The 72089-nt window shown below is 41.9% G+C and overlaps 2 protein-coding genes across 4 annotated transcripts; both read right to left on the reverse strand.

The window, feature by feature from the left end:
* Positions 1–11518: 11518 nt before the first annotated feature.
* On the reverse strand, positions 11519–14718 carry LOC310814982 (uncharacterized protein). Its single transcript, XM_083684571.1, has 6 exons — positions 14391–14718; positions 13369–13476; positions 13141–13271; positions 12882–13043; positions 12235–12461; positions 11519–12038 (listed from the first exon to the last, which is right to left on the reverse strand). Exons 1-6 carry the CDS (start codon positions 14455–14457, stop codon positions 11936–11938), a joined length of 798 nt encoding a protein of 265 aa, XP_083540697.1. The 5' UTR covers positions 14458–14718; the 3' UTR covers positions 11519–11935.
* Positions 14719–15184: 466 nt separating this feature from the next.
* LOC310814981 (filamin A-interacting protein 1-like) lies at positions 15185–47154 on the reverse strand (the record flags this gene model as incomplete). 3 transcript variants are annotated; one of them, XM_083684570.1, is made up of 5 exons in its annotated part: positions 15185–15814; positions 20490–23298; positions 44976–45154; positions 45588–45761; positions 46840–47154. In XM_083684570.1, the coding sequence occupies 5 exons, from the start codon at positions 47152–47154 to the stop codon at positions 15611–15613; spliced, it is 3681 nt and encodes a 1226-aa protein (XP_083540696.1). In that variant the 3' UTR covers positions 15185–15610. The 3 variants fall into 3 exon arrangements, with proteins under 3 accessions (XP_083540696.1, XP_083540694.1, XP_083540695.1); XM_083684568.1 differs by lacking the exon at positions 15185–15814 and having other exon boundaries at positions 20088–23298; XM_083684569.1 differs by lacking the exons at positions 15185–15814; positions 44976–45154; positions 45588–45761; positions 46840–47154 and adding an exon at positions 27369–27427 and having other exon boundaries at positions 20088–23298.
* Between the last annotated feature and the right edge of the window lie 24935 nt (positions 47155–72089).

Here is a 72089-nt window from a genome sequence, read left to right on the forward strand (position 1 = left end):
GCTATCAATATTTACAGCTGGTCAAAAAAAATAAACTGTTTATCCTTTGACAATAACACTAGGAATGGAACCGCACAGCATTTTGTGTTAAAGAAAAGAAAATGCAACTGCAAGAATTGCACACTTTTTCTTCTAGTATTTAGGCCAATCTGATATGGGATGCATTTTGAGTGGCTGGTGATTCTAGCCTCCATTAAACTACCTGTTTTGCTTTTGTACTTTTATTAATATTTTTTAGAACATCAAAGTTTGTACATTTCCCAGTTGGTGTGATCTTCAATTGCACTCAAATAGTGTCAAATTTGTCATTTCAGATAAAGTTGGTGCTGAAATTAACATTCAATTCAGTTTCAGTTTACTTTGTTGTCCCAGATGGGAAAATTTGATTGGAGTCAGGAATCACAATTAAAAACATACAATATACAAATACAATATACAATTACACAGAACAAAACAATCATGGAGGTCTGAAGGGGGTGGTCTTTACTGTCCAACACAGACTTAGCCTTACGGAGAACATGTTGGTCAAAGAAGACAGTGAAGGGGGTCTGTTGGACACCTATAACTTGCCAGGAAATGTCTAGCATGTGTTTTGGAACCTTCTAGGTGTTAGTAAGGTTACCGTGGCATCTTCCACCCCCATCTTAGCCCTATAGGTGAAATGCATGGGGTCCCGTGCCTCCTCAACCATTCCCAAGAGCTCCTTTTTGAATAGCCTTTCAAATTACTTCATGACCAGTGATGTCAACGCATCCATGATATCATGTTTCCCTGGGAATATCCTCAAGCAATTCTCCAGCACCTCCAGCAATCTCAGGATAATAAAGATGTCATTATGTTAGATAAGTAATGATGACAGAGATTTGCCTCAAAGCAGCCATTAACAGCTGTCTGTTAGGGCTGTTTGATTATGTGGATTAGGCAGATAATTTTACTCCAACAGATAAACATAGCCATTTACTAGCCCACTTCAGGTATTGTTTGGTTGGCTTTATCGAAAAGCTTCCATAACTCAGCACAGGTTGCATGGAGCATACTGAAAAGAGTGTCTCCATCTGGGAAGTATTTGTATGTGGATACTAACTCAGATCCCTGATGTTAGTGAGGGAATATTACTGGATGAAATGTAAGGCAAAAGGCCCTCATTCTGAGGTGTACAGACATCCTTTTTGGTTTGGGGAAACAATACAAATAGGATGTAAAACATATGTAAAACTAGGGTTGGGATTCAATCCATTGCAAACAGCAGCATCAGAACTGCCGTTTCAGAAGAGCATTTGATTTGCTCAGTAGTATGTCCTGGATGGAGGTTGTTGACAGCTGATATAAAAACCGTCAGTTCTGTGCCGTGAACTGATAAGCACTGATTACATAACTGGCTGGGAAGTCATCCAACATACGTGATTTGACTGCCGATTTATATCAATTCCCTCTCTATAGGTCACTGCTGTGCAAAGGAATTATGAATCATAGTGCGGAAAGCTGTTATCTGCAATGGATTGAATCCTGGCCTCAGTCGTGAAAATGTCTGCGCAAAGGTCTGTTCACAAGATGTCAATCTGTACCAGTGAGTCCTTCTCATGTTTGTTTAATCACAGGTATTTCATGTAGTCTCCTGCGTTTTGAAAAAGTTAAAGTGAAGTTCAGAAAGCAAAGACAAGAGAAAGCAGCAAGAGTGTGTCCCTGCTGTGGGGGTAAGTGACTATGCGTTTCTTTGAAGATGAAATATCCAAAGTCCTCCCTGATGGTTGAGCTTAGTTATGAGACCCATGAGAGGTAGGATTGAGGGCCTTGTTGAGAGAGAGAGAGAGAGAGAGAGAGAGAGAGAGAGTGTGTGTGTGTTTGTGTGCATGTGTGCATGCATGCGCGTGTATGTGTGTGTGTGTCTGTTTGTGTGCTTCTATGTCTGTCAATGTGTGCCAGTGTGTGTATAGAGCATCTGCTCCCTCTTCATCATCAGTGGTGTTCCTCATGTCCCTCCTGGAGGTTAAGGAGCAGGGATAGAGTGGCCTGATCAGAGCCTCTCCAACAACATGGCCAGAGCATATAAACAGCTGTTGCATGAATACACTGGAGCTACCACCTTGCATTACGGCCTGCTCCTTTTGTTTTTAGATAGGGGTACAGTAAACTGGAAAGAATTACCTTGTCTCAGACATTTTCAGATTTCAATCAGCATTTGAAAAATGGCGACCGGAAAAGACAATTACATTCACGCGACCCGTGCATAATGTACCTACCTGCTGTGCTGTGGCTGTGACATTTCTGACCTTTCTTCAATTGTATATTTGAAAGGACGATAAATAAGATGACTTTGAGAAATGAATGTTAATGACAGTAAAGTTGGTGTGAATGTGGGGTAACTTGAGTGCAATTGTTTTTTAGGTGTACCCCCCCACACGTCTCTTACATACTCCCACCCACCCCCCACACAGAGAGACACAGAGAGAGAGAGAGAGAAAGAGAGAGAGAGTGTGTAATTATAGAAAATATAGATATCTCAATTGGATCTTGAGTTCATAATAGGACATCTACATCGGGTCGGTTTTATTACATTGTTCTCAAGTAGCCTGCGCAAAATACAGAGACTTGAATTGATCGCCTTCCTCTCTCGCCTGTTAAGTGTCCCATTTGTGTGCTGCTGCCTGCTGTGCCTATACAGTATATACATATATTTGAACATTAATTGTAATTGTACATTAATTCTAATCACCGTTACAAAACGTCTCTGTTTGAAAGAATGATATTAAACTCTCCTCATTTGGTTTATTCAATACATTCTCCCTGTATTCATGTCACCAGGTGTCCTTAGTAGTTTTAGTTTATTGGTATTTATAGAATTTTTACATTTTACATGTGCAATTCTGGATGAAGTGTGTAATGTATGTTGTCACCTAAGGAACAACTCAAAGTCCAATTCTGCATATAAAGACTTGTTACGTATTAAACTTTTTTAAATCTGTATTAAACCACTTTGAAATGTTGACCCCAAGGTCACATCCTCCCCTCATTTAAATAAAGTGTTACCATTTCTCTTGTGTCTTTTAGAGAGTTTCTCATTTCTGCCATTGACATTGACAGGTCATTAACATCGCTGTCAGCACATTAGGCCATCTGCACTTGGTTTGTGATAAATGAGACACACTCATCTCAGATCGCTAAATAACTAAACATACTTGCGTGTTAAGAGCAAACTTGTGGAGCAAGGCCTGCCACACATCAGTGGTTGTTTGGCTTATTCTAATGCTATATACCCCTGATGGCCCAGACACAGATGGAGAATCATCTGCCGGTGTTCCCACTTTACTCGTTTTCTTTTTTTCCATCCTCTCCCTTCGGAGGAGTGGGGAGCTGATCTGCCAGAGGAGCCTGTACCTCTTCACTGTTTATCTGACAGTTTATCCCCTTCCTGTGGGCCTAGCCCTCCATCTGTGGGTAGGACAGCCAGTCACCGTAGGGAGGTCCCGTTCTGAGAAGTGATTTAGAAACTTGGCCTTGCCAGGAATCCTTTTCCCCTCCCACAAATTTGTCACACACGAGTTCCCCCACTCACCCCCCCACCCCACCACACCCCCAAAGGAGCTGTAGAGACATCACTGGTAAGATAATAAAAAAAAAAAGGGAAGCACAAATGATTTCCCTGACAGGGGAATACCATAATCCTAATCAATACCTACTCTATCTCTCTCTCCAAAATGGCAACATTGTAATCTATGTACTTGCTTGTACTCTCGCTGGTGATGTAACATCCTCAAGAGGGCTATTCTGATTATTCTTCCTTGATTCTTTACTTGGTACAGATAGTAAATTAGGAGGGAGATGTGCAGTAACAACGGGAGTGAGAGTAAACAAAATATTATGACTGTATACTCAGTGGAGAGAAAGACCCTGTCTTTCGGGCTTTAGTCACAGTCGCTTTCTCATTTTAAGTTGTCAGGTCGGCTTCGTTTTCTTCATTGCTGTTGAAATCCCATACGCAGGTGGTGGGAGCAACTTGACAGTGAAAATATGGCTATTACAAATTTCAACTAAATAGCAAAGACAATGTACACACAGTGAGGCCTGCAGAGACTAGGAACTATACAGCAAATGTCTCCAAATAAAAGCCCCAATAAGAGCGAAATGCTATGTTGTATGCCATGTTGTTAGTCACAGTATTTTTCGCTCGGGGCAGTTGAACCCACATTTTAGGTTGCTGTGGTGTGCAGTTTCGAGTGAGCACACCTCCCCTTCTTTCCTTCAAGTGCAGGTGAGTGAGTGATAACATTTTTGCAAGCCAAGGCTGGAGCTACTGCCTGGTACCCCTGGTTAATTTGCGGATGCCAGCGATGTGTTAAATGGCCATCTGTGATGAGGTGAGAGCCCTACTAATGGCTTCCCAGTCTGGTAGGAAAAGTTTCTGTCTGACATGGGGAAGCGCCCACACACTTGATGTCCCTGGCAAACAGGAACTGACTGTAGAGGGCAAGTTGAGAGTAAATGCATGGGTGCCACTGAATACAACCTGTCAGTCAAAGTTAATTTCAGTCAGAGGGCTCCATGCAATATTTTCTTGTGGAAGTTTCAATGGCATATGAATATATTTAGTCTTGGAGTTTTGTTATGTTTTTTTCGCACAGTTAAATGTTCAAATCTGTACAGGAAGTAAGATGGAGTACTCTACTCAAAAATCATTTTCAAGTATATAATCTTATATAATCTTATATAATCTTAGATTTACTGCCTGGAACAGTGATTTGATGCACTCTTCCAGGAAGTAAATATACATTTGTCAGTACAATATCTATGAGGCTATAATGCACAATCAAATTACAGCTCTCATCTGTAAAATCACAGGATGAAAAGAAGAACCATATCTTCAATTTAACCATATCTAAAGTGCCTTCGGAAAGTATTCAGACCCCTTCCCTTTTTCCACATTTTGTTGTGTTATAGACTCAATTTAAAATGGATTAAATTAAAAGAATTTGCCATCAATCCACACACAATACCCCAGAATGACAAAGCGAAAATTTTCAGTTAATGTATTAAAATTGAAATACAGAAATACCTCATACATAAGTATTCAGACCCTCTTAAAATTAACTAAAATGTAAAAATGTCATTAACACATCACTCAATAAGAATTAAAACAATTGAATTGCATCTTAATGCAAGGATAATAGTTAATGTAATTTTGGAATTAATATCTTATAGGGTCTCTGATTTGCATAGTCTCAGTTTGTGAATGCTGTGCTGCTAGCGAAAGCTCATAGTTTGACCTACATTACATTTAATTTATTTACTTTATCCAAAGCGACTTAAAACACTTGCAAGAGGCAACAGGGGAAACCATCGACTCTATGCTGGTAGGTAAAACACAGCTTGAAAAGAACCGATATTATGTCAAGAGCATTGGTGGTGTATTTAAGTTTCTGTGTGTGAACGAGTTAGGGCTCCGTGGAACAACAGAAACCTTAAAGCCTGACCACCGGGACACCGATGCAGATCTTTTTTGCTGCAGGTCTTTTTAGCTAGCTGATATTGCTAAGGGTATACCTAAAAATGCCAAGTACACCTCTAAGGATATTCAAAACGAGATAATTGAAACACTGGCAAACATTCTTGGAGAGATCAGGAAAAGGTATGCAAACGCTGACTCTGCAAGGTTTTGCATGAAAAGTGATGGGACTAGGGACAGGTGTAATGTTGAGAAGTTGTCTATAATGATTCGGTTTGTAGGTAATTCCATGCCAGAGGAGCATCTGATTGGGTTGCTTGACTTGCTGATGCTGAGTACATGTCCACTGAAATATTGAGACATCTTGTCAGTGTGGAATACAAGGTGCTGTGCAAGCATTGCTTCAAAAGAAGCTTGCTAGATATGTTCCATATATTAATTTCTAGTGCGGGTGCTTGGTGTCTTGAAACTAGCGAATGCAATTCTACAGTCTCAGTCTGTGGATGTGTGCACTGCTTGTGAGGTTGTTGGTGCATCACTGGAGTCCTTAAAAGACATCCGTAAAGATGATTGCTGGACAGAGCTTTCTCAGGCACCTGCTGGGGATGATTCACATCCTTCAAAGAGAAGGAGAACATTAAGTAAACACCTTGGTGAAAGTGTTGTGCGCTCAACTGTGGGTCATACAGATTCTGATGAACCCACCATCACCCCCTGTCAATCTCTGAAAACATCCTTGATAGGGCCATTTCAAAAATGGAAAACAGATTTTCCAAGAAGAATGTAGACCTAATGACAGCCATATCCAGTTTTGTACCCAAATCTAGTGCATTTGTACCCAAATCTAGATTCCACCTTGTTGCACCCTCTGCAAGTGCAGCAGATGATGTGAGTCTGAAAAATGAAATTCTTGTTGCAAAACCAATGTTAATGTCAAGAAATGTCCAAATGAAACAGACCTGTCCACTGTGTGTAAACACCTGCAGGAGTATAAGGAAGCTTTTCCTGTGTTGCATACATTGTATGTAACAGCCCTGGTAATTGGTGTGTCTTCAGCATCACATGAGAGTTCCTTCTCCACACTGTCACGAGTCCTAACCCCCTATCGTCGCACCATGTTACATGAAAGAAAAAGGAATTTGGTGATCTTGGCCCGTGAGAAATCAATAGCAATACCTTAGACATGGATGAATTTCTTAGAATTGTTGCCAAGGGAAACAGGAGACTGATGTTATAGATAGATATAAAGAAATAAAGAAATGGATTTATGACTGATATACTGTACATATACCTTTGGGCTACTACTGGGAGGGGCCCGAATTTCCACCTTGCCAAGAAACTGCGGTATGGTGGACTGATGAGAAATACACTTGAAAATGATTTTTGAGTAAAGTACTCCTTTAACCATACCCAAAAAGATATGGGCCGTAAAAATCCCAAAGGTGAAGAAGCTCATTAGCTAGTACCAAGTCGAACAATGTACTGTATTAACAAGTAGCATAATTACTGCACACATTTTTCTGGCCTTACCTTAAAGTCAGTAATGAGTAAGTTCCATCAAGTATACAACACACAGGGTCACATTTGCCATAATCAAACACTGTTAGTTGAATTTCAGCCCAGTATTTTTGGCCATGACGCTGGTAACCTCTGTAATACAGAGGGTCTCACCTTCGAGAACATTTACCAGTGGATAATTACACATCAGCTCACCGAGCCTGGTGTGTAGATTTACAGAGGTTTGGCCAACTCAATCTCACATTCTGCTTTCAGCATGATCAGCAGTTCCCTGTGCAGGTTCTGTCACAGTAATTTAGCTTTCACTTCAGACCGTATCCTTCACGCCTATCAGTGGATGCATGATTTAAATTCAAATTGAAACGGCACTTATGATTCATTGAGAGTACAAAATGTGCTTCTGACTGATTGTGTTTCTGTGTTCTATTTAATGGTATCACTTTATTGAAACATTTGTGATGATTGAAAAGTAGAGGGGTAGAAACTAGCAAACAAAATGTAAAAGTATTTAGTGCTGTTAAACAACTTCAATTGTTCTAAACAGATTGTGCATGAACATTGAAACAGAATCTAACCGTAAACAGTCAGGACACAGTAAGCACATTGTAGTCCTTGGGGGATCATAGGTTTATGTAAATATTACATGCTTGGTTCTTACATTAGAGGAGAGTCTACAGTAACACTTTACGTAAGGTACAGGGAAGCACAACATCTGTGCACTCAATATATTAATGCATACAGTATTAAAGAAAGCCATTCTTAGGTATCCAAACATCAAAGAGATGATCCAACAGTTTCAATCATAGGATTATAACTGTTTACAAATAATTTAAAAAAATCGGAAAAAATAAATAATCTAAAGGCATAGTTAATGTCTACATACACATGTTAATGTTTTACAAACCCAATACCATTAGTGTACAATGACAATTACAAACCATACATAGAGCTTTTGGGATGTAAGTGAATTCAAGATCATTCAAGACACTGGGGTTGCTTTTAGAGGAGAGCTTTTGTGTGCGTGTGTGTGCGTGTGTGTGTGTGTGTGTGTGTGTGTGTGTGTGTGTGTGTGTGTGTGTGTGTGTGTGTGTGTGTGTGTGTGTGTGGCGTGTGAAAGAGAGGGGAATTGCTGCCTGGTGATGGTTTCGATGGGGCTATTCTCCTAGAGAGAAGCAAAGTGAGGACACATACTCGCCACAAGCGCTTCCCAGTCAGGCATGAAAACAGCATCAGTGTTCCTGCTGCTAAGCTGCCCGGCCAACGACGAAATGAGACTGTCTAATGACACAATACTCTGGGACGTGCCAGGTCGGCGGGCTCGCGTAGATGAGCGTTCCCATGTAATTTCAGCTGTCCATCCCCCCACACAGAGAGGGAGAGAGAGAGAGAGAGAGAGAGGGAGAGAGAATGGCCCCCATAATGAAACAATTTTGGCTCCTCTGAGTGGGTGTTATTACTCAATAACACTTGTTTCTCAGGTGTGTGTGTGGTCAGTAAATTGTACGTATATCTCTTTATTTCTTTTGTCGAGTTGTTTCTGATAAACAAATTTTCACCCGCATCAGAAATGTCAGATAAAGAAATGCATTAATGACTCCAACCGGCAGCTCCCAAATTTCCCAAAAGTGTTAAAATTCCAAGTGTTTAAAATGCATTATGATTCTATTTGCTCCCCAGGTCAAAGAAAGCAGGTGCTCATGAATATAGAGGGAATTAAAGATGCGTGAAGTTATTAATTACAAGTTTGAAATTCGTACAAGGTTATTCTGCGTTTTGCTTGCCAGTCGGACGCGCCTGTCAGTGCGTCTCCTGTTCTCTCTCCCCAGGTGGCCCGGAGGGCTGGGACTCCAGACAGCACTGCTGCTCCGCATTCTTTCCCAATGCTTGAAATACAGACGCAACTGTCATCCCAGGTTCTCATTGCAGACAGTTGCATTGGAGTGTACATAATTTTCATAAACACAGGTCAATACTGTCTGTGCAAGGGGCAGAATATCAAAATTATTATAGCATATCATCACACACACACACACACACACACACACACACACACACACACACACACACACACACACACTATGACCTTTTTAGTATTTATTTTCTCTACAATTGGTCATTTACTTCATGTAGGGAAGAGTGTAAACAAATTATGTGATAAGATTTTATTTGCTAGTGGGTGGCCTTTGTGGCATCTATTGTCAAACTCTGAGACATGAATTTACGTTATGTCTGTCTCATCAGGGAGCTGTGAAAAGATGCTCTCTCCTCCCATCATTGAAAGCATACAAATGCACAGCTCTAAAAACCGGCAAATCACTCTCTCACCGGGAATACCAATTAAAGTTAAAATGGAATGTTTTGTTAAGAGGAGGGGATTGTGATCAAGGCTGTTAGCGAAAGTTGTTAGCAGTGGTTAAATTGCAATCTCCACATGAATGTGTGTCAGTTGATGAAAGGCTGAAACAAAATGCCCTCTTTCACCCTGCAGTCATTATCATTCCGTCTAACTAAAAACAATAATTATATGATGGATTCTTCATTTTCTTCATAGTTTGATCTATGACCAACTGACCAACAGTCTTTGCATCCATAGCCTTGTCTATTAAATTGAGAATGGTTACATTTCTCCAGCCCCATCCCTCAGCTGCTTACCAAAAAAAGTGGTGGGGAGACTGCTTTGTTGTTGTTTGAATCCCAGATTGCCCCTTTAAGAAAATAATTATTCACTTGTCAGTTCATGCAGACTTTGTTCCATGGGCATAAGTTTGATTTTATATATGTGTGGGGGGGGGGTACTTTTTGGCGGGGTATTAAGTGTATTTTCTGCTTTTCTATGCAATTTAACAAGAGTCATAACACCTCTAGTAGGTAATTAAGAGTAAGAGTTCTATATAACAAAGGTATATAACAATAACAATGATAATAGATAGCACTAGAACAGAGGTATGTCAAATATCAATAAGGTGGTATTTAACTTTAGATTTAATTTGGAATGGCCTCTCTTCAATGCCCATAATGTAACTCAGTATTAGCTTACACAAGAATACATGAATTTAGATAACTGAAATACAGTAATTGAGTTGATAGAGGGAGGAAGCAATAAGTGTAAGAATGTTTTTAAAAGGTCCCAAGAATATACCCACGGCCATGTACATCCCTTGAACGTCATGAGAACGTCCTGGGGGACATTGTAAGAACATCTTAATAAGCTCCCAGTGTGGTCCCTAATGATGTCCTGGAGACGTCATGGGAGTCAAAGTTAAGTAGACGTGACTTTAACAGACCTCCTTACGATGTGATTTTGATTGCTGAGATTTTTCCTTTCTGATACATCTAAGCCTTTTGACAGGCTGAACTTGTAACCCTGTGTACCTGCAGTAGCATTTTGGCTCATGAGGTAAATGCTCTCCAGTGAAGGCACTCCATATGAATGACAGGTTCCAAAATAGCACCCATCGATCGACAGCACTGCTGGTAAGTAGAATACATAGATATGTTTTTAAAAAATCCTGAGGAACTCTTTGAATGCAATCTATTCGATGAAGATGATGCCCCTGCTTTGTTCATGCCGACTTTTTAATGAAGAGCTGTTTAATTGATGCAATGGTATTGAAATAACTCTGCTAAACACTTAGTCTTTGAAAGACGCTGAGGTAAGCATCCTGATAATTGAGTAGTTGCCAAACACACTGAAGAGATAGCAACACCCTCCTTTGTCATGCGATTGTTGCTAATCACAGTACTGAGTGTGAACACAAGGCTCCATGTGTTGCGGATGGACAGTGTTTTTACATCTTTATTCAAGTTGGTCACCCTCCAAAAAACTATTATTTTCACTATTGCTAGAGCATACTTTGGCTTACTTTCATTCTGTTTTTTTAATAAGTATTACTGACACATCAACTACAGTCTATGGACCTGGCTCTTGCAGTACACACATTTTCCTCATGACCTTAAAAAACAAGACTTTTTTCTCACCAGTTCGGGGCTCTAAAAATGTGCTAGCTAACTAGATTTACGCCTTGAATTCCACCCTCATCCGGCAAAAGATGCACTGCTTCAAGCAATAACTCACTGTTCAGTTGGTGGCAGCTGTAACCTTCAGGTACTTCTGACTGCCAGTAAGACAGAGAGCTGGGTTTACTGAAAGGTTCAGCATCAGAATGATCATGTAACATGGGCTCCACACAGTGGTGTCTGTCGGAACAGGAAGCTCAAGCATCCAATGAAAGGCCCTTATTTATGTTCTGTGATGAGATGTTTTTCACTTCTGGAAGACATGGCGAAGTCATAGGAACTCTGAATTTGAAGCCTCCCATACTGTAAGTGGTCGTTCTTAGTTAACAAGTGAATATGCTGTCGCCTGTACTTTTTACATAAACTATCACATCTAATATAAGTGTCAGAGGCGCTTTTGAAGTCCCATGCCCTGACCTTAGAGTTGAATGGCTAGCCTCGTGTCTGGGAACGAGACAATGAAAAACTCACAGCAGAGTATGTAGTATATCCAAGTACATTTATTTAAATTATTTATTTAATGAAAATTTCAAGTTTCCAGGATAAAAAAATGAACTGTGCAAACAGACGAGTACAACATTCAGATACAATTTACAAAACAGTTAGCATTCAGCCAAGTTGAAAATAAAGGCAGCAATTTCAAGTTTCATGGAATTTTCTGAACATCTGCAAAAAACAAAAACACATTTCCCTATGCTGACAGCAATTATCATTACAATGGTCATTGTAAAAAATGACACATTTGATACAAAACACATTATACAATCCAAAAAGGCTGCTGAGTTTACTAAATTCAAAGCTTTTTCTCTTACTGACTTCGGAGTACTGTATATTCATAGAAACAATAGTTCCATGAAGGACACCACATCTTCTCAATGGTGCTCATGTTCAATGGAGCAATCCTATAAAACATTTCGATGCAGTAATGATTGTTTTCAGCTGATGATTGTGTCGGGTATTTCAGCACGTGTTCATAGAAGAATCCTCAGCATCTCCTAGAATCCTCTCCAACTCCTGAACACAGGGCAAGATCAACTGACTGTGCTGCTGTGCCATCTTAAGCCTGAAAAGCAAAAACAAAAGATAAGTTGGAATAGTGCAGTCTAGGTATCAATGGATCTTTTCACAAACAGTAAAAGGCACTTACCTCATTCCTCACAAAACATTGCATAAGGTTAATAAATGTATTACAACCATATGACCTTAACTTATCAATTCAATCAAAATACACCCCAAAAAATGTCATCACATGTCCTTACCTCCTGAGGAGCTCTCTGCCTTTGCTGGGCTCTGGGCTGTAGTGTTGCAGAGCAGTGATGCAATGTAGTGCCAGTGCACTGAAACACTTCTGCCTCATTGCATTGTGGCTGCTTGTTTCCCACTGTGGCAGCTCGCTGGTGTACCTCCATGCCACTAGAGTGTGCTCAAGTACAGACTCCCACTCTTCATTTTGCAGTAGGACTTGCCCCCACTCTTCACATGAAACCTAAAAGAATTACAGGATAAACACAATTCAGGTGATGCTCATTCATATACGTACCATCACGCTGACATTCAGTTTATCAAGATTGACATTTAGTGAAGAGACAAATGTTCAAGCTCGATCAATCATATTGTGCCAGGAATACACTACAACATTACAATGTTTAATGTTGTTGTCCCACTAGGTGATTTAAGAGGTACATTTTGACAAATCGCTGTTGGCAGAGTGTACACACAGTACAATAGAAGCTATCATATTCCAGAAAATCATAAGTGCGATTCACTCAAGCGCTATTTGATACACAGTCAAAAAGATTTAATAGACAACCAATGCATGCATTTATGTCCCATTAACACAAGGGCAATGATGTGCACAAATCATTAATTAAAAAACAGCCTGAACTTAAACAGTATTGGCACTTACTTTAAAGGCCACCAAGTATGGGTATGCTTTTCTGTAACAATGTGCGTCTCTGTTGGACCCCAGGCGTGAGTATGGTATTGATCTGTACACATTGGTTTTCTTCAAGTATAAGTCCTCCTGAAGGAGCTTCAGGTCTGAAACAAGGGCTCTGGGCTCTTGCCTCTGAAGATGGAGAGATACAAAGAAGTGGATGAAATATGATGTATTGATGCTGGTGCACAAGACTGATGAATGTATGAACTCTGGTTGATAGACCTACCTGCTCTACTAAGATGAGGGATCTTATGAGCTGCACAAGCTGCTGGTTGGAAAGGGGGGTCTGGTTATCCGCCATTTTGTCACATTGGTCCTCATTCCTACTATTCCATGGTCTGTGCATAGCTGAGTCTACTGTAAAATAAACAAGACTCCATTAGCATTAGTCACAGTACATCACCTTCCAAGCACAACAGGGGCAGCTGAGTATAACACTTATTTGCCTACTTACATGATTGGCTACGTTTTGAATTTGTGGAAAGGTGTCTGCCTCTAACGGTAGCAGACAATGGACCCATCCGAGAACTTAGAATCTCCAGGTAGGACCTTCTCATACGGGCTGAAATAAATAATTGAAAATTACAATTAGTCAACATAAACGATTAAACGATAAATTCTCCAACTCGGGATTTAGTCAGCTCTGATAACACCCTTTATCGTCTATTCAGTTATTTTGCAAGTGAAATTGGGCAAGCTTGATGACAGTCAAAGGAGACAACCACCCGACGAACCATCAAAGTCAATGAAAGAAAGATTTTGTTACAAAACTGTCTTGGCGGGGTCATTTTTATTTCGATACAAGTCTCTCACTATCGGTCCATAAGACTGCATAGAGCAGGATGCTGTCCGGCTAACTTCATCCATGTCTATCCCAGGACCCTGGTCATCTGCGCATTATCCGGTCAGCCCTCTGAGCTAAAGGCATTGCATTAGACAAGGGAGCCAACAGAGCAACTGCAAAATGTGATAACTCTTTAATGGGGAACTGAATATTATAGTGACAATTACAAGCAGACCACTCACCCAGTCAACAATTAACTAATGTTTCATTTTCGACAAAATATAGCCTTTTAGGCCAGTTGATGATAGCTGGTTAATAACAATACTTTTCATGTTTAACCTGACAGCTGACAATCATCCCCGCCAATTATGCAAATTAAATAGCCCGCTAATGTTTTACAACGTTGCCAAACGCCAAAATAAACAATGGCCGGAAAACGCCAAAAGGTTATATTTTACAAAACAACGACAATAAACGTCAGTCATAACTATAAAGCGATGGAAGTGTGTGGCTGCTGCTATAACAGTAAAAGCCCAAGCCTGTAACCCGAACACTGACAGCTTCATCCTGGCTAGCTGGCGCGCGCATTCATTGACAGCTGTAAAGTTGGCGCGTGGCTACTGTTGCTGCAAAGCAGACGGGCTTCTTAGCTAACTAGCAAACAGCTACTAGCTGGTACTTTTCAGACCTACCTGCAGTTTTCGGCTGTGGGGCAGGAATTTCCATCAAGGCACGCCTTTGGTGACAAACTGTGTCCATGTTATGATACTTATAGTACTAAGCAAAACAAATGACTAGTCCCCAAGCTAACCTGGCTATACTTGATAGCTGCTGTAGATAGCTAATTTAGTAGTAGCAAGCTTTTGTTGGCTACAAGTGTGCAATCTAAACAAGTTTGCACGCAGCTGTAAATTCAACCTATAAAGAAAATAGTTTACTTCGTGCTATAAGACGTAGAGCTCTTGGACACACTGAAATTAATTTAAATTCTAAACTGTACATTGGGAGCTTACCACCACGTTCTACACCCGCCTGACCCTGTGGCAGAACACAAATAAAGTACAAGAAAGTTACCGCGCGGGCGTGGTTTGGCATATCCATCAACCAGATTGGTCAATGTAGAAAGAGGCGCCTGAATTTACGATTATTTCAATATCAGCTCTATGAACAAAGCCCAATTTAATTTCTGGATATCTCTTTGTAAATAATAATAGATATACCATAGTTGCGAGAATAAATAAATTCAAATATCCTTTTGTAATATGTTAAGTCACAGAAAATGGTTGGGTTCTCCTTTTCTTGTTTTGTCTCTAGCCTACATAAATACAGGGTCAACTCAGAGATTATCAATACTATTTGGAATAGTCATTTGAAAGAGGCCTTGGTCAACTTATAAAAAAGGTCTTTGGCAAGGTATAAAAAAAACTTTATTGATATCCAAATACAATAGTTACATGTTATAGATCATCACTGATGAGGGTGCATTTAACATACCAGTAATACATGTTTATGTACATTGTTGCCACTGTTAATGAAATTAATGTTTTGCCATTCATAGCATTTGACAATTCTAGTACAGGGGGATGTACATCAGATAAGCTATTCAAAACACAATACATGTGTCAAGGGGGGAATATACATACACTATCTATTTAATGATAATACAGTAGCCTACCACAGTATGTTTTGTCATTGTGTATGCGCATGTCAGTGAGTATTGCTTAATCTGCTTTGAGAAACACATTAAACATAATGTATTGGTGTTTTTAATAATCAACACACTGTCTGTACACATGAAAATTAAATAACTTGCAAGTGTTGTCTTTATAGAACCAGGAATAGATCAGGATTGTGAAATAGTTTGGTGGATGGATGCCATCTTCAAAGATGCAATGCATCCAAATCTGGGATTTCAGAATTTGGTGGGGCGGTTGACCATATTGAGGTTGTTGGCTGCATTTGTAGTTCGCTGGTCTCTCCCAGCGGATAGAGAAGTCTGTGACTGCCCTTTGCTCTGCTCTGGATGAACTGTGCTGTTTGTCCCTTTTGGTGTGCTGTAAGCTTTAGGTTTTGGGATCCTTGTTGGGCCAGGGCGTCGGAATGCTTCTAGAGGTATCTAGGAATAGAGAGGGAGGGAGAGAAGTAGGGATCGTTAGAGAAATAACAAATATTTGTATTCTGTCGACGCATAGATAATCTTTATAGCCTTAAATTTCAGGGATCAAGATAGGGAGATATCCACTGTTTCTGTTGTTGCAGTTGCAATCCAGCCAGATATTCAGGTTCACAAGATGACATTAGTTTCTTGTGATGAAAACAACCCCAGTTGAGGAAGTGCAAAATGAAAATATCAATCTGAATGCACAATACACTTGTTTTTCAATTACTTTTTTGCACAATTTAAAATGCATTTGGCAAATGAGCCACCACAAATTAGTGAACTTACATATCCTAAACCAACACACCCCAAACATCTAGACACTCATTACAATGTTTATGAAACTGACCAGAAGATGGTGCCAAATAATGTGTTTTGTCATACAGGACATCTTTGAGCTTTTAACACTTTTAACACATTTTATTCAGCTATGGAATACACAAAAAGTGATTTTGAAAATAATGTCCAACAGGCTTGTAATTTTGATTCTTAGTTTGATGTTGGCCACAAGGACACGAGACGAGGAAGAATACATGAAAATCAAGTGCATGAAATGTTGGTCTTATCCAAGGGACTCTGTTGAATAAAGGGCCATTTAGTGTAACTTGCAATGGGCAGGGGCAACCAGGGGACATCACACGTTGAGTGGAAGTAAAGTATCCATTAACCTTGCACTCTTCCTTCACATTGTAGTTCTCCCTCCAGTTCACTCTCTCTATAAAGCTATTTTCAAGTTGTCGTTTGCTCCCTGAGTATAAGAGAGACCGGGGAGAATGTCTGAAGACAGGTGTTGGATCGTGTTTTGATGTGATCTGCGAAAGAGTCACAGGAAATGTCTCCCATGGGTGGGGTGCTGTTTACTTTACTGCACAATCAGCTCAAACTGTACATCTAATGCTTCATCTCAGCCTTGCCAGAGTGTGACGTCACCGTAGGAGCTCTTGACATTTGTCAACCGTCTGTGCTCAGTTTAAACCCTGTCTGCTCCATCTGCAGATCTCCTCTGGGTTTATGTAACGCTGAGAGGGATGGAGAGAGTGCTTAATGTGAAGAAAAGTGAAAGAGGGAAATGATGCAAGTGTGTGAGGCACTCTCCCAGATCTGCTGAAATGTAGGGTATGAGACTGTAGCTCTTTAGCAGCAGTATTCTGTCTTTCAGGGCCAGCCCCACCAGCAGTTGGCGTTGTTGTGTGAATTGAGACATTCATCCATGCTTTATAATAGTAGGCATATCACATCTTACTGATGGCAAATCAATTTGGGTCATTTAATGGTAAAGGTTGTTCGCCAACTTGACTAAAAGCTAAGATACAAGTTATTTATTCAACACCAGGGCCATTTTATGATATTAAAAGGGGGCTCAAACTGTTATAATGTGACTATCCATAATCCACTTCACTTAACAATGCATACTGACACTCCATTGAAATTCAGGGAAAATGGATAAGTGCGTGTCTAGAACCCCAATAATGTACAATAACAGAAAATGCATGATTGGTGGACAGGACCTATAATGGTCCAGGTACACAAACTTCTGAACTGGTGATATATTATAAAATGTTGTAATTTGTGCATTATTGTGGGTATGGGAATATACAGAATAGTGTGTAGAACGGTATTTACTGCATTATATGACAGGTGATGTGTTTTGTTTGCCCCACCAGAATGTTGGTGTTAAAAGCAGTTCTTTAGATCTTTAGCGAACGTTCACAAAAGAATGTTCTTTAGTGAATATTGCTGGCTCTTGCATCACCCATAAGCTCTCTCCAAGACCTGACTCCAGTCCTACACAATGCTAAAAGCAAGCAATTTAACCCAGTCCAAGTTGAGTGGTAACTGTTAAAGACCACTGTGATTGTTTTATGGTTTTAAAAATGTATTTTAAAATGTGCAATGAATGTCCTTGAAGGCCCACATTAGTCATGTTGATGTTTTTTAGCTGATAAGTGACATCCTGGGGCTGAACAATGTTATTGCACAATGATTCAAGTCCAGTAATTGCCATTTAGATCAAAGTATGTGTATTTTGGGCGATACATTATATGTTCTTAGCTCCTCCTAAAATGATTTCCCATGTGCCGTGACGTATGACATTTCATACAGCTATAGAGCTCCAAAGTGTGACGTAGCTAGCCTGTTTGTAAAGTAAGCACCCTGAGGTAAATATAACCCTCTGAACCCCCTTCATCTGGCGTTCACAAAAAATGGCCTTTAAAATCACACATTTGAAACGTGTCTCGAGCGGAGCTTTCTGCAGAGGTAATGGACCAGAAAATCTGTATGGGTCATCTCAAGCAGCCATGTTGATTTTACATTGAATGTCTTAATTAAATGTCTCCTCCCTTTGGTGTCGTAGTCCGAGGAGTCCGAGTCTGCAGTGTGTTTTGCAATACTGGCACGGCTGTCTCCATAGCTACCAAACACAGGATTGTTTTGGGGCTTGGATTGCAGTGGGAGACACTCTTTCGCTGCACATTTGTGGGGATCCTCTTTCGTTCACAATAGGAAATGTTTGTTTGAAGTCTGTCCTGGCCCGTATTGTTTTGTTTCCCTCCTCTTAGTTAGCCTGTCGGTCAATGTGTGTGTTTTCTATTGTGGTTGTTATAGACTACACATCCTATGCACACTTAACACAGGCTTGTCTTTGATTGGTAACTGTACTTATTGTATTGTAACACAACCCAGTGAAAAAATGTGTTTTGTGAGAGTGGCAGATTGAATACATACATTGATTGAGATACAAAAATGAAGTACTTTGATGTCAGATCATTTGATCACTCTGATTCAGAGAATGACTCACTTAAATAAGTATGATAAGATACATGATAAATCATGCAGGTTATTTAAGGACACTTCATAGACAGAGGGTTGTTTCCATTACAGCTGCTCTAATCCGTTTAATGAATAGAATGAATAGAATCTTGTTTAGCCTGCAATTTATTCTAAGGGACTGAGTGATTTGGATCTAGTTTCCAAATGGCAAAGCTCCCTGCCTGAATCAATTTAATGCTTGATATAGACAACCCTTTACAGTGAATAGTGATACTAAATCGGAGAGCATTGAGTGTGTGTGCTAGCGTGCATGCATGCCTGTGTGCCTGTGTGTGTGTGTGTGTGTGTGTGTGTGTGTGTGTGTGTGTGCGCGTGTGTGTGTGTGTGTGTGTGTGTGTGTGTGTGTGTGTGTGTGTGTGTGTGTGTGTTTGTTTGTTTGTGATTTTTGTAATGTAATATTGTAAATGACCAATATCCTTCTGTAAATATACAATGGAGGAAAAAAAAACATTGTGTATTCACAATGTATATCATATTACATTAGGAAGCCTCTTAATAGTATGATTGTATTTGCATAGTTGGTGCCCTACAAGAGAATTATATGTACATGTACATGTAAACAAATCACATAACTATCTGTTGGATATGCTGTAAGCAAAACATTTGATGAACGAGGAAACATCTTTCAAAGAGTAGTAATTACTCTAAATGACATTAATCACTTGAATGTATAATGTATATCGATTTTAGACCTTCCAGCTACTTCATGAACTCTACTGCCTTTTTAATAAACATTAATTCTTATTTATATCAATTTTAATGTCACCTCATGAACAATATTTTTGTCCGATTGTGTCAAATCCTGATCAGTAATCAATGCAGAAAGAGTTGTAGAAAAGAAACATGCATTCACAGAAGACCACTCAATAGTTAAAAGACCTCTGGTCCAAGCTGGCTTTCCATTGTATCATTGAAGAGAACTTACAATTCACTCATGCTAGTCTTTACTCTTGGTAACTGGGTTTCTGTGTTTGGAATAGAGGGAGAAACTATGACATCAGCCTATGAATTTAACTCAGCCAAGCAAACACATGTCAGAATCCCCTGACTCCCCCCCTATTTCTTATAAACTCTGAATGTGAACACAGGAGTTCTTCTGAGAGCCCTGCTTGTAAGGAAACATAAAATCAATGAAGAGGCTCCAACAATTTCCTATTCATTTTCTGTGATTTGACTTTATCTGACTGTAATCAGAACTTTAATCATTAGAGAACATGCAAATAAAACGAATCAGAATGTAGAGTTATTTTCCAGATTGTTTTCCCCATCATTCAGCATGCTTGGCATTGTACCATTTTGAATGAGTAAATGAAATATGCAAGCATGGATGACAAACTAAAACATACTTCTGCACACTTTAATATTTAGAAAAGAAATCAATTTTAACAAAATGCAAGATGTGTAATATGAAATATAAACAGAATTGAAACGGTACATCAGTGAATAGTCTTAGTACATGGTAATCCACCATGCACATACAGTCAGTGCACACAAGAGTTAACCTGGTGTAGAGTAAAAGATCCTTACAGATGCTTTCAAATTGTTATTTTTTTGTGATTTTGAATGATAATTCATGCACACAAACATCTTTCTAAACAGAAACAAACAAACAAACCAAAAAAAGAGACAAATGCTTTGGTAAGCCTCTCTCTTCATACAGATCAAGTATCATGGACCTAGAGGGGATCATGTTCTGACTAATAAAGGGTCTTAAGAGGTTGGGGTTGCAGTGGGTAGTGGGCAGGGTTCACTACTGGGATGAGTTATTTTAAGGAATCAGTCAATCATAGGAATTACTTACTGTAAATTGTGAAGGCCTTTGGATTGGGGTGGAAGTGGGCTTTATAGTGATGCTACTTGTGATTTTGCTGTTGCCTTTGGCAGGGGTACCATTAGCCAATACTGGAGTTCTTGGCTCCTGCCCAGGTGTATAGCATGGACTCACTGGCTGGGATGGGCTGTTCATGCTCTGAATGAAGGGACTCCCTAAGTGAATATGGATTTTGTTATCCTCCGTGGTGATGACATTTGGGCCTGAGCTGTTGGACCTCTGAACCTGCCAGCTACTCTGCCTCTCTGGCGTCACTCGGAAAACAGCGTGCCCTCCCACAACCTCGACTGGCTCTGTGGACAAGGACCGGTCAGGGGTGCCGGTGGTGACAGACACGATCTGGATGGGTGACATGGCTCTATCTGGAGTGACAGATCCAGAGGAGTCCGGGGTCATTGCTCTGGAGTAGGTGGCCATGGTGAAAGGAGACATTGCTCTATCAGGTGTGCAAGGGCCTTCGGACGAGGGGGAACCTTTAACTTTTGTTGGCGGGGAAATGGATGCATTCTGGATGATGGTGATTCTTTGCTTGGGCGGACCTCCACTTGTGGGGATGACTGCAGTACTGGTGTATGATTGGGTGTTTTCTGTAGTAGGGCTGGTGATTTCTAGCATGGCCGTGTTATGACCGTGGTCTGGGGTCACTTTGATGTGCAATGGTTGGCCAGGACTGTGCGTCAGAACCACATCTCCTTGCTGAACATGGTTCCCATTCTGCCTGGGTTGCACTTTACTATTGACTGCATGGTGGCTCTCTTTGCTTTTGAGGAAGGGGGCTCTGGCTCTCCTCATGTTATTGTTGAGGTTGTTGACATTGTTGATGAGGGATGGGTTACATTTAGTGAGGGGCATATCATTGTTGTAATTTGGATCATCCTCAGGATCACTCTCCTCATAAAGTTTTCCATTCACCACAGCACGTTCCAATGGGGCTATGCTCTTGTAGTTGGGTGGAAGTTGGTCGGCTGGATCAGTCTGTACCTCCTTGGTAGAGACTTGCAGGTCTGAAAAACGTCTCCCATTCATGCCTGGACGAAGACTTTTGCTGAAGCGACGGTATCTCTCTAGTTCTCTAGTGAGGGTCTCCATTTCTCTGGCCAGTTCCTTATTCCTGACTTCCTGCTGAGTCAGTTTCCTCTGCAGGGTGGAGTGGTCATTTTTCATGCGACAGATGTTTTCTTCTGTTCCCATGTACTCATGGATCTTCTCTTTCAGAGCTGCCACCTCTCTGGTAAGATGGCTGGACTTTGCCTCTTCCTCTTTCAGACGTCTGTACAGTATATGCTCCTGGTTGGACTCCATCTTCTCTGCCAGTTGATATTTGGACAGTTCATTCCTGGATATCTCCAACTCCTCCATCAAGGCATTTGCTCGTTCTTGTTCATTGGAGTATCTCTTTTCAAGGGACTCAAAGTCATCCTCAGTCTTCAATAAGTCATCCTCTACGACCTTCATATCTTTCAGTTTTCGCCTTAGTCGCTCAACTTCCTGGGTCAAATCTTTGACTTTGTTGTCCTCTTGTTGGAAGCGGTTGGCAGTGGGTGCCTTGATGTGTTCCTCTTTGGCTTTGCTCCTCAGGAACTCCCTTTCCACTGCCTCCAGTGACTGCAACCTCTTTTTCATCATACTGACTTTGGACTGCAGGTCGTTGCTCTTCTCCTCCTCCGCTTTGAGCTTGGCCTTGAGTTCGTCCTGGTCCTCGATGGCACTGCACATTTTCTCCTCCAGTTCAGCATTTGACCTCAGAGTTTTCTTGCTCTCTTCAATAAGCTTCTCCGTTACTGTTGTAACTTTGTCTTGCTCGGCTTGCAGTTTACCAGTGCTATTTTGGACCTTATCCTCCATATGTTTTAGCTTCTCAGCCATGGTCTTCCTCTCGTCTACCAGCATGACGGTCAGCGTCTTCAGCTTGGTGAGGTCCTCTTTCAGTGTGAGCTCAGTTTTCTCCATCTGACCCTCAATGGACTCCAGTTCTTTGACCCTCACCTTCAGGGCATCTATCTCATTGGACAAAAGTTTTGATACAGTCCTCTCTTTCTCCAGATTGTATTTCAGAGAGTTGCACTCCTGTTTGCTCTTGCCAAAAGCATCCTCTAGTTTCTCCAGATCCATTATCCTGTGGTTCAGCTTGTCCACCTCAGCCTTCAAGCTGCGACTCTGGCTGGCCTCCTTCTCCAGCTTCTTGTTGAGGTCCCTGCACTGGTCCTCCATCCTGATCAGCTCCTCATCCTTTCCCTCCATCTCCAGAACCCTTTTCCGTAGCTCTTCCACCTCGGACATGAGGCTAGAGTTACCACACTCCCCACGGCTGATTTTGTCCCTCATCTCCTGGAGCTCATCCTCAGCCCTGCGGAGGGTCTTATTGGTCTCCTCTAGCTCGTCCAGCTGCCGGCTAAGAGTGGACAGTTTTTGCCGGAGCTGCCTGTTTTGGGCATCCTCGCTGGTCAGTTTGGCGGTCATGGTCTCCTGCTCCTGATGGAAGCGGCTGGCTTGGTCGCGTAGCTCTGTCTCCAAGCGAAATACTTTGTGCTCCTCCTCTTGCACCCTCACATTGGCAGTGCTCAGCTCCTCCTGGGCATGGGTTGCAGTAGCAGTCAGCTCCTGGACCTTGGCAGTCTGTTGGGTCAGTTGCTCTGTGAGACGCTGCTGCTCGTCAACGACCATCAACGCAAATGACTTCAGCTTGGTCAGCTCCTCCTTCAGGCTGGTGACCTTTGTGTTGTTCTCCTCCTCTTTTCTTTCCTGGTAGGCCTTTTCCTGGTCAATCAGTATCTTCAGTCTGTAAGAAAAACACAATGTAAGAAAGGCATGTAAGAAAAAATGTGTACTTTCTATCAACAAGTGCTATGTTTTATTTCATGTCAGATACAGTACACATACTGTATTAGGCATGGATGGATAAATATATTGATAGGATGGATGACATAGATAACAACATAGCATAATAATAACAATGTTATATAACAATTTGGGTTTATACGTTGTGATGTGTCGAATATCCGAGAGGGCCACCTGGACCCAATAGTGTGAATGCAGACACATAATAAACACTTATGAAAGCCATATTTCTCTGACCATTCTGAATAGATTTGGAAGGGTCTGAAATGTTATGTCATGGAAACTTTAAAACTGGTCAGTAGCCCGAAATACACTTGCACTATGCCATTTAGGTCCCTTGATGCCAATTAAATCCCATGTGGGCTGGAACTCCCTATTTTCTGTATTAAACACAGAATTGTGGGCACAAAGCTCTTCATCGTCAATTCAATAAAACATGCATCCAATTAGACTCAATATGATTACTACCTTATTTTGGACTTACAACACTATACCTTATCCACTGCCATTAGGAAAAAATAGGAATTGTACAGTTAGTGAAGATGTTCTGTCCAAAAGCACTCTGATCTCTCACTGTGGCTAGACTGTGCTGGAATGCAGGATATTTACTCTGACCCCTATCTGACATGAATACTCCCACCAGTCACATTCAGACTTTAGACTTGCCCATTCTTCACTAATAGGGAGACAGGCAATGCCATTAAGTAAAACAAGGAAAAGAGACACAATTATCCCAGTTTTGTTCTACTACATATACATTTTCCATTCCATTCAGATTTGCGTGTGTTGATCAGACACTACCACATGAACACCCTGCCAACACTAGTTCTAAACCTTAGTCTGGTTGCATGCATGCACAGTATATGTATACATTGGTAGAGTCATGAGGGGAGCTGGGGTCACAATGGCTGACATGTATTTCACCAGGCCAAGTGCCGCTAGCGTCAGAGGGGATGTTATGACTGCTGTATGTGCAGCTGCCAGTGTGCTCCACAGATGTCGCACTGCCATGGAACAATCCCTTAATTAAGGGGTTCCTCTACCCCCCTGCCACAAGCACCAGCACCACCTTCCCACCCTCATTTTTATATTTAAAGGAATTCCCCCTGCTTCCACTGGCAATTACAGTCTGGCTGCATAAACAAAGCTGCTCTCTCCCAGGGATCACTCATTCCACATTGCCTCCAGTTAGAGGAACATGATGTCAGCATGGTTTGGGCGGGTCCCCCTTCACCCTACTGTGTGTCACCTCCCAGTGTTAGGCTGCTGAAGGGGGAAGGTGGAAGGAGGAGGGCAAACATGTATGATCCAATGTGTTCCACATGTTCCACATGTTCCACAGAGACAGTTGATTAAAGCTGATTAGCTATGAAGTTGATATGGGGGAGCAGATACTGTACGTGGGGAGATGTTTGGTAAATGTTGTGGAATTATCAATATCAACTAAAGCAATTATGATGTTATTATTAGGTTCTTGAAAAAACATATGATGACATATTAAGGTTGAAGTAATATTGCAGATGTAGTGATCACATTTCATTCAATCTCAGTCCAATCTCCTACTGTGGATTTTTTTTACATTGACAGAGAATATTATTGCTATATTAAGGAGCTAGAACAGTGCAAAGAGTGGCAGTCATTGAAACATGCCCTAGGATTAAAGACTGACTCGTTTCAATCATTGTTTACTCTACCTGTTATCTCAGACACCAGTGTTTTCTCAGTGATCTAATCGAGCAAGAATAGAATGTGCACTGAGCTGGGACTGGACTTCAGACCTAACACCACAAGTCTGTCTTTCTTCCCCATTTTGCATTGGTTAATAATACAGTTCATTCCAGAAAAAAACAACGACAACTGATGTTTCACAAATGTGGGCACTTTAGATTGGTCACGGCTAGTCTCAAGAGAGGAAATGACATGTATTCCCTCACATACTAACTTCTAACTAAGGAGAACATTATCCTTCCCAAGGGACACTAATTGAACTATATTTCCCATGGACTCTGAATTCTGTTGGACAAGAGGGACTACAAAAGAATAACAAAACTTGGGAGGACAGAAGTTCAGCTGCCAGTAGGGTCAACTTCCCCTTGTTGAAAAGGGAATAAGAGGGGCATTAAGGATACCACTTCAGTTCAGGAAATTCAGTACAATTGCCGATGACTGATGTTTCATTTCAACTCATTTATCCTTTTAAGGCATTGCCCTCATTCTTCAAACTTGGCTGGTTACAATATGTACTGTATACTCTTGATAGAGTAGCAGTTTTGTCGGTTAAACATCTAATTAAATTCCATGATTACCGTTGATTAACAGGTATGGTATAGCCCATACATGATAAAACTATTTTCAAGGTATGGTATGGCCCACACTTTAAACTTTTTTCACTATCACCATAAATTTTCCTAATAGGGTCACTTGCACTTAAACGGTGCGCTGTCATAAAGAGTTAATATGTAATGGAAAACACAGTAGTACATGCGGCATAGTTAGCAGTAAAGTAGGGTGTGGGGTGCAGATGGCAATTAACCTCAAAACCAACCGCTCACCCATGTGACCTCTGAGCTCATCAATATGCAGAGGGGAAGAGTGAGGCAGCAACAGGATGTCACCATGCAGACCACCATTACAGTGTGCAGAGAGGGCTTTCCCCACATTTACATTTATAAGCAGCTGTGGTCTCAGAGCTGGAAACAGTGGCTCAGAGTCCTTAAGCAGCTTCTGGGCTAAAGCCGAATGAAACAGTATGATGTGTCATGTTACAGATGTCAATGTCCTGTCCTCATTTACTGCTTTTGAATATAATATATTTATGGTCATGTACAACACAATGAGCATGACAGCAAATAATTGTCAGGAATTCCCCTATGAGCATGCATTTTAGATTAGATTGACAAATACAGTTTGAATGAGATGAGTTTTACTGATGGAATATATAAAAGAGTGACTGTTTCGACAATTCTAACAAGCTAACTGCTATGTCCAGTAGAGGGCAATCTGTACGCAGTTGGATACATAACATGATAGATCATTTTTTAAGCTTTCATTTTACTTTGATATTTAGGTATAATCTTTGTAATACTTTTTGAGGTTTAGCTGGATTTGCTGTATGTTGCACATGCAAAAGCTTATAATACCCAATATTCAGACAAGGTTAATGTCATGCGTAACATGCCAGTTATAACTCATTCATTCATTCATTCATTTGGGTTTTACAAAATGTAGTGGTCAATGAAATACATTAGTTGAGAAATAAACAGTGAAGTTTAGTGTGCAAGAAGTCAGTTGTAATGTTTTTCAGAAGAGGCAGTTTGTAAGTTATTAAAAAAAAGGTTCTCACATGTATCATGGGATTTATTCCCTTTAGAGAATTGTGTACATGTATTGTCAAAGATGTTACTGTACAATACATGGAGTGGCCTGTCTAACCACTACATGTATTTCATACGATACGGATAACAGAGACCTTTAACATCTCAAAAATATTTTAAGTGGAGGCTATGATTTCCCTCCCATGTTAGAAATGGCAATTATGTTAATGTGTATGAAATTAAGTTTTGTTTGCGGAGACTTGGCGCAGGCAGCTTTTTAGAGATTAAGTCTGTACAGTACATAACATCACTGCCAAAGTTATAGATAAATATATAAATATATAAAATGTAAATCACTGTTATTTGTAAATTACTATAAATTACTTTATTTATAAATAAAACGTATGTCTAACGGTAACAGTTACTTTATGTGCCGCATGAACCTGTTGAGTTAAAATGCATTTTACAACTTCATGTTAGTAATACTAAACACAGAAAACTAAATCACTGAGACACAATTCACCTAACTTACTCTTAACAGAAACCCATTGAAACTCTCAATACCCAAGCTAAGTCAAAATAGAGTAAAGCAATATACTGCAGAACTTGCTTCAGAGCACTGTAGACCAACTGGTATCCATAGTGCCTAGCCAGACCCAAATCAATAGGAACGTTTTGTTTGTGAGTTGCGTCCTACCTGTCCCATAGGTCTGTCCCGCCTCACTGATTGAAGCTTATTCTCTTGCTATACTCTCAACTCTCTCAGCGTCTGTGATGTGGGCATTCCAGCAGAGAAACCAAACAATAAGAGATGTGCTCACTGCATGCTCCTTGCTTATGGAGCATTACATCATCAGCATGCCCTTATATGGAACTTTATGTTGTACAACCTCTCAAAAGGGGTGTGCTTGTGTGTGTGTGCGAGAGAGAGAGAGAGAAAGAGAGAGAGAAGATAGGGAGAGAGAGAGAGAGAGAGAGAGAGAGAGAGAGAGAGAGAGAGAGTGTGTAAGAGAGAGAGCGAGAGACAGAGACAGAGTGTGATTATGTGCTAGAGAGAGTATGTGTGTCCGCTTGTCTCTGTCTACTAATATGAAATGAGTGCTTTAAAACAAGAAGAGCAGGAATTTTCTTGACGTCTGTAATGTGTGAAATATCTACTCTTTCTGTCAATACTCTGTGGGCGAGGAAGAAAGTGAGGAAAGACAAATGGTTTGGGTTACAATGTTTTCCTTCTGGCTTTCATCGCCAAGGGTCATTAATTCAGTTTAGAAAAAAAAATATTTCACTTGTCTGTAACAGTGCCCTATGAAGACATCTGTGAGTGTGTGAGTATGAATGTTCTTTCTTAATTCACCAGAATAGGCCACACTTCATATTAACAACTCATCAAATTATGCTGTGTAACATTGATGGATTGTATCCAAGCCTGTTGACAATCTTTATTAAACTATGTTTCATAGTCCTCAGTCTGGATTTTCAGCATGATCCATTCATTTAGAAACAGTCCTCACATTCACAGCATACGATACAGCATTCCCCCGTATCACTCCTCCTTGCTCAATCCAGTTTCCATATCTTGGCCTTGATTATGAGATTGTTTCTACTTCCCCCATTAATGATGAACACCATAATACATTCATATTAAATAGCTGCCAGTTAACTGCAGTGAGCACTGATACTAAATTACAAAAGTACAGCACACTGATTGAACATTAAAATGATGGAGATTCTAATAGTGAGTGAATCGTTTTCAATGTCCCAATGTCCCATTTGTCCCCTGGACAGAGAATCAACTGTTGGCTCAAACAATGGGGCTAAGGCATCAGAGCGGATCTAACTCTATGGAATCAATCATGCTTATTAGGAGGAACCAAGGAAACAGTGAGACATTTCCTGCCTGCAACACTCTAAATCAAAGATGTTACAGCTTCACAATGGCCCAGGCTTTGAAGCCAAAAGGAAGAGAATCTTTGCCAAGATGTTGAAAATAAAGATGTTCAGAGAAAGGCTAAACTTTGATTGGGTTGTGTCCTGTCAGAGAGCAAAGACCCCATCAGTCCCCTCAATAGTGGTCATTTGAAAATGCCAGTGTAATATGTATGATCAATCTGACCCAAGGTTGGGTACAATACCATGTCAAACGACACAACAAACTCTGTGAAGCAGTTAAGACCTAATAATAACACATGACAAGTAAGAAATGTATATGTTTATATGCCTCATAATGTATACTACCTGTTGGCTTTGAATACAGTGTTACCATGACTGTCCAGTTCAAAATCTATTTTGTAGAAATAAACAGAATGTGCAATGTTTCTGGATCTAAATAAGGATGTATAGTATTTGGATGTGTGTTCTTTCCTAGATGTTTATACATTGTTAGTTCTTGAAACAAACACATTGTCTATTTCTGAATTTGGACACTTCCGAGAGTCTTAGAGTACACAAAGCAGATGTTCATCATTGAACATAACATTTGGCCACACAAACATGTTCTCTGAGTGAGCATCTGCCAAATTATAAATAGCGGAAAACACAAATCCTGATTATGTAACATCTTGAGATGAGTCTTCACCTAACACTCTGAAAAGGAATGTTGAACGTCAAGATTTACTGAAATTCGTGGTTGCAAAGAACATTTTCTCAGTCATTGTGTCGTAGAGCAGTGGCTCCCAAGTGTTCCTGTGCTGTGACCCATCTAAGGCCTTTCCGATTTTGTTACTCACAGAGAACTGAACTCTGACTTGACATCTGTGTGCATAACTTTCATGTAAATCATGCATTGATGTTAATGGGAGATTTACAAGAAATGTTGAGCTATGCTTATGGATCTCAACTGAGTAAAGCCAGTGTTAGTAGCCACAGCCAATGGTATGACGAACCAGCAGTGACCTACCATAAGGGAGACATGGGTCTAGACGACAAAGGGAGTCTCTCCCCTTAGTGAGTGCTGTGTGAGTGTGTGGACTGAGACACATGTTTGTGTGATACGCCATGCCTGAGGCCTGATTACCTGACAAAGATGACATCACTGCCCTGTAATTAAATCCATATGGCTCCTGTACTCTCTCTCCCTTCACCTCTCTCGTTCTCTCTTTCCCTCTCTTTCCCTCTCCTCACCTCTCTCTCTCTCTCTTGCACGCGCACACTCTCTCTCTCTCTCTCTGATCTCACTGCTGAAGTATGGCCTCCATACTTCAAACGCAGAGATTCATAATTTCTGCCACACATTTACACTAGGCCTAACTTTCCCAATGTGTGCGTGTATGGCTACTAACTTGGTGTGTCTCATCTGTACTTTACGTAGTGGCATCATCTAGAAGTAGGCTTCATAATTGGCTTACATGCTAAATATTTACTGATGGTTCTACCAGCTGTATCTCTCTCTCTCTCTCTCTCTCTCTCTCTCTCTCTCTCTCTCTCTCTCTCTCTCTCTCTCTCTCTCTCTTTCTCTCTCTCTCTCTAACTGAACTGCAACAGAGTGTGCAGGGGTGTGCGTGTGTGTGTGTGTGTGTGTGTGTGTGTGTATGTGTGTGTGTGTCGTTTTGTTACATTCAATCCACTGCAGATCTATACACTCCAATTGCTCCTCATAGTAGGTCTTAGATGTAGAATGTGTTGCCACTCATTCACTTCCAAAGTGAAATTATACAGCTTTCAGAAATGCCTTATTCTCTCTGTATTGCTCTGCTATCAATGTTACATAATGTATAACCACCACTTTGTGCAGCTGGTTATACTGTAAGTGCTAGCACTAGACAGGAACAAACAGTGACCAAAACAAATTACTCAATGGTGTGATATCACCTGAGGGGATTGTAGGTATACATGTAAATAAAATTGCAGATGTAACACTTGAAATTGAATAATGAGATCAAACAGGCCATCATTTAGATCAAAACAGCAGCCATCGCCTCATAAAGGCCACACACTTAACGAGAGACATTGAATGTTCTTTCATCTGAAGGGAGGAGTGGGAAAAAGTATGTGTGTGTATGTGTGTGTCTTCTTTTCTTCATAGTACTCGTGTGGAAAGCCTAGTCCACTGGGTAGGCGTGTGTCTGCTGCCATTGCTGCATGCAGCTGATAATAATTACCTCTCAAATGTTTGGACATTGATGCTCAGTAGCACTCAGGAGGATGTTCCAATGGCTGTTCACACAGACATTGTAGATTTCATAGCCTGAGGCCTTGCAAATACCATGGGTCATTACAGAAGTCCTCAGCATTAACACTGACAAGTGAGGATCTGGATTGAGCGAGCCAGACCACAAACTATAAATGGGCCGGCCCCAAGTGTTGTCAGTGTTCATGCCAATTGAAGAGCAAGGCCTGAGTTCTATGTTGGGGATTTGAATTACAGGGGTGTGCAGGGGTGTGCAGGGGTGTGCAGGGGTGCTGGGCTGCCCCATAACAAACCAAGACACCTTTAGGTATTAGCATTGTTCTACTATCTTTAAGGCATCCACAAAATGCAACATGTCATTTAGGCCGAAACTCTGCCTATGACCACCAAGCCACTATGTATTCAAATAATAGTACTCAATTTGCCTAACTTGGCATTTTCCTTGCAATGACGACCAGTCTTATCCTCAAACAATGTCTAGTGCATCGTCTATATGTCCCCCAGTGACGAGTGCAGACGAAGCACACAGGGGATAAACACACATTACTGAGGGCCTCACTTAATGATCCTTCCACTTCCTCAGCTGTCAGGTGGAAGTCACTTCTCTGGATTAAATTAAGTCTCAATGGAGTCAGAGGGCTCTAATCATGCACAGGAACAGCAGCCTTTCCAGACCAACTCTGGGCCTTAGTTATAGGTTATTACTGTAGCCCAAAGTTGCTGTAAAGAAAAACTCTTGGCCCTAATCAATCTGCTACAATATTCACTTACATGTACAATTTAATGCTATTGGTGTATCACCCCAAAAATCTGTGTTTCATTCATTTTCATAAACCTGGTGGGAATTAGTTGTCTTGGTGTAGCTACTGTAAACTGTTGGATAATTCAGTCAACACGTATTGTTTACCGTTTGGAAAAGGTGCTAAGAACAGGAAACTGCATTTTCAGTTACACAGCCACTCCCTACACTCCTACTGTTTGTCTAACTACCACAAGTGTCTGGTGTTCCTTCCAGCTAGGTCTCAGCTTGAAACAATACAGGGGTAGAATTAGTGCAATTAGCATACTTGGGCTTCAAAGGGTTCGCCACAGGAGCTGCATTCGATTACACTACTAATGTAAGCAACACTTGTTTACGCAAGCAACTGGGTATGATTGATTTGAATAAGGGCATATGGTGTTGTTTTTACGTAGAAGGGATTCCCCCATGAGAGCGTACATGCCCAGTTCTTACCCATCTCTGCTTGCGTGGCAGTCGGCCACATAAAATAATCATATAAAATCATTGCAAATGTTTTAGGTGGAAAAGAATTTCCTGACTCAAACCCGATAGTGCTTTTGACAAAATTAGCTAATTCTGCCGTACACTTTCAATAATGACCCCTTCACTGGCAACGGAGCAGACCAGGCTATACACACTGCTGCCTCAAAATTCACTATATCTCAGCCCTCTGAGATCTGTACTACAGAGACAGAGCTGTATGTTAAGCAAATTCCAACAAAGTAGTTTCAAAGTATAGAATCACTTGGAATTTCTGGATTATGGGTAAACTTCCCCTTTAAGGTATGGCCAGAACAGGCTCATCTATGGTGACCAAGCGATCCAACTTCACATAGTTTATCACATGGTTTATCCCCCACTCCCTGCCTTATCGTCCTCGGCTGTCCAGTCAGCATTTCCACTGCAGTGAGCCAACCAATCGCTCCAGGGCCTCCCTGTATATAGATAAAGATGTGAGCCTTTGTGTTTTAGCTGGAATGTAAATGTTAGTGATTCTGGTCGAGGCGTGACACTTGCTGGTATTCACTTAGCAGTGGCTCCTCTGACTGAGCTGTGATATATTTTTGTGGTCTGTGTGTTAGGGGGCTGAGACTGTGGTTTTGTCTGAGTATGACATCATTCCCTCCCCAAGCTTCCAAAGGGATTGGATCCTGTGGTCTGGGATCCTGGATGGAACTCACTCCATTGTCTAGCTGCTTCCTGTCCAGGCTGAAGAGCTCTCGTTGAGTGTCAATTGTCAGAAAGCCAAAATAGCCGCCCATCATTTCTATTTAATCTGGATTTAACAAGGCCCTTTCCAGAGACAACCTTCAACTCCTGTAGATCTGAAACGATTGGATGGGTATAAGTGAGATGGTGGAAAGCTTTCAGATCTAAGGCTCTGGGGGCAGGGACCAGGGTTTGTTTCTGGACAAGGCCCAAGCTTTCCTCAGCTTGAGGCTTGTAATTGTGATCAAGTGTGCATCGGGGGCTCCACGGCAACGGGCCATATCAAGTGGCTGCCTGACACAAGGATCAGCACTGAGTTATAAATGAGTGCTCCCATGCACTCACAATCTCACACAACCATCCTCTGAGTGATGTCATCGTCTGGACTGATACTGTTCTCACCTCAATGACAAGAGACAACAGATGGGTTGAATCTGCCCAGGCAGAGGGGGGAGGGTGGACATGTGGGTTATTCTGTATCTCTACAGTGGGAAACAAGAGAGATGAGAGAGCGTTCTGGAGTGTGGCCATGCTAGCCCAACCCACCCCAGGCCATCTGTCCCCTTTCTAAGTGTAGAGGACTGCTTTTTTTTGTCTGAGATGAAGGGTTGTGGAGTTAGATGACTGGGTTAAAGCTTTGGGTAGACCATAGGCATGTCTAACGATTACTTATACCGGGGCTCATCAACTCCTGTCCTGAGGTTTACCGCCAGGGTTGTATATCTTTCTTCTAGCCCGGCAACAGGCCTGATTCAACGAATCAAAAGCTTGATGATTTGTTGAGTAGTTTGGATCAGGTGTGATGGCAAAGCCTGGAACAGAAATTGTGTAAGCCTTGAGGTACTGCAGAAGCTGAGAAACCCCGTACTGCAAACAATCCTATCCTGAATTTATAATGGATCTTCAAGTTTGGACACTTCTACTGCATGGCGCCAACAAAACGTAGCCAAGACTTGGTGAGCCAAAAAAACGATCCTACAGTATCTGACTTTTCGTTATTTTGGGTAATCATAAAACTCATAATATATGGGTTCTTGAAACGTGAGATCATGATGTTCTTTGTTTTAAAAATGAGTGTGCTTTAGAAATGAGGTCATGCTATACTTAAAATAAATTAGAGATCCAGGCATACATGTTTATGCATGGTTTTAGTCTTGGTGTGCTTGCTTGTCCAGACCATTTCTACCTTACCTTTACATTCTGAAACTTTATGGGTGTTGGCAAACAACTGTTGCATGATGTCACACTATTGATAGGTAGGATTAGGGAAGCACCGGAGGAGATGGAAGAAGGCTGGTTAATGCCCTCCATGTTGGCATCAAACATTCTAAATCTACATTCCAACCTAGAATTTTGAGTATAATGTACATGTCTTGGTATGTGTGACCACGGTTGGGAAATGAATCTCGTAGTTTGTATTACTAGTACTAGTATCTACAGTATGGTCTTGATAGGCATTTTCTACAAATAGGCACTTTTTTTCCGCCTTTTCCTGACTGGTTCACATACTGTATGCAAGTGTATACATGCAGTGACTAAAACTATTGTAGACCACTACATAGGACCCTGATTTGTCCTCACTAAGTGGAACAAACCACAGCCCATATGGACTACTACATGTTCTTATCACTTGAGTGAGAGAAAAAAACATTGAAAGTGAAGAATTAACTGGAGATAAAATAAAATCTTTCATATTCCAAAATGTCAACCTTACTAGCTGTGAGCCAGCATCCTTGATAAAATATTAGTGTAAAAACTTGACTGGTCCACATTTTGACATTGATACTTCCCAGTTGGCTTTTTCTTTAGGCCAGCTGAATAGCCTCTGAAACAAGATAGACTCCTTAAAAAACGTCTTTGAAACCCTCTCTCCAGCCCCCACGCTTAAAAATCCCCATAAAGCACCTCTTTCATTGCCAGTGGATTACCTTGTTGATGACCCCCACACATTTATCCCGGCTCCTGCCATTTCATATGGTCTGACCCTATGTTCTATGTAGGGGTAAAGAAAGAATGGATGGAGAACAGTCTTTTAGAGGAACATGATGATGGGTTGAATTTCATCATCCTAATCTTAAAGCGTAGTCAGTAGGCGTCACCTAATCCCGCTCAGTTCCCCCTGGCCTCATGTTCTGTTTCTTTTCCTTTAATGTTACAAGCTGTGTCACACAAATTGCCCCCCGGTCATGTTTCACTAAGGGCTGTGGGTTCCGTGTCGTGTGTGCCCCTGAACCACTCAAAGCAACAAGGGAATAATAAGTTCTCATCTTCCCACACCACTACTAACTAATTTGACAATAACTACAGATATATTCAGTCTTGGAGTGAGACAGCATGGTTGAGGTAAATGGAGAATTTAGACTCTTCATCTGTAATGGTTGCCCAGAAGCAGAACCGTACCAAAGATGGATTCCCTTACCCCTATCTTTTCATTAGAATTTGCTCTATGATCATGTTTTTCTAAGTGCAGCTGTTGCTCTAGTCTTGGGCATTTGGTTTCTTGTACGACTGCAATAATTATCCATTTGGACCATTGGGCCTACTATACAGTTGATTAAACACACTCAGGGTGGGTCAAATCTCAGAAATTCTCTCATAAATAGACTGGATTTGGTTTTATGTTAGTTTGAATTACATTTCTGTAATGTACTCTAAGGATCTATGTGGACTTGTAAAAATGTTCACTGATTTAAGTACTTTTGCGCTAGCGCCACTTGGCAATGGTGACTGTTATGAATGAGGTCGCACTTGCTAGTGTCTTCCTCCAGCCACTGTGCCGCCTCACTCTCTCACTCACTCACTCACTCACTCACTCACTCACTCATCATCGACTTATTAACTGCACCTGTGTTTAATTGTCACTGATGCTTTATGTACCCTCACTTCCCTTCACTCCCCGCTCAGTCTTCACAGTGTGTGCACTGTGTGTTGGTCACCTGAGAAAAGTAAGCCATTGAAATTCACGAGTACTGTTTTAGAGATGTTGTTCTCTCCCTTTATTTTCGAGTTAAGTCCGTAGCCTTTTGAATATACATGATTACTGTTTTGGAGACTTTGTTTTCTCCCCTTTGTTTTTGAGTAAGTCTGTGTTTGTATCCTGTGTTGCCAAATCAACTTTCAAGTAAAGATCCTTTTATTTGGTATTGCTGCCTCCTTTATATGCACCGCACCTGGGTGTGCTCATCCTATCAAATCCTTACAGGTGACCAGCTTGTCTGGATTTTATTTTATTGAAGTAATTCTTTGTAGTTTGCTCTATCATCAGTCACAAACCAAACTGTATTGTATTTTAATGCTCATTTGGAACATCACATTTATTTTTAGTCCCAATATGTCAAACAGCTAAACATTTACCATACTAGAAAAAAGTACTGTATATATTTTCATGCTCAATGTAGCCGATTTTCACAATAGTTTTCTTCCATATGGTCTTAAAAATGTATGCAAACGTTCTTCATCAATCATCTTGAACACCTTTCATTGAGCCTGGACAAGAGAAGAAGAGAAACATATTTAAGACACTACTGTGGCTCCTATTTCCCTGTTTCTGACATCCAGGCCCAAGATGCAATGGGACAGGGTGGTCCCTCTGACAGCTCTGCATTGTTTCTTGCCAAACGGTCGATCCCCAAAGTTTTAGTTTTGGTTTCCATATCACGTCCTGGCATTCAACCACCTCTGTCTCGACAACCTCTCCTTAGGCTTCAGGATATGGCCTTGAATTCATCTCTCCCATCGTAACCACAAACTCAACCCCCTGTCTCAGTTTCAGTTCTATTCTACTTGGACTTGCAACATTGAAAAGTGTAAAATGAAAATCCCCTGAGTTGAGGAAGGAGGGTATGAGAGGGATATTAGATAACAGGGTAATAGAAGACTGACCTAACTTTCCTCAAACAAAGGACTGCATTCACACCGAACAAGTAAACAAACTTGATGATTTTGACACCCATGTTGAGTCTGCGTCATCTGAAAAACTAAATTGAACCCCCCGTCCCCATAAATGTTAGTAATTAACAGTGTTCCCACCTCAAAATGTGTTGTTTCCTAACACTTAGCGCAAGTTACGAGGTCTATTTTCGATTTTACACAAACCTAATAAACATCACATTGCTTCCGTGTTAATGGGATGACCCACTGAATCATCGGTCTCATAAGTCAGAAAAATTCCATTTTGATTTCGATGGAATTGTAGTATGAAAGGTTTTTTGTGTCATTTATGCAAAATGAGTGATAATGCGTAATTGAGTGGAGTTTCTAACTATGTACTGTAAGTAACTTTTGTTTTACAGCCTGGTGAGGCTTGGTTCAACCAAGTTGTCAATGGTCCAAAAGAGGATATGAGGTCATACACCATGATGACATGGAGTTCCTGGGAAGGGTGTTATCTGCAAGGTTGTTGCCAAACCGGAGAACAAGTGCAGTTGACATGAACCATTACGCCTTACATTAGGGGTGAGTTATGTCAAAGAGAAGCAAAATCTGGCTAGGGTACCCTAGTTGTCTAACATGAGTCAGCCCCTCTTCTGTCACTTTGGCATGTCTTGTTACTGACTGCTGAAAGTCATTCTACATGACAGAAAACTGAATTTAGAGTGATAGAAAATGGCTTCCCCAACATTAACTGTAATCTGTCACAAAGAGAGAAACATTGCCACCTTAATTACATTTAAATGTTTACACAATTCAGCCAGAGCTGGCCTGAGGACGCATTCACCATGATAACAGCTTTCAGATGGCAGCTCTGGGCCTATTTTCCCTGCATAATTCACTCACTGTCTTGACACCATGTTGGCTAAGACCACAAGCATAGGCATATTGTTCAGACAAAGCAGCTGCCAGTTTCAAGGACTTAATGTCCAAGTTCATGTTGTTGCTTCCTCCCAGTCTGACAATACAGGATAAAAAATGGACCTACACTTCCCTTTACCATGTTTTGCAAGTCATACTTTCAGAGATATTCACTTAAACAACTGCAGAAGGAGAATAAATCAGAAAGCCAATCCTAGAGGGTAAAAGTATCCTGAACATGTCATTCCTGGGATGTTTGCTCCTCTGTTGTAATTCAAGACTCATCTTCGCTGGCTGGCTCCGGCTTTGGCAGAGACACTACATAGCTCAAAGCAAGTGCATAATTGTCATGCATTCTGTGCATATACTGAAATGTTTTCATAGTCTCCTTGAGTTTTTTTTTTGTCTTCTGTACTATGCACTGCCTCTTTTTATGCACAGGATTCATTGGCTCATTTACCGGTTATGTAATATTTTTTAATAAATCCTTTATAAGGTCTACATAAATGCTGAACAAATAATTGAGCAGGCCTTCAACAAGGCCTTCAACAAACACAAAACTATGTGTGACCTGCAACATAGTGAAGTGCATTGACCTCCATCAATGACAAAGAAAATTGCTCTTTCACTGAATCCTAACGGCTGTACCTACTTAAGGAGGAAATAATCCGTTTATACAAGTGACAATGACACAAACTTGGCAGACCTTATTTGAGTGCTTGAGAAAAGGGAGAACAGTTATGCAGAGAAAGAAAATGCTGGGGTGGATTAATATGTGATATGTAAAACACTTGGATGCTTCATTACACAGATAAATAGCCGAGTTGTTCCTTTTTGTTTTCAACTTCAAATATTATCCCCTGTATAGGGCCAAGAGTTTTTTTCTGACCAAGTGACCAGACCAGGAAAAGCAGTGTTACGTGTGGATCCGTCTATCCATAGCAGAGTACTGTGTGGCCTACAAGCCTATGGGTCTGTACCATGTTTTGGCCCTCTCTCTGTGACCCATTTGCTGCTTTTCGAGAGACGCCATCCAGTCTGATAACCAGGACAGATCTGTAGCTTTAATCCCTCGGTATTCCTTACAAGGCTTTTCTCTTTAAAGACAGAAGAAGGGGGAAAAATACGAGCTGTGAGTATGTTCTCTGAGGTCTGCGAGACTAATCACTGCATACTGTCAGTGATACGTAATCACATTACGCCATACAATGACGGCTCCCCGGACCTAATTACTGCACATTTACCACACATTTACAGAGGTAACAGAAGATCTCTGACAGCATCACACACTAAGAAAAGCATATACTTGTAAAACTGGCATTTGATGTTGATCTATCATCATTACGTCCAGGGTTTTCCTCATAAATCACCCACATATATATTGTGCAAAATGGTCTAGGACAAGCTCAGCTAGGTATAAAAAAGATGAAAATTAAGATGGAAATGATTATGGACTTGGTGTATTAAGTATTGCAGAGCAGCCCATCTGTTCGAATTAGCTTGTCTTAATGGAGGTATTAGCTCATTCCCCCTTTCTGTGTCTACTCCTAAAATGGTGTGGTTAGTTTTAGATTTTGACATGGTGCGTATCTTCTCCTTTTTCCATTCATTGGGATTGAGACACAATCAACATAAATAAACATATACATATAGATGACATGGGATGCGGGATGTGGACTCATCTCGGCATAAGGCCATTTTGGAGGTCTGATAATGTCTGACAAACATAGATTTGTTTTGTTAACTATCACTTGAGCATTAGATTTACAGCAGGCTCTCCCGTTGTAATAACTGACCTGGTAGGAATCTTTATGAGAAGCAAAGCTTAAAGGCGCACAGTTTAATCCAAGTGTTGGTCTTATCATCATGTCTAAACCTCTGTTTTGGATTAGCTTTCTATGGCCAGGGGAATGGGACAATCCACTCAATATATGTCTGGGGAGGAAGAGAGTGTTGGCAGCCTAGTCTGAGTTAGGTCACAATCAGGAACTGGCTCACTTTTTCCAATCAGTCCAACACCAAGCCTGTGTGACATAATGACAGTATGTTAAAACAGAGAAGAGCAGCTAAAACTGGAAACTGGAAATGGTTCTTTTGAACAAGGTTGTTTGAACAACCGTAAGAAGATTAAAGAAGATAAGTCATATCATGGTATTCTGTTATTTACCCCGAGCCTCATCATGACAAGTGCATCTTGAAAACCAAAAACTTCCACTGCTATGTGTATAGGCTTCTCAGTTAGTATAACAAAGGACGCAAAAGAAAAAAAATATTTTAATATTGTGCAAAAGCATATACATCTTCTAAATATTGAAGAATGGTTGATTGGGTTGATTGGCCTCAGACATTTATTCCATACAATTATTGGGGGATTATGGCAAGCCTATGTAAATGTAAGGATTAATCTTTACAAACAAACATAATGCTCTCATGCTCTCATACGGTACTCGTAAAAACTCTAATTGCAAAGAGGAGCAGCCAAAATTTTATCCATCCAGTTTCCCAGAAGTGACGGTCAAAGATGTAGTGATGCAACAGGAAATGAGCCATGCGTTGCTATGAAAAAGTATATACAGAGGAGAAGAAGCCAGTGAATGTGTCATGCTTGTGATTCCTGACCTCACTAAGCTTCTGTGGTGGCATTCACTGTACTACACCACACGATTATACACATTTCAAACAACGCCATTGATAGCTTGCTGGAGGTATCTGCCTTTCAGCCTTTTCCCTTCCAAGAACTTGACCTATTTCCACTGGGAAGGGAGAATGTCATGCAGACATGTGGAGGCAGTGAAAAGATCCCAATCTATTGGTGATTGATTTGTGCGAAATTCTTTGAGTCAATGCAGGCATAGAAATATATTGCAATTCTATTGCCCACTGTATGAGCCAAATCCACAACACATTTTCATCTGTGCAAAGTCTGCAACAGTTGTTTTCCACAAAACAAAACAAAATAAAGGTTGCAAAAAGGAATTTCACTCTCCATCCTGAAACCCTACACTGCAATTCCAAACAGAAATGTTCAGTATGCCTGAGTGAAGACATTTGGCCCAGGAATACAGCTGTGCAATTCCCGACAGTCCTGACAGACTTCAGAGCCTCGGCTGGAGGCATAGGAATCAAATTTGCCAGCAATCGGTGATTAATGTCTAAGATGCCTGTCTTTTCAATGAGCTTTAAATTATAGTATCTAAATCATGCAGAGGTAGTCAGAATGTGCCCGTGGATCCTGCTTGTGCTTGCTGCAGAACACAGGCAACAGCTGGCTGACAACTTCCTCAAACATAGTAGATAAGCACATATAAAGTTCATAACCTACCCTGCAGGGTAACCTATAGAGAAGGGATTGGTCATAAATAATAATGAATTCAAGATAGCAAATCAAAGTTCAATGTTCTATCTTAAAGAACAGGGCAGGTCTGGATAATACGGATCCTAGCAATGATGGCATCACATTGGAATGTTCCAGATGTACCTGAATGATGTCATCATCAAAGCCTCTGTGAGTTGGGAATGTCGAGTGGTAGCGAGAGTTTTGCCCATTTGACTACAGTGTCAAACTAACTGCTACTGTGCTTCCTTTGTGCCATGACAAACTGCAAGTGGACACTCCTTAATCTCACTCCACCAAAACAGGTTTCAGATCTGCATATCTCTTAGTAAGTCTAATGAAGCTCACACCATCCATACCCAACCCTGTCCTCATCAAGTTCTAAAAAAGGATACAGCAAAATCATTTTAGCATTTTTTACATTATACCTGTCTCAAATTGTGTATGTGCTATCTCCGCTATGAAGATAAATATACAAAACAACAACAACAACAATAATAATAATAATAATAATAATAATAATAATAATAATAATAATAATAATAATATACAACATGCCTATATTTCATTAGCCTCAAACAAACTACCTCCTGCTCCTCCAGGTTTTTTTGGGGTACACCATGCATGTCATGAAATGCGAGAGCGAGCAAGAGATTTAGGTGGTCATAAAACATTACCTTCCTTTCAGTTCCTGCAAAAGAACAAAAGAGACAGAGCAAGTTAAATGCCTGCCCTGTATGCAACACGTCTGTGTGTGCTGAAGTCATGTTTTCGGCAACATCTGCTGATGGTTAGAGGGGCTGCTCTCACTCTCAAACCCCACTCCTGCTCATACCCAGCGCGCAGTGAGGTCATCAGGCCTGGATGCGGCTTGATAGCCAATTAATCAGCGGAGGGGGGGGTTGCTTGACCTCCCCCAAACCCCCTCACCCCTAAAGATTAACATGCTTTTTGGGGTTTCCAGGGAGGGGTCACCCAACTGTCGGAGGCTCACTGCCATGAAACAAGGTCAAAATATAGAAGGAGAGAGAGAGGGAGGGAGGGAGAGAGAGAGAGGAGGAGAAAGAAAGAGAGAGCAAGAGAGAAAGAGGGAGAGAGAGAGAGAAAGAAAGAGAGAGAGATCTGATGTCCGTTCCCAAATCCTGCTACACATAGCCCTCAGAGTATGTAATCACAGTCGCTGCTTGCCAGGGCCCAGAAAGGAAATGATTACATCCAGCTAAAATGCATCATACAACAATGGATTAACAAGCGTGAAATTAAAACCTGGTGTTGCACAGTGCTCTTCAAACAGGCGAGACATGGCTAAAGCGAAGTGCTTTGATAACAGAGAGGATTATTGTTGCTCTCATCAAGGAGTGATAAGTGGTTAGTCTATATTCTGTGCTTTTGAAGATTTACTGTTTTTCTGCCCTCTGCGACATTGTTTTAGAAGAACTGTCGTAGGAACAGAAGCTGCAACACAACCTACAGTATGAGGCCCTTAAATGGGTGGATGACTGCTGCAGTATTTACTCAAGTTGCTTTGGGGAGAATATTTCGGCATCCAAGATAGTTTTTCTATTTTGGGGAGAAAGATGTTTGGTTCAGACAAGTCTTTTTACAACTGGTTTATTTGCCCATGTTGGTAATAATGGTCAACACAAGACACATCCCCACCCTCTATAGTCTTCTGCTCATGTTATTCTGAAATGTATGCAGGTCCCTGCATTGCCTGTTGTGTTGTGTTGAATGTCATGCAGCCTACTGCATGTGTTACGAGTAATGGTAGTGTTTACCAACGTAACGCATGGATGGTGTGCAAAGTATTTCATATACTGTAATTGACACATACTGCCTGAGTTGTAGGTGATAAGGTCAGGTGAAGGTACAGTAGAGAAGAAGACAGAGAGATGTGTCTCACGATAGTGGATATACACATGGATGGCATGCCTATAGTTTGACATGATGTAATCAGTACCAAGCTTGCACTGTACCAAGCACCACTTTGATGCTTTTGTTTGGTTTGAACAAACAAGCAAACACTTAACTTTCAGTTATGGCCCATTAACTGCTGTTAGTCATGGTACCGTATTTATGAGCCTATGGGATATGGTTGTAACTTCATGAAACCCCAAAATATTCTCAAGAGTAACTGACCTGGTAGATATTTGATAGTGTGTAACAGTTTAATATAACTTCATTTATTTACATTTACATTTACATTTATGGCATTTAGCAGACTCCTTTATCCAAAGCGGCGTACAACAAATACATTTGTTTAAGTAAGTGAATCATCTATCCAACAGTCATCGTAAGACAAAATAATCAATGCTCACACCAGGGGCCATTGGCAGTCGTAATGCCAGTAGGCTAACTTTAAATTACCCTGAATACACTAATGAAAAGTATAATCTATCTTTTGAGGATTGTCTAGACAAACAACCAGGGATTGAAACAGGTAAGAAAACACCTCAGAAGTGCACATGTATTATTGTAACAGAGCACTTCACTAGAGCAACAGAACACTGTACGAGAGCTAAGACAGATGAATAAGGCAGATGTAGAAACGTGGCTTGCTTGCATACACATGCACTGAAGCTGAAATCTGGATGTCCTCTGGAAGGCTTAGGACAAAAACTTCAAGTAATTTCCATGGCGACCTGACATCTTGTTGAACATGCGCTATGATTAATGCCTCTCCCAGCCATTGTGTTCCTTTTTCTCTCGTATAAATCTTTTGCTTTTTCTCACAGAAGTAATTATCGCAACCCTGGACAGAGAGGCTATTTTTCATGGCAACCTCTCTTTTCTGACACGCTCTGTGACGGAGCCCAGTCCCCCATCCCGCCCACCATGCCAAGTTAAATACACTGATCGACTCTGATAATGTGGTCATCACAATTAGGTCAGCTTGGCGGGCTGATTGCCATAGATATTTCCCTGTGAAATAATCTGATGAGTGTGTAATCTTGCTGAGGCAGGCAGCAAGGAGTGAAAGTCACACTGTGCATTACCTCCACTCCACAGCTTATTCCGGTTTACACAGATTGATTCTGATGGATGTTTCTGCCTCAGCACTCCCTGTTAGGGCTTGAATGTTCTCGTTCAGAGTGGATGCTTAACTGTGGATCTCCCTGACTTCAGACTGACATTTCCATATAAAGACATGACTTCAGCTCACAGTAGGCCAGAGAGTATATGTTTGTTGGGTTTAAGAGGGATCTTGCAATGATCAACAATGGCAGCAGCAGTTTCATTTTTGGCCAAGTTATCGAGTTACACTCGATAACTGCCAACTGCTGTCAGATTTCTTGGTACTCTTGTCCAAAATGAGTGTGGGTCACGTATGAGTTATTACACAATTAATGTTTCTAATAGGGATGAAGAAACATTTTGTCAGTGGATGTGTTGTGTAAAGAACCTAACCTAACCTGTGTTTTGTTTGTTAAGTCTTCTCTGCATAGCAATCCATGTTCTTATGATACACAGAGAAACTTGTCTACAATGAAAATGAAAAGAAAACTCAACAACATTAACATAGATAGTATTCTGATTGTATATGGTATCTACTGAGAAATGTGCTAATATCTACATATTACAATAAATATTTCAAAATGTTTCTTTCACAGCTATTCAGGGTTTGACTATTGTTCTCTTGAAGCAAATTAAGTCTTTGGATTGCATTGCCAATTCAAAGTTACTTGTCACAACACAGCTTGGGTTAGCTCATATCTGATGTGGGGATGACTATTCAAAGGGCACCTGGCAAGTGATACATTTGATCATTTACCAAGCTTTTGGGTTTAAGCTCCTGTCTCCTGGAGGGATGGGGGTGAGGCTAAGTTTAGAACAGATTACTGAGAACAAATGGAGTTTGCCAGACTGACATCTTAACTATTAATAATGCCCCATCAATGCATGATTTAAACTAACATTTTTTTTACATCCATAAGACATCCGTTAATCTGAAGTCATTAAGTATAATCATAATGTGTGTTGTATGTATAGAAATAGCAGTGCTGCGTCATACCGCATTCCCATTGTTTACTCCCTGTTTACTACTTGTTTAATCCTCACTGACCTTTCTCTCTCCTGCTCCAGCAGGTTGGTGAACTCGTCACTCTTCTTTATGAACTCTCCGTGGTTCCTCTTCTCATCATCCAGCTTGTAGAGAGCCTGCTTGTGGGACTGCTCGGCCATGAGGAGCTGCTCCAGCATGCGCCGGTGGGTTTCCTTCTGCTTCTCCACCAGCTTGTCCAGCTATGGGACCACACACAGATTGTCACTTGTGTGCGGACCGAAATCTGCCAGGGTTGGGCTCATTTCAACTTTGAATTCACCCAAGTGAAATTAAATGAAATTCATGAATACAAAAATCAGTGGACAACTGAATTAAATGTAGCATTCATTGAAAATAAATGTAATTGATTCATTTAAAGGTAGACTCTGTGATATGATGTCACACCAGTGAACACAGAGCAACTTTCATCATGCTATGGGTTTCATGCTGAACTTTTAAACAAAAAACTTTCAGTTTACCTATCTCAAGCCTTGTTAATTGGCAAGGCCCTATACAGTACTTCACTGACCAAATGCAGACATGTTATTGAGATACGTTTTTTCAGACTGTATTATTCTTTATAATTATCTGACACCTTAGAGACCGCCAGTCTCCATTAGACTTGGTCATTACCTCAGCCATGGGCCTCTCGTAGATATCCTCTTGAAAGACATCGCCCTTGCCCTGGATGGCGTCTCTCTGCAGGGCCTGCAGTACTTTCTGTGGGGTGACGAAGCCGTACTGGGCCTCCAGGAGGGCTAGGTCGATTTTCTCAGCCTTCAGCACCGTGATCACCTCATCCCTGGCCTGCAGAGGGAGATTGAGAAGAGGAAACAGTATTATCAGAAGAAGTCAGGTCCCACAGATTGTGCAGACTTTTTCTCCAGCCCTGCATAAACACACCTCATTTAACTCATTAAAGGGGCAATCTGGGATTGGTACATCTTTTTTTTGGACTTTGAAATTATTGATATACAGCCATTGATTCTTGAAGAATGTAATTTATAAATGCCTCATGAGCTTAGTTAAACTGTCTTCATCAGAATACAAAGTATACTAGAAACCATGCATGCATAGCCCTCTTTGGAGCACCAGAAAGAATCTACACTACCCTCCCATAGACCTCTCTCTCTATCTCTCCATCTCTTCAGACCCTCTCAGTATTCCTCCATCTCTCCAGTGATTTCTATCCCTCCATCTCCCAAGACCCTCTCTCCATTCCCCTCTCAATGTCTCCAGCTGCCTCTGGTCATGCTCCATCAAAAAGCCATGGGAACGAGTGCCGTTCCATTCCTCCAGCCAAGGTCACCATGGCTCAGCCGTCTGCAGGATGGATTAGACGTGAAGTCTCAGGATTTATAAAAAGGTTGGGAGATGTGCTGCTCTTTTTTAATGGGTTCATCTCGTTGGTCCATCTCCTTTTATAGGTCTCCCTGCTATGGATGCATGCACCATCCATCACAACGGGGCTACCCCGGCTCTCTGATGTGAAAACGCTCCCCAGCTGTTCTCTGTCCATTACCCTGAGGCCTCTACCCAGGCTGCCCACGGCCCAGTGTAACCCTGTTAAAGACTACTCACGACCTAGTGTATCCCTTTTAAAGACTACTCGTGGCTCAGTTTAACCCTGTTAACGACTACTCATAGCTCAGTGTACCTATGTTAAAGACTACTCATAGCTCTGTGTACCTATGTTAAAGACTACTCATGGCTCAGTGTACCCCTGTTAAATACTCTTGGCCCTGTCCAATTCAATGCCAAAACTGCTCAATCTAATGAGAGTATTTTCCAGTGAGTTGATTAATTGGTCGATTGACAGTGATAAGACCCAGTTCCCCCACTGCCATTCTCTCTAGACAGCTCCACACCCATGACCTCTCTTCACCTGCAGTTCTCCCTCCAGCATGCTGAGCAGAAACAGGAGGTCGTCACGGGAAAGGTTGCCCTTCCCGCTCGCTGCCTTATCCTTCCGGCTACTGCTGCTGCCACTGGTACTGGTACTAGTGCTGGTACTGCCGCTCCCTGTCTTATGGTTCCTCTGGACAGTACCCGTGTCATCCGGCGGCTCCCTGTGTCTGGTCCGTCCCCCTGCCCTGCCTGAGGGCTCCTCGCGCTCTGCCACCCGCCGCCGTGAGCGTGCCCGGTGCTCTGCCAGTTTGGCCTTTGCCGCGTCCTCAAGGCTGTTGCTACGGGAACGCATCGTTGTTTACCTGCGGAGGGTACAGAGTTGGAAGAGGTTAGTGTGCTGTTGAGTAGACCAGCGACAGCTGGGCTGTGAATGGTGTGATCTGTTGAGCCTGCAGCTACAGTCGTCCAGGCGTTGTATAAGACTGTGGTAAGGTTTAATCACTGACTCATGACAATGATAAAGCAATGAATACTGGGACAGCCCACAGCTCCATTCATGCATTATTTACAGTTTTTCAGCAAGGCACAAAGCAAATGTAACCCCCAAATAGAAGTGGGCTGAAAAGAAAACCTGCTCAGGCCAATTGCTGGTGTTTGATCTGAGAAAAAGCACCCGAAGGCATTATATCATCAAAGTTGTATTAGTGGGGCTGGTCTGACAGTTTATGAGCAAGAGGGATAGCTGTGTGATTGCATATGTACACTGTAGGCAAGGCAAGGAATGATTTAGGCATGATGTCATCCCGCAGTCAAAGACTGCCTCGACAGATCTTACACTGAAATCTGGGCTCCAGGCGAAAGCCATATCCGTCAGTGTTTGCTCACACCATCACAATGCTAAGTCCCTGGAGGATAGTGTGTAACTCCAACCTTCCGTCATCCTTCATCAGAGTTCTGCTGATGAGTAACTTGCTTCAGTAGAACAACGCAATCGGCTCAAACCCAAATTAAACAGCTATTACTCACTGCAAGTCTCCCTACACTTAACGGCTCAAACTGACAAAGGTAGCTTCGTTATCCGAGTTGGGATTGCACAACAGATCAAGAGTTCAAACCAGGTCAGAAGCTAAATCCGACTGGCACTGTGTTGCGTGTTTAATATCTCCAATCTCTTTGATTGACCTGGAAATGTGTCACACTGTTGGCAGTGTGTGTTAATGTGAGACTGAAATAGAGCTCTCTGTAGTGTCTGGCATATCTCCATCGCCCCCTTTAACATTATACTCTCACTATTTAGACAAAGCTCGGAATTTTGAGAGTAAACATTACCGCGGGCCAACGCCACTGGTCAGTGCTGAGTTTGACAGTCACTGAGGCAGCCCTGTTACATTACTCTAATGGTCTTAGTGTTGGGAAATCAATACTAGGTTCAGCAGACACTACTTTGCATTTTATTTATGATGATGTTATCAATAATATTAAGGGTTAGGTAACCCTAATCAACCCTAACCCTAATCAATTGAAATTACCTGGTACCAAATGGTGCCTAATCGGACAGCACAGGTATTTAGTAATTGCCATGTCACTTCAGAGTAAACAAATGTCTGTGTGTAACGTAAAACAAATTCTGTCCTACCAAAGCTATTTTGGAGACTACTTTTCTTTGACAACTATCTTCGCTCTTTGGTTATAGGTCAATACCTATTGTTTCATAGTTGAAAACATAGAAAAGACAAAACAAAAAATGATGTGCAAAGACACTTTGGAAGCCACAACCAGTGAATCGAGCACGCCAAAAGCACAATTTTAGAGATGTTTTGAAATGTCCCTTGGACTCCTCCAGATTGTATTATCCAAAGAGCACAAAAACATCAGTTCTGAAACTGGTGTACACACACACACACACACACACACGCACACGCACACGCACACGCACACGCACACAAACACAAACACAAGCACACACACAGGCACAGGCGCACACACACACACACACACACACACACACACACACACACACAAACACACATAGTTTTTCTGTGAGAACATTTTGTTTTGCAGGCTGTCAACTTGGCAAAGGTGTGAAGAGGAATTTGCCAAGACACAAGAATCTAATTAGTTACCATATGAGGTAAAAGGCCTTGCATGTTCTTTTCTATGGCTAATGATGATGATGATGTGCACAGTGGTATATGTATCAGAGAAAAAGGTGTTATGAACAACAAACAACATCTTACATAAGCCAACATGGATGACAATACATAACTTTAGTAATAACCCTAACCCTAAACCTAACTCTCTACATTTTCTCTGTTAATTCAATCACACCCAAGTTTTAAACCCAAGTTTGTACTTTCGAGGTGTTGAAATGGAGTAAAGAGTGAAGAAAAAGACAATGCTGTGATCAGAGCTTCACACACACAGACATAGACACAGACACAGACACAGACACACACACAGACACACACACACACACACACACACACACACACACACACACACACACACACACACACACACACACACACACACACACACACACACACACACAGCCAATATGTATAGTCTAAACATATAGTCTATATATGATCCTGGCCTTGATTGTGCTAATATTTTCCCACCATGTTGTGAGACATCATCCTGTGTGACTCTGTGAATGAGTGAGTTTATAACATGTGTGAATCCGCCCAGAGATGACTTCACCATGATCTGATCTTTTACTAATCTCAGCAGCTGAACGTCATAGGTTTTGTCAAACAGGCTCAGGCAAACCCCATTCAGATCTCATTCTTGTATGCAGTATAATACAACCAGAAATCTCTGCCAAAAGGTGATGTAATGATAAATAGCAGCTCATATCATTTGCAAGGGATTAGTTATTGCTTTTGGCATAGAGAACATTACCTTATGCACACAACATTTATTCATGCTTGTGCATGTCCATGCATTGTGTATTAGTTAGTAAGATCAGTACACACGCACACACACACACACACACACACATACACACACACACACACACACACACACACACACACACACACACACACACACACACAAATAGAATACACACACACACAGCGTGGGACAAAAACAGCTCCACCATCATGGCATGGCACAGTTACCACAATCTTTGTCAGTTAATATTGACTTGATAATAAGACTGTTGTTGGCAGTCACTCACAGACCATTACTGTGCTTTGCAAACATATTAAGGTAACTGCAGCAGTAAAGTGCCAGTACAGAAGGAGAACTGCTCAGTGAAATCCAAGGAGAGGCACTGTGTGAGCAGGTCAAACTGCACTTGGTGCACCTAAAATGTCCGCCGGCCAAATGACCTCCACTGAGGCCATGTGGGACACTTATACCTTCTAGGACTCACAGTATCTAGAGAGACATGGCTACAGTGTCAGGTTGGTGGGCAGTTACCATTTTAGACATAGCTAATGTACCATTTTAGACATACCCACATGGCAGGCAGGGCAAAGATCACAGAGCAGAGCTCTCTGTAACTAGGGCCTTGTAGTGTAGAGATTTTACTGTGCAAATACAAAACTCTGAAAGCAAAACACTTCAGGGGTAGTTTGTTCATTTTTGGACTATTTGTGCCTACTGCTACATTTGGCCAATTCACAAAAGCTCGCCAGAAGGACCTGTAACACATCCACATTCTAAACACATCCAGTTGATTCCATCCTTCCACAGCATACACTTTGTTAGAGTACAGAACAGCTGTGTGACAACACTCACTCTGTGGTGCAGAAGCTGACATTATGAGAGGGCATAGGAATGAGTGGTTTGGACAGTGCTGGGAGGAATACTGAGCCTTATTGGTAAAAGGCGCCCTGACCATTGCAGTGACATCTTGTTTTCTCTCCCCTCTGTCTCTGTCTCTGTCTCTGTCTCTGTCTCTGTCTCTGTCTCTGTCTCTGTCTCTCTCTCTCTCTCTCTCTCTCTCTCTCTCTCTCTCTCTCTGTCTCTCTCTCTCTCTCTCTCTCTCTCTCTCTCTCTCTCTCTCTCTCTCTCTCCCTCTCTCTCTTCTCTGGATATAGTTCTAATAGCAGAAACGTTATTGTCTTGCATGCCTTGCTGCAGTATAGCTACATGACAAACTCATACTGAGTAATGCCAGAGGGCTTTGTTTCACCAACCACATTAGCAGTCTTTGAAAGAACCCAAGCTATGACAAACATTTGTGAAATGTACCCCCTGATGGTACAGATGGTTGTATGTTCTGAGGTAATTATGTTGACTGTTCCAGGCCAGTCATTTGTACAGTATCTTTCATGTTGTTTATAACATGTATCCAGCTTTTCCTTTTTTTAACATTTGAAAAATGCAGTTTTTTTCTACATGTGAAGTTAGTCTTTTGAGATTTTACACTGAATTTGGGTGGTATCGTCTTCAACCTGTCTGAACTACAAGCTCAACAAATGCCACCTAGGCCACCTGCTGTCTACGAAGACCACAGGTCCAGACAAAACACAATCCTTTCTTCATTTCTTCAAAGAAAGAAAGTGGATCAGACAGAGAAAGAGGAAGAGGAATGGCCAAAGTATGCTGCTAAGAGCTAACACTTGGCTCACTAAAACGAAACACATGGACCCTATGAGACATTCTTACTGTACACAATCTAAGAGGACACACAAATAGGACAGAGCACAATGGAAACGCAATGGAAGTCTATGAGAACACTAGAAATTCACTGAAATGTAAAACATGATCAGACTCAAGCCAACCTGTCTAGACATCCCTTTAAGACTCAACCCCTCGTCCAAGTGGAGTAAAAGTAAGTACGGATGTATGACTGATCACATCCGTTGTTTAACTGTGCAATCGTAGAGTGTAGTGATTTACGTGATCTTATTATCACTTATTTGTAATCTCATTTTCTGCCAAAATACTCCCCCTTCTCAGCCTGTTGCTCTGCTCACAATGTGTTGTTGCCTACATATCACAAAGCAACATTCATCCTTTCCAACTTGACCCCATCACAGCTTTAAGTCATTTTGGTTTTGCTGCTACAGAGCTAACCCAGAATCATCACTGTGCTCTTGACATAGTCCGTTTTTAGCAGCCTATGCATAGATTACACCCTGTCAGCCTGTGCTCTAGCGTCATCAACCATCCATTCCTCAGTCCTGCACCACGTTTTACCTTTATGACTTTCCTCAAGTATTTCACACCACCGCCTAGGCCGGGTACAGCATACCAGAGTTGCACTCAGCCTCACCTAACTGTTTATAGCCATACTTATGGAGTTTCAACTGGATATTCCTATCATAAATTCCGAGCATGGCTGCTATTTTGTACTTGTAGATCGTTTCAGAGTTATGTTATCAGTCGGTGTAATCTAATACACAATGTGCTAATGCTTCAGCAGCAAAAGGAAACTTTCAGCCTAATTTGTCAGTGAAAGCATAAAGAGCTTAAGGCTTGTTTCCCATCTTGAATTCCAAACATGGCTACTATTTTCACTTGTATATTGTTTCAAGGTTGGCGTTATTACCAGTAAGTGTTTGTGCATGTGTGCTATTAGCACGTAATAAGTAGCACTGGGGACACTTTGCAGCCAAATCTCTGAGTGAAAGTGTGAGGAGCCCACGGCTTTTCCATCTCTGGGCCAAGAATGACTTGTTGACAAACAGTGGTGGGAGCGCCATGGTTACGGGCAGCAATGGCAGTTCGCCTCAGAGGTGGACGGCGGGCAATAAAACCATCCAAGAGTTTCCTGCTACATTAGGGCCTGAACTGAACTCATTTGGGAATTCCAGAGCTCTGAGGTAAACCACTGCTTGCGACAACGGCTGTAATTCCTCAGAAAACTGAGGAAGAGGGATGTTCAGAAGCAGGTCAGGCCAAACAGGATGTTCCAGTACAGCTACAAGTATGTGTTAAAAAGCCTGACCTTGTCTCACTCAGGCTGCTGCAGTGTATGGCAGTGAAAATGCTTGACAAGAGAAATAACATTCATTGCAGGTTTTTACATACATTTTTTTGCAGTACTCAAAGTGATAACAGCAATAAAGTAAAGCAATAAAGTACAGTGGGTGGGTAAGATATCCAAGTTCATGACAGCTAGCAAATGTTGCTGGCTTTTTAAAATGTTTCTGACTGACTTTCAAATGTTGGCAATTAGAAAAGTGTCTTCTCTGTTTGTCAAACTTGGACTATGTCTTTCCAAATCGAAGAAAACATTCCAGTGTTGCGTCAAGTCTATCCATATCACCAACAGTAGGTTACCAGCTACCACACCTATGCATACAGTGCATTGAATTTAAAGGTCACCTCACAGCGTATACTAAAATGCGTCGACACCAAACCAGGCTCTTTGTCAGCTACAACTTGCTTTTAATACTGTACAATGTACCTTGTGTGATTATAACTTGTTTTGAATGGATACTGTCTACCATGGAGCCCTAAGGTTTATTACAAATTTTAAAGCCTGTACTCACCATTGCTCTTTGTATGCTCGGGTTGGATGGTCTGCCTTATCCACCCGTAGACTTAACCATTGGCATATTTTTATTTATAAGGCTATTCTTGGTCTGCTTCCATCTTACCTATGGATCTATATTCTTCAGAAAAGTATAGGAAGATATTGTCTTCGCTCCCAGGACATATTCCTAATATCTGTCCCAAAGTCTGTACTGATCTGTGAAAAAGAGCATTTAAGTATGCTGCTCACTCTGCTTGGAATCAGTTGCAAAATTACCATGAATCTTCGGGAGCTGGTCTCTCTGGATGCATTTAAAGTAATTCTAAATTACTTGGAGGCAGGCACATCTGGCTGTAGAGGTTTTGGCTGATTCATATTGTCCCTGTTTGATCCCTGATGTTGATGACTTGTGGCGAATATTGATGAATATTTTTGATAATTTTGATTCTGTAATTTAATCTTTATTTTCATTGTAAGTTGTTATATGTTTTTCTTTTATGTCTGCAACCCTGTTAATTGCTGCTGCCTGTCTTGGCCAGGACAAGCGATTTTTAATCTCAATGAGACTTTTCCTGGTTAAATGAAGGTTATATATACAATATCACTAGGAAAGAGAGAAAGCAAAACACATACAACCCGACTTGGTACAAACCTCCCACACGCAGTCCAAAGAGATAAATCTGTCGAAAAATCTCACGTTTGCTTAAGTAGCATGACACAAGCTGTTGACATAAAGGACAATGGGGCTACATCCCCCCTGGGAAAGAAGGAAGGACAGATCTTGTCTGTGTGTGGATGCTGTGCCAGGTTTAGAGGAGTTTGGCCTGGGAAGAAGTTCAGGTCCAGTGTGGATTGGAGAGAGCTACTGGCCGTTTGTCAGTATCAGTCTGCTTATTTTGAGGCAAAGTTGCCATGGGGATTCTATCACATGATCTCATGGTCTGATCCAGATGCTGAACTCTGGTCCGATGCTTTTATGGCCAGGGAGAGAGGAATGTAGGAGCGATGGCATAGGAAGGTTTGAGAGAGAGAGAAAGAAAGAGAGAGAGTAAGAGAGAGAGAGAGAGAGAGAGAGAGAGAGAGAGAGAGAGAGAGAGAGAGAGAGAGAGATACTGTATAGTTTAACCACAAGACTGACACTGATGGAGTAAATTTGACTTGGAGTCAATTGGACACTTCTTTTAGAATTTACAGTAGTTATTGATCCTTTTTTGCATTGGTGAACTTCAAACAAATTGTGGTAATTACTACTGCAGACATTTCTAAATTAAGATTACATGTGTTGCATAGGGGTGCTAGAATGTCTACAATTAGGCCTATCATCTTTGGTTTCGGGATTGGAACCTTGCTGTTTTCGAGGGTTGGACTTGAGCCATGGTACAATACTCAATTGACGTTTGGTCCATATGAATTATCAAAAATTAGAGCAAGACCCCTGGAGTCCCGTCAGATACGAGCTGAGTCAAATCTCTACAGCAGGAGCACAGTTAGTCCCTCCACACATGTCAAATAACAAACCCAAACCCATGGAGACAGTCAGGTGGTCAAATGCACACAGAACAAATAGTCATGTAAAATGTACTGAATATTGGATAAAAATGTGTTTCTAATAGGCCCAATTTTGCCCTGTTTTATTTAATGGATTATAATTCCAAACATGTCCTACAGTTATTATTGTCAAAATGTGTAGAATTGCAGGAAAGGATGTGGGGAAGGACACCTGGACCCCCTATGAAAAAATAGCATTCCCAAACTTAAAACTCACACCACTACAGTATGTGTGTGTGTGTGTGCGTGTATATGTGTGTGCGTGCGATAGCATGTGTGTGTGTGTCTGTGTCTTTGTCTGTCTGTCTGTCTGCTTTTCCATGTATACTATGTGTGCACTTGTGTGTGCGGCTACATCCGTCTCTGTCTACACAGATCTATACATCATATTCCATATTGAGTATCGCCTTTCATTCTGTGACAGGGGAGAGATGTAGTATCATCTTCGGTGACACACTGAAACCTTTCCCTTTTGCAGGTGATTATAAGTAGAAGGAAAAAGCCTTCGAGGCAGAAACGTGTGAAGGCCAGTGGCTGGTGTCAGATAGTGATACGGTATTCTGCTTTCACACCATGCAGCTGACACAAGAGCCCAGTGGATCGCCTATCCACAGGGAAACGGCCTATCACATGGACTAGTACCCCAGATGTGCCCTGGGGCTCTGACATGGCATGGCATAGTGATCATAGACAGACCCACCAGGGCAAGTTGTGAATAGCTGAGGTGGTCTGTATCCATGACAAATGACAAAAATGTTGTACCGGCACCATAATCCTCCCTCTTCCTTCCTTAACATATGATCTGTCTGCACACTGTCATGTATACGTGTATGTGCAAACTCAGCAGGGGAAAAGAGCATAGAGAAGCCACCGTGATCTTCTCTACTCCTTCCTCGACGTATGATTGGACCACACACTTGTACCGCACACGTTACTGTATATATGCAAACTCAGCAGGGAAATATACTATGGAGATGTCACAGGATGACAAGATTACAAAGGCAAATGCAAATTATCAAAGTGTCAAAGGTGCCAATACAATGACCTTGGTTTTAAATGCCCTTAGAGTGGGATTATTGTGCTGATCTTTCCCGAATAACCAGCAGATGGCAGCAATTTGTTACAGGACTTGATACTGCACACTCAAGCACATCAAGCTTTTCAATGGTCTTTCAATCATTATTGGAAGCATTACACAGGTTCTTTAATCCTGGTAATCCAGGTTACCTACAGTACAATAAAGCAGTGGAGGCTGGTGGAGGTAGAAATCACACGTGTTTGTTACCATTCCTCATTCCATTCCATGCATTACAATGAGCCTGTCCTCCGATATCTACCTCCACCAGCCTCCACGGCAGTACACTATATGCCTCTCTGCTTCTCTGAATCTGTAACAGAGGTAGTTTGGAACCCAGCTTGGATGACAAGCAGCCTTGCCTGGGACCTGAAGATCTTGCTTTAGCTCCCCTTGCTAATGAAAGGATTTAACTCAGTGAGCTAACACAGTTGTTAACACAACAGAGTTCACACAACAAAGCTGACCTAAAATCAGTGTCTAAGGGGCAATGCCATCCTACTCGCCTCTGACAGAGTTCTGACAGGAGGGGCTTTCAAAGGTCACAGGGTCCGTCAGGGTGGTCAGCAGGTTGTCAGTGTGTCTTCAGAGCATCTTTCATTCTCTAACACCCCTAATCCCCTGAGTGGTGATTCCCCCCTCTCCTCACTCTCAGTGTGTCCATGTCTACACCTGTATCCCTATGACCCCCTCCACAAGGTAGCAGTATGACCTCATGACCTGGGCCAGGAGAATTTCCTGACTTTGTGACTTGACCAGGAAAACAGTTCATTGCCATTAGTCCCCCTTTCCAACCCAGTTCATTCCCTACCATCATCACCTCTAACAGCGTACAGTATCAACTATCTGTGTATAGTAATAATATATGGGCTGGGAAAAAAATATTTTTGACTTTTAACCTCTTCATTGTGTTTTCTAATCTCTCAGCAATGTCTCTCTCTCTTTCCATGTCAGTTTCACTAAAGGCCTCTCTCATCTGTTTCTGCATGGTATTGTGATTGTGATTGCACTTCATTTCACCGTGCTATTACCACTAATATTTATGACAAAGTTATTATTCGTACTTTATATTACCTACAGTACTTTGAACCAAATAATTCAAATCTACCTGGTATCAAATGGTGCCTGGTGGTGCTTGTTATGTTAAATCCCAAAGCGACAAATGTGTAATTCATAAGTTATTACTGTGTAATTACCATGACATTACCTTGCAATTTCTGATTATCATGTAGAATTCTTCACTTTCCATCTTATGATGACAACCAACTATCCACAGTATTTTTATACCTCCAGCCTAGTACTATACTATGAATATCATGGCATGTCCACCATGATTAATAGTGAGACCACTACTGTGTGCCAAATCCATCCACATTATTTTGGTCCTGCTAGTTTAGTATGATACAAAGAATACTAGTCACTTTCAACGTACTATAAGTCTAAGAATACTATGAAGGATCATAAGTCAGGCATAATATGGCTATTAGTGTGTTACCATATTTGTCACAATAGCTCAATGAGTATTGACTGCAAATTATATGTTTCAGTGATGACTGGTATCGATAATACAGTATTGTGAACATCTGATTCTCTGGACCGGTTTGTACTAACTAGCGCCATAGTGACCCATTATGGCAGACAGTGGAGTTCTAAGCCCCCCTACAGGACAAAACATGGCATGCAACTAGTTCTTCCTACCACACAATTAAGGATCTCTCCTCCACATTACATTATGCAGCCATGCTGTATATCCACACTATAGCTAAATAATTTAGCAGTGTTTAATTACATTTTGGCCAGCAGGATTTATCAGAATATCTAATGTAGACAGGAAGATGGACAAGCAAGACGGATAAGAGTGAGAGAAATACATTATACCAGAGTCAAATCATAGGGAGAGTAGGAGATTAATTATTCCAGCGATTAACCCTACCCTAAGCAACTCTTGACTGTTTGTATGGGTATTGTGAAAGCAACTTTAGGGACTCCTGTAGACACACACACACACACACACACACACACACACACACACACACACACACAACCACATGGCTTATGCTTATGTGATATGCTATGACTGGCGGGTGTGGGCCTAGCTGTGCTGGCTTGCTGCATTGCCCATATTAAGCCTCCATGCGTTGCCCCACTGATCCCCTCTTCACATTCCCCCGCTGTGTTTATGTGCCCAGACTTGAGTTGGGATGATCGCCCTGTAATCCATGCCGTTTCGATGGGCCAGCGGCCCTGAACTATAATTAGGGTCACCCGATCTGCACAATGTAGTTGAGGAAAGGGTGAGAGCTAAGAGATGTCTGGCCGACCCGGGGAGCAACACTGTACTGTATCTCCCTACACCTCTGGAGTTGAACACACACCTTGTAGGAATCTGTGCACTGCGTGTACAGCATGTGTTTGCCTAAGTGTCTGTGTTAGGTCTTCTGTTATCTGTGACTTGAGAGGACCAGTGGACATTTGTAAGCCACAACGATGAGCCACAATGCCTTGCTGAGTCAGACTGATTATTTCACTGGGGAGGATCAGTCTTCCACATCATTCATACCAAGTTCAGGGGGTAGGGGTCATCACCTTTCACTTGAATGAAAATCCTGCTGCTTCCTTATCCTCATTTTCTCTTTGGATTTAATACATATCGTGCTTGTCCATCATCCACCCATATATCCTATAGCTTTTGCTTATACAGTACATATATACAGTATATCAAGTCATAATGCATGACCACCATTACTTCGCTTTATGTGCGACCAAAATATATTTGAAACATGCTTGTATAGTAGTTTTAAAGGGTCAATTGTTTCTGTATGTATAGTAATCTTGGAAGAAGGTGCCTGTTGTTCAACATACAGTATGTGAGAGTATAATGTATGTGGGAGTGAATTAAATGTGTAATCAAATGGATTAATCTGTGGTGACTATGGTGCCTTAATTTCCAACTAATTTCTTTGCCATGCAAGGAGAACTTCATACTGTGGTTTTATCACCAGCTCAGCAGATTAGCTGTCTGTCTGTCTGTCTGTCTGTCTGTCTGTCTGTCTGTCTGTCTGTCTGTCTGTCTGTCTGTCTGTCTGTCTGTCTGTCTGTCTGTCTGTCTCTGTCTGTCTGTCTGTCTGTCTGTCTCTGTCTGTCTTTCTGTCTGTCTGTATGTGTGTCTATCCGTGCCTGACTGTAAGACTAAAAGCCCACCTGGATCCAAGCTGTGGCCAGCTATCAATTAAATACTGTTAAGACTTCTCTTAATTTAGAATTACACTCATTAATGCTAGCTAAGCTACCACAGCAACCACAGCCAGCTGGAGTAACCAATTAGAGCATTGACCAGCTGTCTGGGTCATAATGGACGCCAGCGTTCCCCTTGGTGGAGACCAGTAAATAAATGAGCATCTCTTCATTGATTTACCCACTGGGAACGAGGATTTGATTATCTCTTTAAAACCACTCACTCTTGTATTGATTTACACTGACGATAGCATCTTCTTCTGAAGATTGTAACCTTTAAGGGTAAAGATGAAAGACATCAGGTTCATAATTCCTTACAATGAATCCAGCTCACTGCCAAACCAATCCAATCATAGACCATGTAGAGGTTGCTTGTGATTATAGTCATCATGGATAAGAAGAAAAATGTATTCATCTTTTCTCATACTGCACATAACAAAAAGAGTACAATCTTGACATTCCATCTAATTTAAAATGTTTGCGGACAATAAATACCACAGAAGGAAAGAAAGGCCCACCTGCATAAGTAGAAATATGCTTGTCATTTTCAATAACAGAGATTGATAGAGCAAAAAAATATGACTTTACACCCTACAATGGGGAAGACGATACTCAGATGAGTGTGTCATGCATGTTGCTACTAAAATGAGGGATTTGTCCCTATGAGAATTATGACATGCTTTGGCCTGCTAGTCTCTCTAGCTGTGATTCATCATGACAGACGACAATGTACCCTGCAGTGTACCCTCCTCCTCACCCCCCTCCATGTGTACCGTTGCTCTGGGCCCTTTGCCAGTCTGACTCTGCACCACACAGCTCAGCCGGCAGAGCTCATATCCCACACTGTGCATGCCTCAATACCCTTAAATAGGAGGGAACAGGTAACATGGTATAGGGTCGGAAAATAGCCCGATAATTACCCCTGTCATTTGACGATTGCCAGACTGGCACAAGGGCGCAGTGACAAGCTAAGCTCCCTGTCATTTTTAGTGACAGTCCCTAGCGACGTGATATCACAGGCAATACAACATTGTTGAAACAATGAGAACGTTTTTAAATGATTGGCACTTAATGGCCTTTCTTCTTTCACGAGAGCTTATGTTTTAGCTGGGCGGTAGCAGCTGTGCATTTACAATTATGTAATGTATCCTAAGAATTTTATTTAACCCACAAGCATCTAAGATATGGTATCCTCACTCCCCTGCTCCTCTCTGCTTGGAGTGTGTAGAAGCCATAGGCATAGGTTGGATTTTATATGTGGGAGGGACACTTTTGGCAGGCGGTCTGTTTTTTTATTTTATTGCAATTTTAAGAATATTTCTATGCAATTTAACAAGACTCATGGCACTTCTAGTAGGTCATTTAGAGATCAGCAAAAACATTATAAAAAAAATATTATAATAATTGTTATCAGAGATGAAAAGTAAGAGTTCTATATTCAGATATATATTATATTAATATAATGTAATATATATTTTTACAACAGCACATCAATTGAACAGAGGTAAGTCAAATATCAATAAGGTGGTATTTAATTTAATATTTAATTTGGACTGGCCTCTCTCCAATGTCCAAAATGTAACTGAGTATTAGCTTACAAAAGAATAGGCCTACATGCATTTCGATAATTGAGATAATTGGGTTGATAGAGGGGGGAAGAAAAGAGTTATGTTTTTAAATCCTAACTGTAAAGGATGGTCCATATGCCCTGAGAATGTCCTCTGAAGGTCCCTAAAACATTCTAAAAAAGTTCTTAAAAGGTCCCTAGAATGTACCTCCGACCATGTACTGTATGTCCCTAGAACATCCTGAGAGCTTCCTGGGAGACATGAGTAGATAATGGTTGTAAAAACATCAGAATATGGTCCTGGTTTGGTCCTGAAGATGTCATGGGAGTCAAAGTTAAGTAGACATTTCTTTAACAGACCTTCTTAGGACATGATTTTGATTGCTGAGATTTGTCCTTGTTTCTTTCTGATATACAGTATCTAATGATACCTACTGCTGAAAAGAATCTCACCTTTACAAGAATGCAAAAATCACCTCTCTACCCCCAATACTGGAATCTAGCAGTGGTAAAGAAAAATACATGTCCCATCCATGCTTAACGAAACCTACATCCCTGGTAGAAGCTGTCCTTAACCACTAATACAGAGTCAGACATCATCTCATTCCCCCTCCATTCGTTACGGTTAGGTCGTGATAGTCAGTCAAGAGGGAGGAGATGGCTGGATGCAACAGCATGTCTCCCTTTGACAGGTTGATATTGCTGGAGGATTCGCCCTGTAACACTCCAGCTTGGATTCCACTGGCATGGCACTTTCAGACATTAAAGTGAGGCCCTTTCATCTGCTGCTGAGTTTTTAATGCAGCACAGACTGCCATCAATCACCCCCACCCAACTGTACAGCACATATGCAGCATGTGCTGATCAACACACACACACACACACACACACACACACACACACACACACACACACACACACACACGCACACACACACACACACACACACACACACACACACACACACACACACACGCACATATAGACACACACACACTCACACACACACACACACACTCCCCCACTATTCATACTCAGAGGCTTTAGGTAGAGTGTGGCCTATATTCTCACACACAACTTTTTGAGAAACTGTGTGTATCTATCTGTGAAAGAAGCCTCTCAGCCATTTCTACAGAAATCAAAGCTGTACTATTCGCTGGCAGGGAAAAACAAAATATGTTTCAATATGTAAATACTATAGTTGGAGTTTGATTTAATTGACTTGGGTCTCTCCAGAATACATGGACTTATTCAGGATCCACAACATTGTAGAATGTCATAGAAGCATTCATTATCATGCACGACTTGTGTCAGATCTATACAATTATATGTGATTCATCCTGGAAGTTTCACCCATCTGAACACACTTCAAGACTTGTGAGATCTGAGATTGTTGAGCACTTCGACATACAATACAATCCACATGGTAGAAAGAAGTCGCTAACCCTTTATTCTAGCTTTCACCCACAGCTACACTCCAATCGTTTCACAGAGCTAGGTAACGTTCAAGAATAACATTCATCAAGAAAAATACACTAACAATCAATGTGCTGCGAAGCACTGCTTTGTGCCAGGCAGGAGGTAGCCAGGGGATGATCAACATTAGCATTAGCATTTCTGTTTGTGTATATATAGAGCTCTTTTCTCAGAGCTCCCACCAGTGGCATTATGTGAGGAAACAGGATCCCTGGTCTAAAACTGACCTAGCCTTGCTGCTCCTTGGGGGAACGTCATGTGCGTCTCATGCACTTGCATTGGTCAACCCAGCTCCAGGCCCTCTCTCTAGTCCCTCTCTCTAGCCCCTCCCATGCCCCCTCTCCAGTCTTTCTCTGCCACATAGATGACAAACTCTCCCTAGTGTAGTGGTCACCAGCCCTGGTCCCTGGAGAGATGTGTAGGTTGGTAAGACTACCAGCCCAACGCGAACACACCTGAATTAGCTCATCAAAGTCTTGTTGTCTATTGATTTGCTGAGCAGAGTGTGTTACTGCAGGATTGGGGAGAAGCCTGCACACCCCTGTAGCTCACTAGGTCCCCCATACACAGCCATTGACAACCACAACCATAACATCACTCCTACTGCAGACCTCAATTCTGATATTGTAGAATATTGGTTGAATCTAAGTTGTCGTAAACCGTCTTTACACGTTATGTCGATGTTCATGACAACATTATGCATTGTGACGGTAAGCGCAAAAAGTGTTCCAACAGAATCCCTCCCTCGCACCGTAGTGCTTCACCCCGTCACTGAAGAAGATAAATGAAGTGTTGATGAAGTCTGGCGGGCGCCTTGGCCCGCGGCTTCATAAAAACTCCACCTAGGGTGTTTGGCTGGAGGGATGGTTGGTTAATATAGGCTTCAAAGCATTGGCTGGTATTGCGAGGCCGGGCCTTTCACCACATGTTTATGGGACAGAGTGATGGTGGGGGCTTGTGAAGTTCCATATCATCTATAGCTGTACTATAGATGATCTCATCAGGTCTGTTAGTGATCAAAGCCCTCAAAAGGTTTGACATCATATCTCAACATCTCAAAACCAATGGGAGATAATAATTTGAACACAACTAATTAGATTCACATAGAGTAACTCATATTGATGTTGATATTCATGATATTCAAGAACAGCTTGAATTCACTCAAAAGGAGGGCGTATAGATACAGTACTTTTCAAATTCAAAATGACTGTCACACCCTCCACTTCCTCCTAGTCTGTGCCAGTGCCTGCCTCTCCCCTGTCTGTCTTTGTCTGTCTGTGTGTTGTGTTGTGTTGTGTGTGGGCGTGGCCAGGCTCCGGTTCTCGTTTCCCTTCATCTTCTCCACCTGCCCGATCTACACACCTGCTGGCCATCTACTCATCACCGTGCTGTATTTATCCACTCATCCACTCATCGTCAGATTGTTATTCAGTGTTTCTACACGTTAGTCTCGCTTCTCGGCCTCTTTAGTACTTGAGATATTAGTCCTCGTGTTTGTTCCCTGTTTTTGATTGTCTTTCCTTTATTCCCCAGAAACCCTACCTGGCTATTCACCTGTCTACCTGTCCGCCTGTCAACCTGCCTGCCCGCACTACCCGCCTGACCTCCCTGCCTAGTCTACCTGCCCTGCCTGCCCTACCTACCCTACGTGGCTGCCTGCCCTGTCTGTCTGCCTGCCCTACCTGCCCTACGTGGCTGCCTGCCCTGTCTGTCTGCCTGCCCTACTTGCCTGCCTGCCCTACCCAGTTTGTCATTTTCCCCTGCTTGTCCCATTCCCAGCCTCCGTTATTAAATACCTTATTATTTTAGATTTGTGTCCTGATTCTGTGTCTGCGATTGGGTTCATTAGATCTGACCGTAACAATTACAGCAATCAGTTACCTCTAACCATGTGGTGTTGACTGAAATGGTTAACCTTTCCAGCGTTGGAGATCAGTTGGATGCTGTGACGAATCCCCAATCCCCCATATGTTACAGAATCTAATATCACAGCACATTTGGGTAAATAATCATCAATGCCGGTTCTGTGGTCATAGATTAATCAGATACCTGCACACATGCCAGGAGGTAAACAGACCTCCTGTTTACAGCTGGAGGGGATCAGGACACCATGATGTCTGACTAATGCCTGCCTGATTTACTGATCACTGTCCTACTTCCCCCAAACTGTCAATCAAGCTAATGGGATGCTAGATCATGCCAAGGTAACAATCTCAAGATCAATATCTATCCATAGCTTACCGCCAGAAGCATGCAGATATTGGCTGTTAATGCACACCCTTGAGATCCCATCATTTTTTTGTCTCCTCAATCGATATCTCACCCACTCAATCAAATTGCAAGAAAGATATTTGGTCTCCCTTGCGTGTTTAACAGATAATTGTCAATCATGGAACAGTGGGTTGTGGGGAATTATTGTTCTTTGATCTTTGTATGGGGCTGTTATGTAAAGGGATCTGTGGTGTCATACTTAGCTACATGTGGGTCATTGGCTTGTATAACTCTGGTATACATTGGCATGTATAACTCCTGAGATAGCTCTGGTGACTCAGCTGTTCCTTCACATCCACCACCTACTACTACACACACACACCACGCACGCACACACACACACACACATCCATCCTACCTCCTCCCTACATCTCTACTGGGACCACAGAAACACTCCAACCATTCATACCCTACCATGTCCCCCTTCCATCCGAGGCTTAGGCCAGATTACTACACTAGAGGGTTCCACCCCCAGAGGAGCTGGGGTTCCTCTTCAGGTTAGTGTATGTGCTTAAACAGATTACCCTGTCATTCCGACCATCATCCTCTCTGTTTGGTCTCAAGCCCTCTAAAACGTGCATCTGGAGCATAGTTGGGTGTCCTTTTGTCTGGCCTAGTATTTGCTTACAGAAAGGATTAGTGTTGGGCTTACCAGGGGCCTGTGGTTGGGGATCTTTCAGTAGTATGGCGCTTGGGCAGTGGGGACAGGGAGAGACAGAGATGAAGGCACTGGCCCATGCTGGATATTTGTTTCATAAAAGGCTTGATAATCTTCAGACATAGGGCTCAACTCGATCATTTGCAGATAGCAAATTACGCACAGCACTTTCAGAAGTCCATCTGATTTGCAAAGCTGTGTGTTCTGGATGGAGGGAGTTGACACTTTAATTTGAAATTTGCAGTTGAGTCTTCTGTGCTGGATGACTTCTTAGCCAAGTTCACCCTCAACTACAAGACCTATTTGAGACAGGCTGCCGTGGAAATCAAACATACTTCTTAAAGCACAGTGAGGATAGCTGCTATATGCAAATGATTGAATGATTAGTCATTTTGAAGAAAAGTGTCCTGTAAGTGACTATTTCACTTAATATTACATATGTATCTCCTCTAACTTGGATGTGTTCTACTTCAAGGGCCAGCTTGATATTGAGAAATAAAAGACTGACAGTGGAGTTTGTTTTTTACAGCCATGTTTGTGCCCGTCTGGTCCACATGAGCATCTAGGGGGAACCTGATCGCTGCTAAAGCGTATTGATGATGGCCTGGCATCCGCCTCGCTCTCCCCTGGACGAGGCACTTCCAAACAGAGCCCGGGTGAACGAGGGCCTTGTAACATGAGCCTGTGCTGCCCCCCTCCTCTGTCTAACCCCCCCCCCCCACCCACAGGGCCATACGCATGGACACACTGCCCTTTAGAAATACCCTGCAATTGATATGTAGCCTACCACTCTGCTATGTCCATAGGCTATATTACTGTACAGTAACTATGCACTGTAAACTGTAAGTTCATGTTACTGTACAGTAACTCTGCTCTACAGTATAAACTATAAATGTATGCTCCTATATCACTGCACAGTAACAGATGAATTATTGGTTGCTCCTAGTATGTTCATGTGTTACAAAAATCTACATGAAGGTAATACTATGAGCTATATGTAATGTCAGTGTACTGAAAAGAGGCTCTCTGTTTTGTCATTGACTTATATTTGCATATATTTATATTTAATTTGTTCTGCAGACAAACATACGATGTGATCTACAATGCTGGCTTCTGATTCACCAAGAGTCACAATAAAAAACAAATTCAAATAATAAAATCAACATGATGCAATACTTTCAACCATAGATGTGTTAACTCATTCAGCGGAGCTGTGAATGTTGATTGTGCACAGTATCAGTGCAGTGTATGATTGTCTGCCTCCTGTCGCTTCTGCAGTCTGTGCACGCACCGTCCTCACTCTGTTTGTCTGATTAGCCACAACAGCGTCACAGAGCACAAATCCTCATCATTCAACCTACTGTAGCAAACTCTGCCTGTGTACTGCAGAATGCTCCAGACTACCATGTAGTGGTGACAAAATTGAGGGTTGGTGGTGCTGTTATAAAGAGAAAAAACTACAAGCAGTTTGACCTCCCCCCACCCCCCCCCCCCCTTCCCCCCCGCACACACACACACACACACACACACACACACACACACACACACACACACACACACATTACGGGTATAGCCTGTGTTGTAGTCGACACTCATCCTTGGTCTTACCTTTGGGAGCGGTGAGCCACAATGCTTACTCCAGCCTGCTAATGCTGCTGCAGTGTGTCTGTGCCTCCTACCAGCGGAGAGGAAATGTTATCCAGAGTGTGTAGCGTTTCCGTCCCTTGCGCAAGCCCTCAGTCTCTCCCCTCCTGTGTGTCCTCAGCTTGCCTCTGTACAATCCAGGTAGAGATAGGGGGAGGAGGGAGAGGAAGAGGAGGGGTGGGTGAATCACTCTTCCTGATGTAGAGAGAACGTGTGTCTGTGAGAGAGAGAGAAAGAGAGAGAAGGGGGAATTAGCCTTTGCTGTGGCAGAGGACTGTGAAGAAGGACAGCATGGTGGTTCACAGAAAGAGGCGACCGGAACGGGTGAAAAAGGGAGGGGGGGGGGGGGGGGTAGAGGGAGGGAAGGACAGGACAGGACCTGGCAGGCAGATATCACCCCTCACTGCTAAATATAACCCACCCCGCCTCCTGAGACCTACAGTCCTCCTCTCCCTGCTTCACAACTCTAACCAACACACAGGCACGCAGACAGACAGACAGACAGACACACACACACACACACACACACACACACACACACACACACACACACACACACACACACACACACACACACACAGACCAGATGGCCTTGTCAGAAGACTGAGCTCTAAGGAGTCTTAGACTAAACTCCAGTGGAGGGAGGTAGGGAGGTAGGGAGGGAGGGAAGGAGGGAGGGAGGGAGGGAGGGAGGGAGAGAGGGAGGGAGAGGGAGATAGGAAGAGAAAAGAGAGATTACTTCAGACAAACACCCCAAAGCTTTACTGATTTCAATTAGTCTAATTTCAGGAGGAATAGAGAGGTCTAAAGGTCAGTAATACTTTGACGTGCACCTGCCCGACCTGACATGAAGCAGTGGAAGCTCCAACTTGGACCTGCTAAAAAAAAAAAAACACACACACACATTCTATCAAACTTCTGACATTTCAATGTATTTACGATCCTGAAATGTAATAGGATATCATTTATAGAATTTCGATTTTTGGATAGTAAATTGGCCCCAATCCTACTACCCTCATCAGAAGAGACAGCTTTCAACTGGAGGCAGACCTTTAGAAAGCTGATACTGTACCACTGGTTGGGGTCAGGATCTTGGTTTTAATGGACTCACTAGTGCACTGGTCAACTTCAGCATGCACAATAAGGTGAGGGGATTGTGGGTATTGTAGTCATTATTAGACAATCATATATGTCTAAAAATACATTGTTTGTTCACGAGTATAGTTTCTGACTGTTGATATATTTAACCTGGTCTAGTTCCACTCCAAAAGTACCATTTTCTATGTCTTGGACCTTCACTTAAGCATGTTCTCTCCTGTGTGAAGGTTTTCTGGCTGACCATGAGGCAACCACAAAACAACTTCTCAGACTTTCCTCTACCTCTTAGTCTGTGTTTCGAATCAGAGAGCTGCTGTGGAGGGCTTTTCTTTGGGCCTCTAAGTATTGAGACAGCAGGCCTGCACTGTGTGAGTGAGTGTTTCTGGACTGGGACAGACAGCCCACCAATAAAGTATACATGCATTTCTGCCCACACACATGTGTGTTTGTGTGTGTTGGCATACACAGTATTAGAGTGTGTGTGTGTGTGTGTGTGTGTGTGTGTGTGTGTGTGTGTGTGTGAGAGAGAGAGAGAGAGAGAGAAAGAGGCTTCCATTGCGTCAGGACCAGAGTCCCCAGCTGTCACCGAAACCTCTCCTTGACACACACCCGTAAATCTTCTCAGAAATGGGCCTCACAATCCCACTTGGGAAGGAGGAAATATCCTGTTCTAGATTAGATTTAGACTAGGTTTATTTACAATGTGCTGGACATAGTCATAGAGACCCGGCCTTGCATATGCTGTCAGAGACACCTGTTGTCCTTCTCAGGAGAACAATAATACAGAGCTATTGGCCGAATGGAGACAACACATCACCATGCACTCAACCCATAGTTCCCACTGTGAATAGTATGGAAAAGAACAAAATAGGAAAAAGGATTGAAAAAGAAGTAGAAAAATAGATTGTATAACTTTCCTGAGAAATCACCTGAGAGTTGAGAGCAGAGTGACCTTACTCTGTGTGTGTGTGTGTGTGTGTGTGTGTGTGTGTGTGTGTGTGTGTCTGTGTGTGTGTGTGTGTGTGTGTGTGTGTGTGTGTGTGTGTGTGTGTGTGTGTGTGTGTGTGTGTGCACCATGTGTGTGTGCATGAGAGTGCTGTTCAAAAGCACATTTACTTGCCAAATACCTACATAATAAACTCTGGAATAAGACATGTCATTGCGTGCACTTATTCTGGAAAATGTCCCACTGGTTTCAGCTTTTCCAAATCTGAAATGTCAGTATGAGCTCAGAGAATGTCCTGTCCTTCTTTCAGAGATAACTTGCTCATAGCTGGCCTTGGGCTGTGGTGTGATGGATGTGCTTTGCCACTTGGGGATGCTGTGCTGATGTATTTCACTGACAACTATGTCAGCCATTTTGAGGCTGTGATGTACTACTAGTATCAAGTCTCTGGTTTATTTACAATACATGCCACAGCAATTTCACATCCTCTGTAATTTACTCAGTGAAGAAAGCAGCTATATTCAAATAGCAGTGCTTTGTATGTTTAAAGGGGCAATTTGGGATTTGTCTATTTTTTAACTTTTAAATTAATTATATATAGCCATTGAATCTTGAAGAATATAACTTATAAATAAATAAATGCCCCATTAGCTTAGTTCAACCATCTTACCCCATCAGAACGCAAAATATAAGCTTGTTTTACTCCATTGTTTGTGAACAATGTAACACGCAGTGTATAGCTTCAAAACATGGTTAAAACTATAACCTTGCATCCATAGCTCACACTATGCATTTAATAGTGGTTACATTTCTGCCAAAAAACAAAAAAAACAAAAAGAAAATGAATCCCAGATTGTCACTTTAATAGCAACAGTTATTAGTAAAAACGTAACAATTAACAGTAAAAAAAAACAAAAAAAAACAGATCTGCTAAGTGGTCCAGATAGGATAACAAACGACCTTATGCATGAAAATCAATCACAACAAATGAATTGTTAGAAGGCTTTCTCATGAAAGCAACACATTGGCCCACCTGTTGGAATGCTGCAAATGCTTACACTCCATTCCACATTTTAGGAGGCACATTTTCCTGTATGTAGGCTACGTACTGACGCGGGTGCTGTTGTGTTTATCTGCACTGCACTGCTCTGACTGACATTTTATGATGTCACTCGATGAGTATGTCCCGGCATTGCACCTACAGCACCTGCATGTTCGTCACAGCTGGCGCTCTAAAGAGCAGAGGGGCTTGCAATCCCAATGTAGCAGCTCCTTGCCGTCTGAAGGTGGAACTTAATCCTGCCCACTAATCACAAGCATCACAAAATTAACCTCACTGACAGCTCCCAGTGTGGGTCATCAGAATGTGCAGGGCTAGAAGTTTCCACCTACCCGGTCTATCATCACCGGCGATGGGTGGGGCGGTGGGTGGGTGGGGGGGGGATGTTGCTTAACATGTACGTATCTTTTATGAGGATAACCAAATAGAGAGAAAATGTAGTGATTGAAGTCATTGGAAGAATTTTGGTTTTAATCCACATTGTAATTCTCTAGTAACTAGTCAGCTTCCAAACAAAAAATGAAATGGGCAGGTAACATAGCTAGCTAATGACCACGACATGTGTTTAAAAGCATGTCAATGTGTTTTCCCTTTCTCGTGATGAGCGATTCATTGGAATTTTGATTTCTTATAGTTATAATTAATTACTTATTGACAGCCTATCCCAGGTGTTCGAACTTCATCACTTATACAACATGCAATTAAACAGTAGCCTATTCCTTGAATTAATTTTGCCAAAATCACAGGCTTTTTCTGGAACTGGATCATTCAAAGCTCTCCTCAAAAGTGGACCCCAAGAGCAAACTACTGGCTTGAAAGGAGGGAGGCTTGCAGGATGACAGTCTAAAGGACATGGGAATTGTCATAGATGGTGTAAGAATTGACTAGTCGGGGTAATGTGGCAAAAGTGCACTTCATTTTTAACATACCCTAGCATACCCTTTGAATCTTGTGTCTGGATAGTTCAAAGCTCTTCACAAAAATGTAGTCCTTTAATTGCTCCATCTTTCCCTCGGATAGGCTAGGTGGAATTTCCTCAGCCTTGCTTATACCAATTTGTTTCCACAAAGTAAGACACTGAAATAACTGAAGATGTAGTGGTCGGCTAAACTCCTTACCACCAGTTGGTTGCATTTACAGGCTATTTACCACCTGTCTACTTGGGTTGTTCAATAAACGAATCACTGAAACAGCTGTGAATGGGCTTTTTGGGAGACATCTCCGCACTAAAGAGCGATTATTAGGGATAATGGCCTATTTGTTATTTATGAATTTGTGTTTTATCTCGTCCATCTAAGGAGCCCGGTGGTTGCGGCATAAAACTACAGGCTGTAATAGCATGTATTTGTCTTATGTGGTGTCAGTGGGGCTTTGTGTGTTTGTGTGTGCACACGTGTGAATTACTGTGTGTGTGTGTGTGTGTGTGTGTATACACGCGTGTGGGCATGTGTGTTCATTTTTAGGATCACTTCTTACTATAGAGCCCCAAAAGCATTTGTGATAGTAGAATCACCCCCCAGTGTGCCAATGACTGACTGACAGATGCTAGATGGGGAAAACAGAAGACATTAGTCAATTATTTGTAAAGCTATCCCTTGTCCTGCAAATGTGCAACACCCATATGAGATTTCCACTCTGCGCTTAGAGGGAAAAGTGTCTTTGTCTGGATTGTTTGTGTGTTACCTATTACAATACACCATTACATTTCTGCTTCTCATGTGTTTAGAAAACACAGTCAATGTCCATGTTTTCATGGGGGGGGGGGCGTTGTTGGATGCATTGTCAATCCATGTGACAGTCCTCTCTTCGGCCCTTATCCCCAGCAAGCGTCGTAAAGCTCCAATTTATAGTCCTTTGCCCTCCCCTTTCCTCCGCTCCACCCATTCTCCCTCGGAACTGGACAGTTTAAAAACAGAAGTATTTACGACTCAGCATTCACACTCATCTCTCATCTTCTGTTCCTGGAGCTTCTCTTGAGCATGTGCCTGGCCAGGCATTAAGAGCAGGTTTAAAGATAGCTGTCATTTTTGCTTGGTTATCTGTTCCCCTATGCTTGGTGGTGGTGTGTGTGTGTGTGTGTGTGTGTGTGTGTGTGTGTGTGTGTGTGTGTGTGTGTGTGTGTGTGTGTGTGTGTGTGTGTGTGTGTGTGTGTGTGTGTGTGAAAATAGTTTAAGACTATTGTCTATACAATTAATCACCTTCAAACATTAAAATTAAGACATTTTACAACAACTGAAAGAAGAATGTTTCTTGGTAGAAAGTGCTGTGTCC

This window comes from Argentina silus (assembly GCF_951799395.1).
Source record: "Argentina silus genome assembly, chromosome: 14".
In the NCBI taxonomy this organism is placed as follows: Eukaryota; Metazoa; Chordata; class Actinopteri; order Argentiniformes; family Argentinidae; genus Argentina; species Argentina silus.

Coding starts and splice junctions, on each gene's coding strand:
- LOC310814982 (XM_083684571.1), bottom strand. CDS start 14,457: ATGGACACAGTTTGTCACCAAAGGCGTGCCTTGATGGAAATTCCTGCC. Junction 13,272..13,368: donor TTCAAAACGTAGCCAATCAT/GTAAGTAGGCAA, acceptor TTTATTTTACAG/TAGACTCAGCTATGCACAGA. Junction 12,039..12,234: donor GGCAGAGAGCTCCTCAGGAG/GTAAGGACATGT, acceptor TTTGCTTTTCAG/GCTTAAGATGGCACAGCAGC.